Consider the following 72089-nt stretch of genomic DNA (forward strand, 5'->3'; position numbering starts at 1 on the left):
CATATTCGATCCTGTTGATGCTGCTAATGTCTTTCCTGATCATGCTGAGTTATGTTTAGTCCTTATACTACATCATTAGCTTTAAATGTTGATGATGCATGTCCTGCTGAGTTATGCAGACTTATGTGTAGACCTTATACTCAACCATTTCCAACTTCCATCCTGTTGATGCTGCTACTGTCTGTCCTGAACATGCTGAGTTATGTTTAATCTTTATACTACAGCGTTACATTTAAATTATGCTGCTGCCTGTCCTGCATAGTTATGCTGAGTTATGTCTAGGCCTTATACACGACTATTTCCAACTTCCATCCTGGTGATGCTGCTGCTGTCTGTCTTGATCATGCTGAGTTATGTTTAGGCCTTATACTACATCATTATCCTTTATGATGCGGCTGCTGCCTGTCCTTCTGAGTTATGTGTAGGCATTATACTCAACCGTTTCCATCTTCCATCCTGTTGATGCTGCCGCTGTCTGTCCTGAACATGCTGAGTTATGATTACTCTTTATACTACAATGTTACCTTTAAATTATGATGCTGCCTGTCCTGCAGCGTTAGGCGAGCTTGGTGTAGACCTTTTACTATGATGTTACCATTTACCTGCTTTGGTCTGTCCTGATCCTGCAGAGTTGAGTTGAGCAATGTGTGGCCCTTAGACTACACATTTTCCATTTACATGGTACTGTCTGTCATTATCCTGCATTGTTTGGGCCTTTGATTTGTATGCCTTCTACTGTTGCGTTACTATTTAACTGCTACTGTCTGGCCTAATACTGCCAAGTAATGTGTCTGAAATATAGTAAAGTGTTAAAAATTAACTGTTTAATTTTTGTGTCCAGATCATGCTAAGGACAACCAGCATGGACCACTTGCTGTATTGAGTATTTTATATTTTATATTTCTCGTAAACTGGTGTGCATGTTTAATATTTGCGCATGTGCACTATTCATCTTATATTGTCAAAAATTATAATATTATATATATTTTATTAAACTTTTTAATAACATACAATCATGCAGTGTTACGCTTCATTCACCAAAATAATTTTTTTGTTTTATTTAATTTTATAAGTTTTAATTTTGCTTTAATTGGGTTTTTGGAGGCCCTGTTGTGGTTCTTACTGTAGCAAGGTGGGGACCGCATGTGGGCTTCCATTGTCAAAAGGTTTTGTGCACTTAACATTGTACAGGACTGATCGATAAACCTAATAAAAGTTTTTTCTTTTCTTTTCTTTATTATTTTCATACGGACTTAGGGTTGTCTGTTGTCCTGGAAAGGATGCCTGACTTCCATGTTGACCTCTCTACATGGTTGGGTGTGACTGGCGTTATACTCATGCGTGTGCAGTGGAGTAGGGATCGCCATAGCAGCCATAGCAATGGCTATGGGGCCCTACGCCACTGGGGGCCCGGGCTGCCGGCTGAGGATTTAAAAAAAAGAAAATATGAGTGGCAAGTGGCGGTGCAATAGGGCCCCCCCTTTATTGGTGGCAGCGGCAGTTCCGATCGGAGTCCAAGCAGTGTAATGCTGGGGCTCCGATCGGTTACCATGGCAGCCAGGATGCTACTGAAGTCCTGTCTGCCATGGCCAGTTACTCTGCAGCATACTTACATGCGCTGTGGCCGCCTGGCGCTCCTCCTTCTTGTAACTCACAGGTCTGTGCGGTGCATTGCTTATGCTTATAGCAATGCGCCGCACAGACCTGTGACCAGTTACAAGAAGAAGGAGCACCCGCAGTGCATGTAAGTATGCTGCAGAGTAACTGGCCATGGCAGACAGGACTTCAGTAGCATCCTGGCTGCCATGGTAACCGATCGGAGCCCCAGCATTACACTGCTGGGACTCCGATCGGAACTCCCACTGCCACCAATGATGGGGCGGGGCGCACTGCCCACCAATGATTTTAATACAGGGGAGGTGGGAGATGGAGAGGCACTGGGGGCTGATGGAGAGGCACTGGGGGCTGAAGAGAGGCACTGGGGGCTGATGAGAGGCTACTGCGACTGATATATGGCTACTGGGGGCTGCTATAAGGCTACCGGGGGCTGCTATAATGCTAATGGGGGCTGTTATACGGCTACTGGGGGCTGCTATGAGGCTACTGGGGGCTGCTATGAGGCATGGGGCTCTTATCTGAGGTCTGATTGGGGGTCATTCATATTGGGGTCTGAGCTGAGGTGTTATCTGAGGTCTTATTGGGGTCTTATTACTATTGGGGATCTTATTGGGGCTGTTAGCTGAGGTCTGATTAACATTGGGGGTCTGATTGGTGGTCTGACCTGAGGTGTAATGAAAAATATTTTTTTTCCAGAGCAGCTTGGAGAAAAAAGGTCTCACAGTCTCCCACACTCCTTTTGCCCGGCCAAGCAAGCCAGCACCCCTGAGGCCAAGCCTGTCAGCACCCCTGAGGCTAAGCCTGTCAGCGCCCCTGAGGCCAAGCCAGCCAGCACCCCTGAGGCCAAGACTGCCAGCACCCCTGAGGCCAAGCCTACCAGCACCCCTGAGGCCAAGCGAGCCAGCACCCCTGAGGCCAAGCAAGCCAGCATCCCTGAGGCCAAGCGAGCCAGCACCCCTGAGTCTTCAGAACTGTAAGTAAATTATATATAAGAGGAGCCTATAATATGAAAGAGACGAATTATGTCAGAGTGGCTCTTCACCTACACGTGTATCAGCACTAGATATATACCCCTTACTCTCCCAAACTACACAAGATACATATCCCTACCTTCTGTCTAATACACATACACACCCCACGATATGTTCTTTCACCTTTTTGTGTTACAGACCCCTGTACAATTTAACAATCTTCTTTAATACACATACATTTAGATTCATACATTTCCTACACTGGCACAAATGCGTTGCCAGTGACCAACTGTCTGTGCTCAGTCCTACGCGTAACCGTCGCAAGTGCCTGAGGAACTGCGGATGTGGCGGTGAGGTCCCAGAGGTATGTGGGGGTGGGAGATCCGGGAGGGGGGGCCCATAAAATTTTTTTTCTATGGGGCCCAGTCATTTATAGCTACGCCCCTGTCCGTGTGGTAATCCGGTTTTGGCAATGGAGCGTTATTGCCACATGTGTGTATATATATATATATATATATATATATATATATATACATTTATATTTAATGTTACTTCTTTACAATTATATAATGACTATTTTCACATGCTAATTTAATATAAACCCAGATTTAAGACTTGCGGTATAAACTGCTGACTGTATAATATTCTTGAAGCCATGTCACCATTTTGTGAGTGATTCTACTCATTGCATCACATGTTAATGTCCTTTGTGAGGAAGCTATGCTCCGACATGCCCAGTTAACCAAACGGGACGCTATATCTGATTCATGCTGGTTAGTTCTTTGCCCACTCGTCAATTGTTTACATTTATTTGTAATGCTTTTATTTTTCAGACACATTTGATTTTTACCATATTTGTTAAAAATGTCACTAATAGAATTTAAGCCAATGTTACTATTCAAGATAGTGTTATTGAGGTTCACTGTATGGATACTTGAATCATTTTTTTTTTAAAATAAGTAACTTTTTTTAAAGTATCATTTTATTTTCAGGTTAAATTTTGTTGCTGCTCCTAATAATATATATATTTTTTTAATTCGACACAATTGTTATTTAGACTTATACTTGTGAATATTAGATTTGGTCAATACTACTTGAGAAAGGTTAATTAATGTGTATTAAACACTTATTTTATAACAAAGCTTACGGGGCATTTGTATTTTGATATATGATATATTGTACTATGTTATATTGGCCTTTTCAATTTTAAAAAAATTAATGAGCTTTTACATTTTTTTGTTAAAAATATAGTTTTTTTTTAATGGTACAACACTCTTTATGTAAGCGAAGAACAAACATGCTGTAGTTGGGGTTGTATAATTTTTTAACAGTTATTTAATCAGTCTTCCACAGCACCATTCGTGTCAACACTTTCCTGCTGCAAACTAAGAACATGCAGCTGTCTGTTCCTGCTTAGTTATGCCAAACTTTGTGTAGGCCTTATAATACAACGTTAACTTACCAATTTTCTGCTGATCTTGTCCTGATACTTCAGAGTTATGTGTAGTCATTATACTCCACCGTTACCAATGACTGGTGCTATTATCCTGATCCTTCAGAGTTATGTGTAGGCCGTATAATCCACTGTTAATATCTACCTGCTGCTGATACTGCTGCTGTCTGTCCTGATCATGGCGAGTTATCTTTCGGCTTTTTGTCACACCACATTACCTGCTGCTGCCTGTCCTGCTAAGTTAGGACAAGATATGTTTAGACCTTATACTCGACCGTACTATCTACCTGCCGCTGATGCTGCTGCTGCTGTCTGTCATGATCATGCTGAGTTAGGCCAAGCTAGGTGTTTGTCCTTTGTAGCTATGTGAAGGCCTTATACAACACCGTCAGCTGTCCTGATAAAGTTGATTTGTTAATGTAGTCCTCAAACTACACTGTTACCTTTACCTGCTGCTGTCCATATTAAGCTGACTTGTAGGCCTCAGAATACACTGTTAGCTTTACCTGCTGCTGATATCCATATCAAGCTAACTTGTAGGCCTCAGAATACACTATTAGCTTTACCTGCTGCTGCTGTCCTTATCAAGTTGATTTGTTATCTATAGGCCTCATAATACACCGCTACCTTTACCTGCTGCTGCTGTCCATATCAAGCTGACTTGTAGGCCTCAGAATACACGGTTGGCTTTACTTGCTGCTGCTATCCTGATCAAGTTGATTTGTTATGTGTAGGCCTCATACTACACCGCTACCTTTACATGCTGCTGCTGTCCATATCAAGCTGACTTGTAGGCCTTAGAATACACCGTTAGCTTTACCTGCTGCTGCTATCCATATCAAACTAACTTGTAGGCCTTAGAATACACCGTTAGCTTTACTTGCTGCTGCTGTCCTGATCAAGTTGATTTGTTATATGTAGGCCTCATACTACACCGCTACCTTTACATGCTGCTGCTGTCCATATCAAGCTAACTTGTAGGCCTCAGAATACACCGTTGGCTTTACCTGCTGCTGTCCTAATCAAGTTGATTTGTTATGTATAGGCCTCATAATACACCGCTACCTTTACCTGCTGCTGCTGTCCATATCAAGCTGACTTGTAGGCCTCAGAATACACCGTTAGCTTTACCAGCTGCTGCTGTCTTGATAAAGTTGATTTGTTATGTGTAGGCCTCATACTACACCGCTACCTTTACCTGCTGCTGTCCAAATCAAGCTGACTTGTAGGCCTCAGAATACACCATTAGCTTTACCTACTGCTGCTGTCCTCAAAAACCTTATTTATGTGTAGGCATTACACTACACTGTTAACATGTACCTACTGCTTCTGTCTGTCTGAACCCTGCTGACTTTGCCCCTGGACTAAAGGGTCCTTACTGATAAGTCCACAGTTAAAATTAGACAAAAACATAACCTTATTGAAAAAAAAGAAAGGAAACGTTATAACTGTAAATAACTTTTTTAGTAAAACAAAGATATAAACAAAGTTGCTTTAGGGCAAATTTTTGAGTTGTTCCTGCAACTCTAATAATTGTTGCAGGTCATTAAGGTGGGTTTTATCAAATTCCTGCAGCTTTAGGTTCGCCTTCCGAATCTGTGCACGGAATTCATTCACCGTTTTACGGTGATTCTCCTTCATCTGAAGAATTTTCTTAGAAATTTTCTTTATTACTGTTATGAAAACCCCCCAAAAAATATATCAATTAACAATAAACGGCAATTATTGAATTTTGTGTAGTATTTGGTTTAGTACAGAGAATTTACATGTCATTTTTTAAGTATACGATATTTACTGTAATTATATATTAGATTATTTAGTGACAGTTTAGTAGTGTATAATAAATTTTTTTGGGTTATATAATATTAGTTTATGTAGATTAAAGAGTTATTGTGCATGGCTGTTTTATATTACTGTAGTTTTTGCTGTCCCCTTATTGTTGTTACTTTTATATTCATCATGACCTGCTATATAATAGTAGGGTGCAGCATTTCCTGACTTTCTGCACAGCACCGTACTATTTGGACACAAAAAAAAACTGTCCCCAAGACAAAATCGCTCATGAACCGTGGTCCGATAGCTGATCTACTGAGCAGGTAGCCAATGATATCAAATAAGGGCTTTGGGAGTTTTTGACAAACACCTGCAGCCCCGATCGCTCCTATTGGCCGGATTACTTACACATGAGCATCGCAGCTACTGAGCTGAAGGGGGGGCAGGAGGTGACCGATGCTAAACAAGACAGTACGACAGCACCTGTCTCCTCAGAGGTGAGGCAGGGGACACCAGTGTTTTGTTCCCCTGCCAGCGCTGCTATTGGCTGTTACAACTCTACAGCCAATGGCAGCGCTATAGCTGCACAGGGAGAGGCAAAACTTCACATATGGGGTGGGGTTTCGGTGTATTCTTGGTGAAAAGTGGAACTAAATGAGGGGTGCATTTAGTCCTGTTACCACTTGTGAAATAAAAAAATGTGGGTATAATCCTTTTTTTTTTATAATACAATTATATATTTTTTTTTTAACAGCCAATCGTTTCCTGATTATGTTAAATGGCGGATTGATCAAAGTGCTTAGTATATTCGTTGAGGGGTGTAGTTTGCGTAATTGAGTCACTTAGTGTGGTTTTCCACTCTAGGGGCACGTAAGGGTGTCTTCTCTTAACATGCGACACAGCTCCCAATAATCATTAAAGCTAAATCCTCTCGCCTAACGCCACATGGTGCTCCTTCCACTCTGAAGCCTGCTGTGCGACCAAAGATCATTTTTTGTGCACACCGATGTTCTTTTTGTAAACTCCATATTCTGGGTAATACGTTTATTATTTTTTTAACACTTGATGTTTTTCAGAAAAAATAGATTGAAATGTATAATTTGCTAAAATTATTTAGATTTTTTAAATTTTCTTTAGATTAGCGTCGGGCATTTAAATGGTTAACAGAGTTTGTAGAATCAATTTTGATTAGCTAGAGGGTGTGTAGTTTCTAAAATGGGGTGATTTATTGGACGTTTCCACTATGTAAGGCACAAAAAGTGACTGCATAACTGAACTGTTATAGATTATTTATTTTTTTTGTTTCAAAAGGTGTTTATTGGATTTTGGCATAGGCAGATATGCATGAACATAAGCAAATAAAAGAATATGAAATACATAAACATTAACAATTCTTGGAGGAATGTATATCACAATGTACATTATTTTATCATACTATGAAATACAATAGAATTCTTGACATAAGGAGAGAGTATCAAAATTCAGAGACATAGCTCTGGCAAGCATGGATAGTAGGATCAAAGAGAAATACTATATTGCAAGTCTGGGGCATGGGAGGAATCTAACCAAGGTTCCCAAACCTTCTCAAATGTTATAAATGTGTCTGCTCGGATAGCTGAAAGTTTTTCAAAAACCATTATTTATTGATCCTTTCAACAACACTCTGGTAAGAGAGTGAATCAGTTCGCCATTTGAAAGCTATATGGATTCTCCCAGCTAGTAATATATATTGGGAAAGTTTAAATCTGGCAAAGGTCAGCCAATGAGGTTTATCTCCCAGAATGCATAGTGGCATTGCTAGTGGATAGTTACAATCTAATACAGAAGATATCAAGTTTGTTATTTGGGTCCAGAACCTTTTAACCACAGGGCAGGACCACCATGTATGAAGCATGGTTCCTTCCTCATTACATCCTCTAAAACATAAGGGGGAAACCTCGGGGTAAATAGTATGAAGCCTCGTTGGTACCATATAGGTTCTATGTAGGACTTTTATGGAAGTTTCCGCCAGGGTAACCTGCCATGAACCCTTCGTGAGAGTTAGTGAGCGTTGAGACCATTTAGAAGTAGAGAATTCCTGTTGTAAGTCTCTCTCCCAGGCTCTCATATATGCTAGTTTATGACCTTCGGGAATAGAGTTCAGGGCTTCATACATTCTTGAGAGGAGACCCTGCCTGTATAGTGAGAAATTAATAGAACGCTCAAAGGGGGAAAATTCTACATTACGGTTTGGTATCAGATTAGACCTAAAGTAAGAGAAGACCTGGTTCATGAGGAGATATTCTCCTACGGGGGGTGAGCATTTCTCTTTAAAATCCGAAAGGGATATTAATTTACCTCTAACCAGAAGTTTGTGAAGGGTACATAGCTGGTTAGATGACCACCAATTAAGGTTATTACCTTGGAGGCCCGGGGGAAAAGCAGGGTTACCTACAATGCTCAGTAAAGGAGAAGGCCTAGATTGCAGGGTAAATTTAAACCTAACTGACCTCCAAAGAATCAGCGAATAATAAGTCAAAGGTGAATTATTACGAACTGCTTTAGGAATGGGTGCAGTATTCCAGATCAGGGCTTTCCATGTGTAAGGGAGAAGGATAGTGCGTTCAAGTGGTATCCATAGGGGGTGATCCTGTGGGTTTAGGTGGGTCAAAAACATTTGGGCCAGTCTAGCTGCCTGATGGTATTTTACTAAATCAGGTACTGATAGCCCCCCATGTGACCTATGTCTACACATTACTGCCTTAGATATACGGGGACGTTTATTAGCCCATATAAATCTCATTAAATCTCTATGAACCGATCTCAAATCCCTTATTTGAGCAGGGATTGGTAGAGCCCTGAATAAATAAAGGAGTCTCGGAAGAACTACCATTCTGAAGATATTTATCTTACCCACCCAAGATACTTGAAGGGATTGCCAATTTACTAAATCCTGACGTATCTTTTTGAACATGGGTAAATAATTAATCCTATATGTTGTGTCTAGCGTCTTTGGCAACATAACTCCCAGATATGGGATATATTGGGGTCTAAGTTGAAAAGGGAAATTTTGAGTGAGCAATGTTTTAGTAGAAATGGGGGTGTTACATAGAAGTAAGTCAGATTTGGAATGATTTATGGAAAGGCCCGAAGCTTTGGAGAATGAATCCAATAATTTCAGCAGGGAAGGGAAGGAGATAATGGGGTTGGTGATGGTTAACATAAGGTCATCTGCAAAGAGATTGAGTTTATACTCTGTTCCCCCAACTGTCAAACCTTTAATATCAGGGTGGGATCTTATGTGAGCAGCTAAGGGTTCAATGGCTAGAGCAAATAAGGCTGGGGACAGGGGGCAACCCTGCCTTGTACCCCTTCTAATAGGGATATGAGAAGCCCTAGTGGAGGGTAATTTAAGTTGAGCCTCCGGTTTAGAGTATAGGGCTTGGATAGCTGCTAAGAAGGGACCCTTGATTCCCATTGTCGAGAGAACACCATAAAGATATGACCATGTAACAGAATCAAAGGCCTTTTCAATATCTAGGGCCAATAAGGCTAGTGGGATTTGGGATTTATTGGAGTATTGGATGATGTTAAGTATTTTTCTGATGTTATCAGGGGCTTCCCTACCGGGTATGAAACCCACTTGGTCTTTATGGATAAGACTTGGAAAGAATCTATTGAGTCTTCCAGCCAAAATAGCAGTGAAGAGTTTGTTGTCAATGTTTAATAAGGAAATCGGCCTATAGTTGGAAGTGAGCAGGGGATCTTTATTGGGCTTAGGTATGACTGTGATGGAGGCTTTTAAGAATTCTTCTGGAGGGACAGATCCTTGCATCAAATAGTTACAATAATTAGTTATATGTGGGATAAGTAGAGGGGCGAACTTTTTATAGTATAAGGCTGAGTAGCCATCGGGGCCTGGGGCTTTCCCTAATTTTAAGGAGTTAATAACATATTCTACTTCTGCTGAAACCGGTTTATTAAGTTCTGATTGGGATTCTGGGGATAAGACAGGAAGACGGACTGATGACAGAAACTCATTTATCTTTGTTCTAGAGTCTCCTTAGAATATTTTTTTTTTTTTTAAAGAGCATTTATTTATTTATTTTCTTCTCAATGTCCAAGCCTTCTAACGTCACAATAAATTGATATTTCATTTTAAAAATGATCTAAACATGAAGTAGGCATATGGGGAATGTAAAGTAATAAATGTACATTCTCTCTATTAATATCTATTATAACACAAATAGAAATTTAAATTTAGAATATTTATTTTTATTCCTATTTTTTTTTTTTTTTTATGAATAAGACATAAAAATTTGACTAAATATTAGCACTGTCATAAAGTACAATGTGTGAAGATAAAATAGAACTTTGCCCGTGATAAATAAAAGCATTTTAAAGTTATTAGCACATAAATAGATACATTTCAGATTTACCCCAAAAAATTATAAGCATGAAGGTAAAAACGGGCCTGGGTAAAGAGGGTTAATGTTTCTAAATATGTAATGTATACATAATTGGAGTGATATGTGCACATATTTACCCTCCTGGTGTGGGGTTGTAATTAAGTCCTCCTCCTCTTCATCAGGAGCTGGGGTGGGCATATCCTCCTCAGCAGGAACTGGGGTGGAGGTTTTCTGCCCTTCGGAGGGTCCGGGCTCTTCCTCTGCCACCTCGACATCATTGCCCACATCAGGTGGGTTAGTGGCAATGATACTGTGGGAGGGGCCCGCATGCTCATCCTCCTCCTCCTCTGTGGAGACCTCCACTACATCCAAATCGGCAGGGGACACACGGCGGCGCACGGTTGGCCCAGGATGCCCTGTAATCACACAACGTTCCGAGTAAAGCGCTGTTCACATGTTCGTAACTTGTTTTTCAGATCCGCAAAACAAGGACACCGGCAATGTGCGGACCTCTTGAACCGCCAGAACAGCCGGTCAAAATTGTCCTGCCGCTAGTGTACGTGTGGCCCCGGACTACCGCTCCAGCCCCATTGACTATAGTGTGAACGGGACGTCATTCCGAGGCAGCAACGATAAACCATGCCGAGAGGTGGACAGAATAAAACTACAACATGTCGGCATGGTTTGCGGAGTTCCTGCCCCGGAACTCCGCTACGATCCCTTGATAGTCAATGATGCTGGAGCTGAAGTCTGGGGCCATATGTACACTAGCGGCAGGACAGTTTCGACAAGCTGTTCACCCGCCGGAACAGCCTGGCGGACGTCCATGCCGCTATTGTGAAACTAGACTAAGTGGGTGATGTATGTAAAGTAATCATGGCCTTTTACTGTAATACAGATTGATGATTTCTGTTTATCTAGATATACACACACACATATTTATTATTATGTGTGTGTGCCGGAATTTTGTTTCAAGAAGCTTCTTCACCCCCGTTACTATGGCCTGCTTTTTGGCCTGCTTCCGGGTACGGTTGTACCCCTTCTTCAACATGCGCTGCAGGATAAAGATGCAAACATATAATCCCAAATTTTGGAAATACAAGGAATAATAAATATCAACAACAACACAGCAAAAATTATTTAACCACTTAAGGACCACAGGTTTATACCCCCCTAAAGACCAGGCCCTTTTTTACAAATCGGCACTACACTACTTTCACTGTTTATTGCTCGGTCATGCAACTTACCACCCAAATGAATTTTACCTCCTTTTCTTCTCACTAATAGAGCTTTCATTTGGTGGTATTTCATTGCTGCTGACATTTTTACTTTTTTTGTTATTAATCGAAATTTAACGATTTTTTTTGCAAAAAAATGACATTTTTCACTTTCAGTTGTAAAATTTTGCAAAAAAAACGAGATCCATATAGAAATTTTGCTCTAAATTTATAGTTCTACATGTCTTTGATAAAAAAAAAATGTTTGGGTAAAAAAAAAATGGTTTGGGTAAAAGTTATAGCGTTTACAAACTATGGTACAAAAATGTGAATTTCCGCTTTTTGAAGCAGCTCTGACTTTCTGAGCACCTGTCATGTTTCCTGAGGTTCTACAATGGCCAGACAGTACAAACACCCCACAAATGACCCCATTTCGGAAAGTAGACACCCTAAGGTATTCGCTGATGGGCATAGTGAGTTCATAGAACTTTTTATTTTTTGTCACAAGTTAGCGGAAAATGATGATTTTTTTTTTTTTCTTACAAAGTCTCATATTCCACTAACTTGTGACAAAAAATAAAAACTTCTATGAACTCACTATGCCCATCACGAAATACCTTGGGGTCTCTTCTTTCCAAAATGGGGTCACTTGTGGGGTAGTTATACTGCCCTGGCATTCTAGGGGCCCAAATGTGTGGTAAGGAGTTTGAAATCAAATTCTGTAAAAAATGACCTGTGAAATCCGAAAGGTGCTCTTTGGAATATGGGCCCCTTTGCCCACCTAGGCTGCAAAAAAGTGTCACACATCTGGTATCTCTGTATTCAGGAGAAGTTGAGGAATGTGTTTTGGGGTGTCTTTTTACATATACCCATGCTGGGTGAGATAAATATCTTGGTCAAATGCCAACTTTGTATAAAAAAATGGGAAAAGTTGTCTTTTGCCAAGATATTTCTCTCACCCAGCATGGGTATATGTAAAATGACACCCCAAAACACATTCCCCACCTTCTCCTGAGTACGGCAATACCAGATGTGTGACACTTTTTTGCAGCCTAGGTGGGCAAAGGGGCCCATATTCCAAAGAGCACCTTTCGGATTTCACAGGTCATTTTTTACAGAATTTGATTTCAAACTCCCTACCACACATTTGGGCCCCTAGAATGCCAGGGCAGTATAACTACCCCACAAGTGACCCCATTTTGGAAAGAAGAGATCCCAAGGTATTCGCTGATGGGCATAGTGAGTTCATGGAAGTTTTTATTTTTTGTCACAAGTTAGTGGAATATGAGACTTTGTATGAAAAAAAAAAAAAAATCAGCATTTTCCACTAACTTGTGACAAAAAATAAAAAATTCTAGGAACTCGCCATGCCCCTCACGGAATACCTTGGGGTGTCTTCTTTCCAAAATGGGGTCACTTGTGGGGTAGTTATACTGCCCTGGCATTTTCCAGGGGCCCTAATGTGTGGTAAGTAGGTAAATGACCTGTGAAATCCTAAAGGTGCTCTTTGGAATATGGGCCCCTTTGCCCACCTAGGCTGCAAAAAAGTGTCACACATGTGGTATCGCCGTATTCAGGAGAAGTTGGTGAATGTGTTTTGGGGTGTCATTTTACATATACCCTTGTTGTTGAGAGAAATATCTTGGCAAAAGACAACTTTTCCCATTTTTTTATACAAAGTTGGCATTTGACCAAGATATTTCTCTCACCCAGCATGGGTATATGTAAAATGACACCCCAAAACACATTCCCCAACTTCTCCTGAGTACGGCGATACCAGATGTGTGACACTTTTTTGCAGCCTAGATGCGCAAAGGTGCCCAAATTCCTTTTAGGAGGGCATTTTTAGACATTTGGATACCAGACTTCTTCTCACGCTTTGGGGCCCCTAGAATGCCAGGGCAGTATAAATACCCCACATGTGACCCCATTTTGGAAAGAAGACACCCCAAGGTATTCAATTAGGGGCATGGCGAGTTCATAGAAATTTTTTTTTTTTGGCACAAGTTAGCGGAAATTGATATTTTTAATTTTTTTCTCACAAAGTCTCCCGTTCCGCTAACTTGGGACAAAAATTTCAATCTTTCATGGACTCAATATGCCCCTCGCGGAATACCTGGGGGTGTCTTCTTTGCGAAATGGGGTCACATGTGGGGTATTTATACTGCCCTGGCATTCTAGGGGCCCTAAAGCGTGAGAAGAAGTTTGGAATATAAATGTCTAAAAAATTTTACGCATTTGGTTTCCGTGAGGGGTATGGTGAGTTCATGTGAGATTTTATTTTTTGACACAAGTTAGTGGAATATGAGACTTTGTAAGAAAAAAATAAAAATAATTCCGCTAACTTGGGCCAAAAAAATGTCTGAATGGAGCCTTACAGGGGGGTGATCAATGACAGGGGGGTGATCAATGACAGGGGGGGTGATCAATGACAGGGGGGTGATCAATGACAGGGGGGTGATCAGGGAGTCTATATGGGGTGATAACCACAGTCATTGATCACGCCCGTGTAAGGCTTCATTCAGACGTCCGTATGCGTTTTGCGGATCCGATCCATCTATCAGTGCATCCGTAAAAATCATGCGGACATCTGAATGGAGCTTTACAGGGGGGTAATCAATGACAGGGGGGTGATCACCACAGTCATTGATCATGCCCCTGTAAGGCTTCATTCAGACGTCCGGATGCGTTTTGCGGATCCGATCCATCTATCAGTGCATCCGTAAAAATCATGCGGACATCTGAATGGAGCTTTACAGGGGGGTGATCAGGGAGTCTATATGGGGTGATCACCACAGTCATTGATCATGCCCCTGTAAGGCTTCATTCAGACGTCCGGATGCGTTTTGCGGATCCGATCCATCTATCAGTGCATCCGTAAAAATCATGCGGACATCTGAATGGAGTTTTACAGGGGGGTGATCAGGGAGTCTATATGGGGTGATCACCACAGTCATTGATCATGCCCCTGTAAGGCTTCATTCAGACGTCCGGATGCGTTTTGCGGATCCGATCCATCTATCAGTGCATCCGTAAAAATCATGCGGACATCTGAATGGAGCTTTACAGGGGGGTGATCAGGGAGTCTATATGGGGTGATCACCACAGTCATTGATCATGCCCCTGTAAGGCTTCATTCAGACGTCCGGATGCGTTTTGCGGATCCGATCCATCTATCAGTGGATCCGTAAAAATCATGCGGACGTCTGAATGGAGCTTTACAGGGGGGTAATCAATGACAGGGGGGTAATCAATGACAGGGGGTGATCAGGGAGTCTATATGGGGTGATCAGGGGCTAATAAGGGGTTAATAAGTGACGGGGGGGGGGGGGGTAGTGTAGTGTAGTGGTGCTTGGTGCTACTTTACTGAGCTACCTGTGTCCTCTGGTGGTCGATCCAAACAAAGGGGACCACCAGAGGACCAGGTAGCAGGTATATTAGACGCTGTTATCAAAACAGCGTCTAATATACCTGTTAGGGGTTAAAAAAAAACACATCTCCAGCCTGCCAGCGAACGATCGCCGCTGGCAGGCTGGAGATCAACTCTCTTACCTTCCGTTCCTGTGAGCGCGCGCGCCTGTGTGCGCACGTTCACAGGAAATCTCGGCTCACGCGAGATGACGCCTATTGGCGTTAGTGTGACCTGGGGGAGCCGCCGCAATGACGCCTTTCGGCGTTAGCGTGGCGGCAAGCGGTTAAAGAGGACCTTTCATCTGTCCAAACATTGTGAACTAAGTATTATGATCTGTACAGCGGCACCCAGGGATCTCACTGCACTTACTATTATCCCTGGGCGTCCTACTTGTTTATAGTAGGAGGAGACTGCCCTTGTTCTGCTGGGCATCTTCTTCTCCCAGGCTGTAGCGATGGCCAATCGCAGCGCAGAGCTCACAGCCTGGGAGTTTTTTTTCTCCCAGGCTGTGAGCTCTACGCTGCGATTGGCCAGTGCTACAGCCTAGGAGAAGGAGACGCCCAGGAGAACAAGGGCAGTCTCCGCCTACTATAACCAAGTGACCGAACATACCGGAGGGCATAGCGGGAGAACGGAGAGGCGCCCAGGGATAATAATAAGTGCAGTGAGATCCCTGGGCGCAGCTGTACAGATCATGATACTTAGTTCACAATGTTTGGACCGATGAAAGGTCGTCTTTAATTGTTAGAAGGTGGAAATACAGTTGCAAGAAAAAGTATATGAACCCTTTGGAATTATATGGATTTCTGCACAAATTGGTCATAAAATGTGATCTGATCTTCATCTAAGTCACAACAATAGACAATCACAGTCTGCTTAAACTAATAACACACAAATAATTAAATGTTACCATGTTTTTATTGAACACACCATGTAAACATTCACAGTGCAGGTGGAAAAAGTATGTGAACCGTTGGATTTTATAACTGGTTGAACCTCCTTTAGCAGCAATAACTTCAACCAAATCTTTCCTGTAGTTGCAGATCAGATGTGCACAACGGTCAGGAGTAATTCTTGACCATTCCCCTTTACAGAACTGTTTCAGTTCAGCAATATTCTTCTGATGTCTGGTGTGAATCGCTTTCTTGAGGTCATGCCATAGTATCTCAATCGTTTTGAGGTCTGGACTCTGACTGGGCCACTCCAGAAGGCGTATTTTCTTCTGTTTAAGGCATTCTGTTGTTGATTTACTTCTATGCTTTACGTTGTCCTGTTGCAACACCCATCTATTGTTGAGCTTCAGCTGGTGGACAGATGGCCTTAAATTCTCCTGCAAAATGTGTTGATTAACTTGGAAATTCATTTTTCCTTCAATGATAGCAATCCGTCCAGGCCCTGACGCAGCAAAGCAGCCCCAAACAATGATACCCCCACCACCATACTTCACAGTTGGGATGAGGTTTTGATGTTGATGTGCTGTGCCTCTTTTTCTCCACACATACTGTTGTGTGTTTCTTCCAAACAACTCAACTTTGGTTTCATCTGTCCACAGAATATTTTGCCAGTACTGCTGTGTAACATCCCGGTGCTCTTGTGCAAACTGTAAACATAAACGTGCAGCAGTGACTTCCTCCATGGTATCCTCCCATGAAATCCATTCTTGTTTAGTGTTTTACGTATCGTAGATTAGCTAACAGGGATGTTAGCATATGCCAGAGACTTTTGTAAGTCTTTAGCTGACACTCTAGGATTCTTCTTCACCTCATTGAGCAGTCTGCGCTGTGCTCTTGCAGTCATCTTTACAGGACGGCCACTCCTAGGGAGAGTAGCAGCTGTGCTGAACTTTCTCCATTTATAGACAATTTGTCTTACCGTGGACTGATGAACAGCAAGGCTTCTGGAGATACTTTTATAACCCTTTCCATCTTTATGCAAGTCAACAATTCTTAATCATAGGTCTTCTGAGATCTCTTCTGTGCGAGGCATCATTCACATCAGGCAATGCTTCTTGTGAAAAGCAAACCCAGAACTGGTGTGTGTTTTTTATAGGGCAGGACAGTTGCAACCAACACCTCCAATCTCATGTCATTGATTGGACTCCAGTTGGCTGACACCTCACTTCAATTAGCTCTTGGAGATGTCATTAGTCTAGGGGTTCACATACTTATTCCACCCACACTGTGAATGTTTACATGGTGTGTTCAATAAAAACATGGTAACATTTAATTCTTTGTGTGTTATTAGTTTAAGCAGACTGTGATTGTCTATTGTTGTGACTGAGATGAAGATCAGATCACATTTTATGACCAATTTGTGCAGAAATCCATATCATTCCAAAAGGTGCACATACTTTTTCTTGCAACTGTATTAGATTTAATGTTCACGTAATAAGATCAAATTGTTTTCCAGTTGTATGTGTATGGGATCTGAGCAATCCTATATATTGCTGAGCTTAGATGTACCTGTCTAGTGAATTGACGGTACGGTATGGGGTGTACAGCTGGTGCACCCTGGGTAACGCTAAATGAACCAGCAAATACTGGCGGTAAAAAAAATGATTCTCCAGACCAACAAGACATAAACTCTAATATATAGACTATGTGTGTGTGTTTGCGTGTGGAATACAGTGTGTGGTATACACTGTGTTGTATATAGTGTGTGGCAGGAAAATTGATATTCAATGTGCATGTGATTGATATTTCTTTGCTGTCCATACATACATACTTGCTACAGACAAAGTGCTGTGATGTCAAAACAATACTTATTACAACAATGATGAATATCTAATCTGATTTGATAAAAGATGAAGTTATATGTATAATATAATCGCAACATTTTTATTATTTGCACACTCGCAAATATTTAAAAACACTATTGCTTACTATACAGATATTGTTCAAATATGCATAAAAAATGTAATCAAATACAGTGTTGTACTTACAGTTAGCAGGAGTGCCCACCATTTTCAGTCTGTAAACTGTCACCGATTTTTAAAATTGTAGTCACGCACGCTAAACCACGCCTACAATGCGCACGCACATGCGCAAAACACAAATATTAAGGTTGTGATAGCGAATACGCAAATTATCGAATAGCGATTAAGCGAATATTTGAGGAATATTAACCCTGCCGCAGTAGTTAGAATATACCTTCGGATCTGAGTTTTCATGAGAGCATGGAAAACTCAGATCCGATAGTATATTCTAACCCACAGGCGTTCCCATGGTGACGTGACGCTTGTCAGTGAGGAGTATGCTAAAAACTGTAAAGATCCAGAAAAAAAAGTGAATATTCTAAATAACGAATATATTCGCTATATTGCTATATATTGTTTTTTTAGAATATTCGTAATATTCTAAAACAAGAATATATAGTAATATAGAGAATATTCGCTAAATACAAATATATAGTAATTTAGCTAATATAGTGGTAGAATCTTTTTTTATAGTCTATTCGCTATATTGCTATATATTAATGTTTTATAATATGTCGAATATTCTTCAAACTAATATATAGCACAAAATTTAATGCTATATGTTCTCTTTTGAGGAAATTCGCATTACGCAATTTTTACATTTACGATTAATCGCAAATGCGAAATAAACTCGAATTCGAATATTCACAAATATTTAACGAATATTCTATCAAATATTCGCGAAATATTGCGAATTCGAATATGGGACATGCCGCTCATCACTAATATCCAGGCTAAAGGCTGTATCTCATCTTGTATCTAGCCTAGAGGCCATATCTTATCTTATATCCAGGCTAGAAGCCATATCTCATCTTGTATCCAGGCAGCTAGAGGCCATATCTCATCTAGTATCCAGGCTAGAAGCCATATCTCATCTTGTATCCAGGCAGCTAGAGGCCGTATCTCATCTTGCATGCAGGCTAGAGGGCATATCTCATTTTGTATCCAGGCTACAGGCCGTATCTCATCTTGTATGCAGGATAGAGGGCATATCTCATCTTGTATCCAGGCTACAGGCAGTATTTCATCTTGTATCCAGACTAGAGGCTGTATCTCATCTTGTATCTGGGCTAGAGGAGGCCCAACAGGATTTTAGAGCCTTCCATTGTTGTCACACTTTGGTGTGGGAGGGAAACACCACACCGAGCAAGAGGGAAGGGGGGGGGGGGGGCAGCGAATTAGGCCTGAGAACTAAGGAAGGAAGATGGACACCTCCTAGAAAAACCCTAACCAAAATCCTGACTATCAGTATGAATAGACCCCAGAGGTAGGTGTGTTCATACACAGGAATACCTAGAGTCCTATCTAGCCCTATAGGACCCTGGTACTAATGGCAGGGACAAGACCACCTGTTCTTCCAAAAGGAAAGACGAACAGGAGTCTCCCTCAGGCCTAATACTAACAATAGGGAAATTCAACACACCAAACCCGAACAAAATACAAAAGGGAAAGGAAAGACTTAACTTCAAAGGAGCAATGGAAACACAAGGAACTCCGCCAAGATGCACACACCAGCAATCCACAACTGAAACTGAAGCTATAAACCGCACAGCATTCTGGGAAAAGCAACTATAAATAAGGAAGGTTAAATGACCACATAAGCAACACCTGAGTCAAGAGATGTGGCCATACCAGAAACACAGACGCCTATTGATCCACAGGGAAACCTGTCAGATCAAACCACGTGTTGCCAGTCTAACAGATCTCCTGCCACCTGTCGCGGGAACGTCCGTTACAATTGTATTTTACCCCAATAAACTTCTTCTTTTGCTCTAATATTGTAATCACTTACATATATTATCATTACATTCACACATATGAAGTCTCATTCCAACACCTTCATGGTGCAGGATTTTTTTGTCAATGAGTTTGATGACTGACTTATTATGATAAGACACTGCTGTGGAACATATTGAATATAATGACCTCTTAATGACATCACCACTCGTGATAAGCAAGATAATGGGGCTTGAGCTGTATATTGCACTGTATGAATGAGTCCAGAAGAAAACAACCCCTAAGCCCTCAGTGCATTTTATTATATTGAGTCCAAGGCACTGCCAACTACAGCTTGAAAAAAGTCCTGCATGCTGAAACGTCGCTGTTCTTACCTACGTGCTTCAAATTAACCGCAGCTTAAACTATTTTTGCAAGTTGAATTTTATAGGTAAATTTAGGTGGAACCCCATCATACCATGCCACAAATTAACCTTGTGCAGGCAATACCCATTTGGATATAACATTTGGACATTTTCGCTGTCACAAGGAGTCATAACATGACCTTCTTGGCTCATTTGACAAGGAGACTGCGATGTAGCTCTTTCACTTGTATATTGTATACCCCTCTACCCCCTACATGGAGAATGCATATACTACATTTTTCTTATTGTCGTAATGTTTTTAAATTTAAAAAAATTATGCCAATTTGCAAGTAGTCTTCTTGATAAAAAATACAATTTTGTGTATACAGCTCCTGTCTGGGACCATGTGTCTCCATGGTAACAGATTACGAACTGACTGCATCATTGTGTTTTATCACTTCCAGTGTGAACTTAATGTGGCCCTAGAACAAAAAACTAAAAGTGGTCCCAAGTTGTTGACAGGTCCAAATTGACAGAAGGTGGGCTAACACAAGTAGGCAGGGTCAAAAGAAGTAGAAGGGGGTGGCAATACCATAGTGCAGCACAAAATACTGCAGAACCAAATAACACAGTGACTTAAATTAGTTGCATAAGTAAATGATGCTCTTAAATTAATTAATGCTGAGAACATCAGATTGTTAGGCAGCCATAAAGAGAGCTCAGACAGCCCCTGGTCAGTTCCTATCTGATCCTGGGGCAGTGTGCTCATTATGTCAGTACAGTACATTAGACCCATGATCAGATACGAACTGACTGCATCATAAAACACAATCATGCAGTCAGTTCGGCTCAAGGGAGCCGCATTTGGACCAGGAAAAGCGGACGGCACACGGACCTTGTTTCCTGGACCAATCACGTTCGAGTCAATCAGTCTAGTACATTTTGACCTCTCGGTCCGACAGACAATCAAATCTACATCTGCTGTGGGCAAATGTACATTTCTCCCTGAAATCGGTACCATTTTCAGTTAATTTATTAAATATGTTTGATCCAATCTATGTCTTGTTGGTTACAAGTGATGAGAAAACTGACCTTTGTTTGCACAGATTTGTTGCACTGGTGTAATCTGTAAATGTGGCAACTGTCAGGATGAAAATTGTCTTCACTAGTGTTGATCGAGCACCAAAGTGCTCGGGTGCTGGAGTAGAACACTTTGGAATGAGCACCCGAGCACAATGAAAGTCAATGGGAGAAGGCACCCCCTGCTCTGAAGAGGGGAGGGTGTCTGGTTCATAGGAAAAGGTCAGAAATTGATGGAAACACCACTGAAATGGTTCGGGAACAGCATGGAGAGGATTTCTGGATGCATCTTGGACTCCCAGGTCGCTGCTGGGAACGGTGTTGTCAGAGTAGTACGCCACTTTCACAGACTGACAATAATACACACCAAACTAAAGATAAAATCGATTTCAGAGGAAAAATTGTTAGGAAACATTCTTTCCTGAATATTTACTTGTATATAAAGTGCAAGTGCTGCCAGAAATTACAAGGAAGAGGCACTCTGATACAACCTGTATATCACATAAAGGAGGGCCTCATTCACATTGTGGTACGATTGTACAGGTAGTGGGACTCCTACACTCATAAAGCCTATGCACTAAGTGAAAGGGCTGCCAACAATTACAAGGAACCGGCACTCCAATACACCCTTTATTACACATAAAGGAGGGCATCATACACACCCTTGAAAAATTATGATTGATGGCCTGCTGGTGACCAGTGATGAGCGGCAGGGGCAATATTCGAACTTTTGATATTTTGCAAATATTTGGGCGAATATTTGTCATATATTCGGGAATTCGTGATCTCCAGTCATTATTTTCTTGATTGCAAAAATCGGCAATCAGAAAATTTGCGATCAACACTACTCCTAAAGTCAAAGATATTGCAGCCTTCTCATTGGCCACAAGCATAAAGCAGTGAAGGTTCATGGGTACTGATGAAAAAAAATCTTGAATATTCGTGATTACGAAGATATAGCACTATATTCTAGATATTCGCTAATTCTCGAAGTGCCAATATTCGCGATAAACATTTACAATTAGAATATTCGCGATTAACACTAATGGTGACCCTCAAAAACATTAGGAGCAAGGGCCTGCTGATGACCCTGTAAAACATTAGGGGCGAGGGCCTGCTGCTGATCTGACCATCTTAAACATTAGGGGTGAGGGTCTGCTGCTGAGCTGACTCTAAAACATTAGGGACGAGTGCATGCTGCTGATCTGACCATCTAAAACATTATGGGTGAGGGCCTCCTGCTTAGCTAACCATCTAAAACATTAGGGGCGAGGACCTGCTGCTGATCTGACCATCTAAAACATTATGGGTGAGGGCCTCCTGCTTAGCTGACCATGTAAAACATTAGGGGCGAGGGCCTGCTGCTGATCTGACCATGGACAAAAATTCTGGGCGAGGGCCTGCTGCTGAGCTGACCATCTAAAAAATTATGGGCGAGGGCCTGCTACCGAGCTGACCATCTGAACATTATGGGTGAGGGCCTGCTGCTGAGCTGACCATCTAAAACATTATGGGCGAGGGCCTGCTGCTGAGCTGACCATCTAAACATTAGGGGCGAGGGTCTGCTGCTGAGCTGACCATCTAAAACATTATGGGCGAGGGTCTGCTGCTGATCTGACCATCTAAAACATTAGGGGTGAGGGTCTGCTGCTGAGCTGACTCTCTAAATCTAAAACATTACGGGCCATAGGCGTGCACATGGATTGTACCGGGTGTGCCTGGGCCCCCGCTGATTCCCCTTTAACGCTGTGAATACTAACAAGTGCTGATTAGTACCGGAGAACCGGGAAGCGGTGAAAGATCTGTACGCACCACTTCCTGGTCCTCGGCTGTCTGCTGTGCAGGGCTGCGCACAGCGTGAGTTGCTCTGTGACGCCACGCTGTGCGCGCCAGCCGACAGCAGGAGGAAGAAGATCGCGGGAGGTGCCGGTGAGGAGCGGCGGTGTCCAAGAGCAGGAAAGGTAAGTGTTTTATTTATTTTATCTGAGGCTGCTGGAGGCAATCGGGGCATAATGGCAAGGTTTCTGGGGGCTGAGAGGCATAATATGGGGGGGGGGGCTGAGGCATAAATTGGGCTGAGAGGCATAATGGGGGGCTGAGGTATAAATTGGGCTGAGAGGCATAATGTGAGGGCTGAGGCATAAATTGAACTGAGAGGCATAATGGGGGGCTGAGGCATTAATTGGGCTGAGAGGCATAATGGGGGGGGGGGGGGCTGAGGCATAAATTGGGCTGAGAGGCATAATGAAGGGGGGGCTGAGGCATAAATTGGGCTGACAGGCATAATGGGGGGGCTGAGGCATAAATTAGGCTGAGAGGCATAATGGGGGGGCAGAGGCATGAATTGGGCTGAGAGGCATAATGGGGGGTGCCTGAGGCATAAATTGGGCTGAGAGGCATAATGGGGGGGCTGAGGCATAAATTGGGCTGAGAGGCATAATGGGGGGCTGAGGTATAAATTGGGCTGAGAGGCATAATGTGAGGGCTGAGGCATAAATTGAACTGAGAGGCATAATGGGGGGCTGAGGCATTAATTGGGCTGAGAGGCATAATGGGGGGGGGGGGCTGAGGCATAAATTGGGCTGAGAGGCATAATGAAGGGGGGGCTGAGGCATAAATTGGGCTGACAGGCATAATGGGGGGGCTGAGGCATAAATTAGGCTGAGAGGCATAATGGGGGGGCAGAGGCATGAATTGGGCTGAGAGGCATAATGGGGGGTGGCTGAGGCATAAATTGGGCTGAGAGGCATAATGGGGGGGCTGAGGCATAAATTGGGCTGAGAGGCATAATAAAGGGGGGGCTGAGGCATAAATTGGGCTGACTCGCCGAGGCAATGGCATAATGGGGGCTGAGACTCCTGAGAGGCATAATGGGGGCTTAGAGGTATAATGGGGGCTGAGAGGCATAAGGGCTGATAATGGGAGCTGAGAGGGATAAAGGCTGATAATGGGGACTGAAAGGCATAAGGGCTGAATATGGGGCTAATGAGAGGTATGGGGGCTGAGAGGCATAAGGGCTGACTATGGGGGTGATGAGAGGAATGGGGCTCTCATCTGAGGTCTGATTGGGGGTCATTTACATCGGGGTCTGAGCTGAGGTCTGATTGGGGGTCTGATTTGAGGTCTTATTGGGGTCTTATTAACATTGGGGGTCTGATTGGGGCTGTCAGCTGAGGTCTGATTAACATTGGGGGTCTGATTGGGGCTGTCAGCTGAGGTCTGATTAACATTGGGGGTCTGATTGGTGGTCTGACCTGAGGTGTAATGAAATTTTTTATTTTTTTCTAATTGTACCATTCTAAAACCTAGGTGCGTCTTATAGGTCTCCTTCCTGAACTGCAGAGCAGTGCCCACTTTCATCCCTGAGCCCAGCTGCCCAGAGCACTGATCCTGAGCCTTCTGGAGTCTTCAGAACTGGAAGTACTTACAGTAATTCACTGTAAGCTCATAAATTCATAAATAAGAAACCTGGAAGACCTTAATGATGCTGTTAGGTCAAAGAAACAACTTTAAGAGGTTTGTGATCATGATAGTCACCCTGGTTGTGGTTTTAGACAACTTTTTGCCTCCCATTAATTTAGCTATTGAACTAAAACTGTACTAAAGAAAAGTGTCAACAATATAAAGAGATATCGAAAGACCTTTAATGAATGTATGAAGAAGAAATGTCAGGCACTCTGAACTAGCATGTATACGAACTCCAATGTTTGGAGAATTGGACATGGCTTTGGCTTTTCATGGCTTTGGCTTTTCATTAAGCTTTAAAGAGTCTTCAGTATCTCCGGACATTCATCTTAAGCTTTAAAGCGTGGCCAACCCTGAATGATCCTGTACAAGCTATTTCCTGGACAACTTGTACTCATTACATTGCGATGTCCCTTCAGTGTATAAGTTCTTCTGATGAAATTTCTGGAGACTCCACAAGCGATGAGACGCTTAGCTGCATTAAGAGCAGCAGTATTGGGAGCACGATCTGAGAAGACAAGAGAGAGCTTATAAGGAAATCTGTAATTAGGAAAGTCTCTGTTAAACCAGATACAGTGCCTTGTATGGCTAGCTCAGCCGAATGTAATGATACCTTTCAGTGATCCATTGATTTTGGAGAAAAAATGCTTTTAAGAGTAGGTTCACACCACCGGATCTGGATTCTCTGCCAGAACAGCCAGATCAGTTAAACAGAGATATGAACTTACCTTAATCCATATACAAATAAGCAGGTAAGTACACTGAGCACCCTTGCTAGTCCTGCTTCCTCTTCTAGATCACCCCTCTCCCTCTTGATTGGCTGGGCCAGGTTGCTGCATATTCATCTTGTCTGGCCCTGTCAATCAAGAAGTTCGAGGGTTGCGGTTAGAGGAAGCAGGAGGAGCAAGGGTGCGCAGAGTGACTTGGGTCCATCTTTAGTGCATCAAAGTATTAATTTGCATATGGATTAAAAGCACCTTTTCTCCAGAATGACACAACGGATCGTTAAGTGAACAGTATCACTACATTCACCTGAGCTAGCCCTACAAGACACTTTGCCTTGTGTTACAGTAAATTTCTTGATGAAAGGCTCCCTTTATGCACAAGACTGAAGAGCTGGGTAAGATTTTATACCAAGTATTTTACACCAACTGTTTCACAGACAGATAAATGACAACAAAACCACAACAACTATCACTTGATATTACCCCCAAAATAACCATCATTGATCTTCAGCCCCCACTTACCACCAAAGGATCCTATAAAGCTGATTCCGACGGAGATGGGGTTGTAGGTTAATGCATGTGATCCATGGGTTGTCCATCCTCGGCCTTCATACACAGCGCCGTCCTCTCCAATCAGGAAACTATGTGCAGAATGGTATAAATTATTATATTATCTACCCTAGTACATTTATATTATCTACTGTAGTACGTTTTATCATTTTATAATGAAGCCTCCCAGGTAACAGTATTGGTTCAATATCAATCTGCTCTCATCCATTCCTATATTTTCTTTATTTAGGACTTTCGTTGGCCACACATATTTGATGCATGTTGGCTGAAGCTGTTGATTTCCATCAAATGTGTGGGTCTCCTAACTCTCCCCTGATGGTAAATCTAGGTGGAGGTAAGGACCGGGCAATATGTTTGATACTTTTGTACTCGGGGAGATAAACTGCCGCCAGATGAGACTGGTAGTGGTCTTCTCTAGGGATTAGTGACCTTGTGTTTCAAGTTCGGCGAACAAGGTTCATGTTATCTGAGGATTCCCTTATGGATTCTGCTACCATGGACCATAACTTATGGTCGATAGTAGCGAAATCCATAACGGAATCCTTAGATAACCTGAACTTTGTATGCTAAACTTGAAAACACAAGTTCGCTCCCTCTTCACAATCAAAATACAGGTAAGCTATCTGTCAATCTGTCATCTTTCACATGACCCCAAAGAAAATATTAGTTACTGCAGAACCATGTGCGGGAAGTTAAATGGCACCTCAGAGTCGTAGACTTCTCTTTTAAGATAGTATCTCCATAAATTAACATACAATGGGATGTGCCATTATTATTATATTATCACTTTTATTATATATCTTGTTTTATTGGATTTAGATCTTGTTTAGATATATAATCTGCCAGAAAAGATTTCCTTACACATTTATATGAAATTAAGGCACAGTAAGGAGATATAGTAAAGCCTTATACATTTCTGAGGGTGATGTATTATGGCTAGAGTTGAGCGAACACCTGGATGTTCGGGTTCGAGAAGTTCGGCCGAACTTCCCGGAAATGTTCGGGTTCGGGATCCGAACCCGACCCGAACTTCGTCCCAAACCCGAACCCCATTGAAGTCAATGGGGACCCGAACTTTTCGGCACTAAAAAGGCTGTAAAACAGCCCAGGAAAGAGCTAGAGGGCTGCAAAAGGCAGCAACATGTAGGTAAATCCCCTGCAAACAAATGTGGATAGGGAAATGAATTAAAATAAAAATAAAAAAAATAAAAATTAACCAATATCAATTGGACAGAGGTCCCATAGCAGAGAATCTGGCTTCACGTCAGCAGAGAATCAGTCTCTTCATGCCATAGCAAAGAATCTGGCTTCATGTCAGCAGAGAATCAGTCTCTTCATGCCATAGCAGAGAATCTGGCTTCATGTCAGCGCAGAATCAGTCTTCATGTCATAGCAGAGAATCAGGCTTCACGTCACCCACCACTGTAACAGGCCACTGTCACATATTTAGGCCCAGGCACCCAGGCAGAGGAGAGAGGTCCCGTAACAGAGAATCTGGCCTTATGTCAGCACAGAATCTGTCTTCATGTGATAGCAGAGAATCAGGCTTCACGTCACCCACCACTGGAACAGGCCACTGTCACATATTTAGGCCCCGGCACCCAGACAGAGGAGAGAGGTCCCGTAAAAGAGAATCTGGCCTTATGTCAGCACAGAATCTGTCTTCATGTCATAGCAGAGAATCAGGCTTCACGTCACCCACCACTGGAACAGGCCACTGTCACATATTTAGGCCCCGGCACCCAGACAGAGGAGAGAGGTCCCGTAACAGAGAATCTGGCCTTATGTCAGCACAGAATCAGTCTTCATGTCATAGCAGAGAATCAGGCTTCACGTCACCCACCACTGGAACAGGCCACTGTCACATATTTAGGCCCCGGCACCCAGACAGAGGCGAGAGGTCCCGTAACAGAGAATCTGGCCTTATGTCAGTGCAGAATCAGTATTCATGTCAGAGCAGAGAATCAGGCTTCACATCACCCACCACTGGTACAGGCCACTGTCACACATTTAGGCCCAGGCACCCAGGCAGAGGAGAGAGGACCCGTAACAGAGAATCTGGCCTTATGTCAGCGCAGAATCAGTCTTCATGTCATAGCAGAGAATCAGGCTTCACGTCACCCACCACTGGAACAGGCCACTGTTACACATTTAGGCCCAGGCACCCAGGCAGAGGAGAGAGGTCCCGTAACAGAGAATCTGGCCTTATGTCAGCACAGAATCTGTCTTCATGTCATAGCAGAGAATCAGGCTTCACGTCACCCACCACTGGAACAGGCCACTGTCACATATTTAGGCCCCGGCACCCAGACAGAGGAGAGAGGTCCCGTAACAGAGAATCTGGCCTTATGTCAGCACAGAATCAGTCTTCATGTCATAGCAGAGAATCAGGCTTCACGTCACCCACCACTGGAACAGGCCACTGTCACATATTTAGGCCCCGGCACCCAGACAGAGGCGAGAGGTCCCGTAACAGAGAATCTGGCCTTATGTCAGTGCAGAATCAGTATTCATGTCAGAGCAGAGAATCAGGCTTCACATCACCCACCACTGGAACAGGCCACTGTCACACATTTAGGCCCAGGCACCCAGGCAGAGGAGAGAGGTCCCGTAACAGAGAATCTGGCCTTATGTCAGCGCAGAATCAGTCTTCATGTCATAGCAGAGAATCAGGCTTCACGTCACCCACCACTGGAACAGGCCACTGTTACACATTTAGGCCCAGGCACCCAGGCAGAGGAGAGAGGTCCCGTAACAGAGAATCTGGCCTTATGTCAGCACAGAATCTGTCTTCATGTCATAGCAGAGAATCAGGCTTCACGTCACCCACCACTGGAACAGGCCACTGTCACATATTTAGGCCCCGGCACCCAGACAGAGGAGAGAGGTCCCGTAACAGAGAATCTGGCCTTATGTCAGCACAGAATCTGTCTTCCTGTCATAGCAGAGAATCAGGCTTCACGTCACCCACCACTGGAACAGGCCACTGTCACATATTTAGGCCCCGGCACCCAGACAGAGGAGAGAGGTCCCATAACAGAGAATCTGGCCTTATGTCAGCACAGAATCAGTCTTCATGTCATAGCAGAGAATCAGGCTTCACGTCCCCCACCACTAGAACAGGCCACTGTCACACATTTAGGCCCAGGCACCCAGGCAGAGGAGAGAGGTCCCGTAACAGAGAATCTGGCCTTATGTCAGCGCAGAATCAGTCTTCATGTCATAGCAGAGAATCAGGCTTCACGTCACCCACCACTGGAACAGGCCACTGTCACACATTTAGGCCCCGGCACCCAGGCAGAGGAGAGAGGTCCCGTAACAGAGAATCTGGCCTTATGTCAGCGCAGAATCAGTCTTCATGTCATAGCAGAGAATCAGGCTTCACGTCACCCACCACTGGAACGGGCCACTGTCACACATTTAGGCCCAGGCACCCAGGCAGAGGAGAGAGGTCCCGTAACAGAGAATCTGGCCTTATGTCAGCACAGAATCTGTCTTCATGTCATAGCAGAGAATCAGGCTTCACGTCACCCACCACTGGAACAGGCCACTGTCACACATTTAGGCCCCGGCACCCAGGCAGAGGAGAGGTTCATTCAACTTTGGGTTCCCCCACAATATAATGGTAAAATGAAAATAAAAATAGTATTGAATGAGGAAGTGCCCTGGAGTAGAATAATATATTGTTAAGGGGAGGTAGTTAATATCTAATCTGCACAAGGGATGGACAGGTCCTGTGGGATCCATGCCTGGTTCATTTTTATGAACGTCAGCTTGTCCACATTGGCTGTAGACAGGCGGCTGCGTTTGTCTGTAATGACGCCCCCTGCCGTGCTGAATACACGTTCAGACAAAACGCTGGCCGCCGGGCAGGCCAGCACCTCCAAGGCATAAAATGCTAGCTCTGGCCACGTGGGCAATTTGGAGACCCAGAAGTTGAATGGGACCGAACCATCAGTCAGTACGTGGAGGGGTGTGCACAGGTACTGTTCCACCATGTTAGTGAAATGTTGCCTCCTGCTAACACGTTCCGTATCAGTTGGTGGTGCAGTTAGCTGTGGCGTGGTGACAAAACTTTTCCACATATCTGCCATGCTAACCCTGCCCTCAGAGGAGCTGGCCGTGACACAGCTGCGTTGGCGACCTCTTGCTCCTCCTCTGCCTTCGCCTTGGGCTTCCACTGGTTCCCCTGTGACATTTGGGAATGCTCTCAGTAGCGCGTCTACCAACGTGCGCTTGTACTCGCGCATCTTCCTATCACGCTCCAGTGTAGGAAGTAAGGTGGGCACATTGTCTTTGTACCGGGGATCCAGCAGGGTGGCAACCCAGTAGTCCGCACACGTTAAAATGTGGGCAACTCTGCTGTCATTGCGCAGGCACTGCAGCATGTAGTCGCTCATGTGTGCCAGGCTGCCCAGAGTTAAGGACAAGCTGTCCTCTGTGGGAGGCGTATCGTCATCGTCCTGTGTTTCCCCCCAGCCACGCACCAGTGATGGGCCCGAGCTGCTTTGGGTGCCACCCCGCTGTGAACATGCTTCATCCTCATCCTCCTCCACCTCCTCCTCATCCTCGTCCTCCTCGTCCTCCAGTAGTGGGCCCTGTCTGGCCACATTTGTACCTGGCCTCTGGTGTTGCAAAAAACCTCCCTCTGAGTCACTTCGAAGAGACTGGCCTGAAAGTGCTAAAAATGACCCCTCTTCCTCCTCTTCCTCCTGGGCCACCTCCTCTTCCATCATCGCCCTAAGTGTTTTCTCAAGGAGACATAGAAGTGGTATAGTAACGCTGATAACGGCGTCATCGCCACTGGCCATGTTGGTGGAGTACTCGAAACAGCGCAACAGGGCACACAGGTCTCGCATGGAGGCCCAGTCATTGGTGGTGAAGTGGGTCTGATCCGCAGTGCGACTGACCCGTGCGTGCTGCAGCTGAAACTCCACTATGGCCTGCTGCTGCTCGCACAGTCTGTCCAGCATATGCAAGGTGGAGTTCCACCTGGTGGGCACGTCGCATATGAGGCGGTGAGCGGGAAGGCCGAAGTTACGCTGTAGAGCAGACAGGCGAGCAGCGGCAGGGTGTGAACGCTGGAAGCGTGAACAGACGGCCCGCACTTTATGCAGCAGATCTGACATGTCGGGGTAGTTGCGAATGAACTTCTGCACCACCAAATTCAGCACATGCGCCAGGCAAGGGATGTGCGTCAAATCGGCTAGTCCCAGAGCTGCAACGAGATTTCGCCCATTATCGCACACCACCAGGCCGGGCTTGAGGCTCACCGGCAGCAACCACTCGTCGGTCTGTTGTTCTATACCCCGCCACAACTCCTGCGCGGTGTGGGGCCTGTCCCCCAAACATATGAGTTTCAGAATGGCCTGCTGACGTTTACCCCGGGCTGTGCTGAAGTTGGTGGTGAAGGTGTGTGGCTGACTGGATGAGCAGGTGGAAGAAGAGGAGGAGGAAGCTGAGTAGGAGGAGGAGGAGACAGGAGGCAAAGAATGTTGCCCTGCGATCCTTGGCGACGGAAGGACGTGCGCCAAACAGCTCTCCACCTGGGGCCCAGCCGCCACTACATTTACCCAGTGTGCAGTTAGGGAGATATAGCGTCCCTGGCCGTGCTTACTGGTCCACGTATCTGTGGTTAGGTGGACCTTGCCACAGATGGCGTTGCGCAGTGCACACTTGATTTTATCGGACACTTGGTAGTGCAGGGAAGGCACGGCTCTCTTGGAGAAGTAGTGCCGGCTGGGAACAACATACTGTGGGACAGCAAGCGACATGAGCTGTTTGAAGCTGTGTGTGTCCACCAGCCTAAATGACAGCATTTCATAGGCCAGTAGTTTAGAAATGCTGGCATTCAGGGCCAGGGATAGAGGGTGGCTAGGTGGGAATTTACGCTTTCTCTCGAATGTTTGTGAGATGGAGAGCTGAACGCTGCTGTGTGACATGGTTGAGATGCTTGGTGACACAGGTGGTGGTGTTGGTGGTACATCCCATGTTTGCTGGGCGGCAGGTGCCAACGTTCCTCCAGAGGCGGAGGAAGAGGCCGAGGCGGCGGCAGCAGCAGCAGAAGAGGCCGAGGCGGCAGCAGCAGAAGAGACCGAGGCGGCAGCAGCAGAAGAGGTAGCAGGGGGAGCCTGAGTGACTTCCTTGTTTTTAAGGTGTTTACTCCACTGCAGTTCATGCTTTTCATGCAGGTGCCTGGTCATGCAGGTTGTGCTAAGGTTCAGAACGTTAATGCCTCGCTTCAGGCTCTGATGGCACAGCGTGCAAACCACTCGGGTCTTGTCGTCAGCACATTGTTTGAAGAAGTGCCATGCCAGGGAACTCCTTGAAGCTGCCTTTGGGGTGCTTGGTCCCAGATGGCGGCGGTCAGTAGCAGGCGGAGTCTCTTGGCGGCGGGTGTTCTGCTTTTGCCCACTGCTCCCTCTTTTGCTACGCTGTTGGCTCGGTCTCACCACTGCCTCTTCCTCCGAACTCTGAAAGTCAGTGGCACGACCTTCATTCCATGTGGGGTCTAGGACCTCATCGTCCCCTGCATCGTCTTCCACCCAGTCTTGATCCCTGACCTCCTGTTCAGTCTGCACACTGCAGAAAGACGCAGCAGTTGGCACCTGTGTTTCGTCATCATCAGAGACGTGCTGAGGTGGTATTCCCATGTCCTCATCATCAGGAAACATAAGTGGTTGTGCGTTAGTGCATTCTATCTCTTCCACCCCTGGGGAAGGGCTAGGTGGATGCCCTTGGGAAACCCTGGCAGCAGAGTCTTCAAACAGCATAAGAGACTGCTGCATAACTTGAGGCTCAGACAGTTTCCCTGATATGCATGGGGGTGATGTGACAGAACGATGGGCTTGGTTTTCATGCGCCATCTGTGCGCTTTCTACAGAAGACTGGGTGGGAGATAATGTGAACGTGCTGGATCCACTGTCGGCCACCCAATTGACTAATTCAGACAATAAAAAGATAGAGTCTCTGAAAAATATACTAGTCTCCTCTAGCGCTGCAAATCCAAAGACAATGTGGGAAAAGTCTATTACTTGACGAAAATGTACAGAAAAAGACTGCGCTGCAAGAGGAAAATCTTCTCTATGTATAAAGTTCGTTTTTTGAATCTTCAACTAGTAGGATCACATGCCACCTCACAGTCCAACATTAGTGTGCAAACCTGTAGATGATGAGAAAACGCACTATGGTGTAGCAGGTTCCAAGCATCTAACGCTCCATGTGAACAGGTTATACTCACAGGATTCCTGGTAAGTGAAGGCGTGTAGAAATCTCGATGGTATCAAGGTAGAACTCTGCTAAAAGAGAGGACTATAGCGTAGTATGTCACAACACTTGGTCTGCCTGCAAACAGATTATACTCACAGGGCTTCACTTGTCAGGTGCGTATGTAAAATCTATTATAGACTGCTCAGATCCTGGAATACAGCTAACATCGATGTTCAAAACCTCCCAGGGAAAAGGTCGCAAGAGAAGTATGTGCGCACCAAAGGTCAGATAAAAACTATTTAATATTGGCAAAAAGTACAACTATAAAACATATAAAAATCTGGAGTATTGCCCGACCCGGGTTTAGCATCATCGCGAAACCCGGGTCGGGCAATACTCCAGATTTTTATATGTTTTATAGTTGTACTTTTTGCCAATATTAAATAGTTTTTATCTGACCTTTGGTGCGCACATACTTCTCTTGCGACCTTTTCCCTGGGAGGTTTTGGACATCGATGTTAGCTGTATTCCAGGATCTGAGCAGTCTATAATAGATTTTACATACGCACCTGACAAGTGAAGCCCTGTGAGTATAATCTGTTTGCAGGCAGACCAAGTGTTGTGACATACTACGCTATAGTCCTCTCTTTTAGCAGAGTTCTACCTTGATACCATCGAGATTTCTACACGCCTTCACTTACCAGGAATCCTGTGAGTATAACCTGTTCACATGGAGCGTTAGATGCTTGGAACCTGCTACACCATAGTGCGTTTTCTCATCATCTACAGGTTTGCACACTAATGTTGGACTGTGAGGTGGCATGTGATCCTACTAGTTGAAGATTCAAAAAACGAACTTTATACATAGAGAAGATTTTCCTCTTGCAGCGCAGTCTTTTTCTGTACATTACCCAATTGACTAATGCCTGTACCTGCTCAGGCCTTACCATCCTTAGAACGGCATTGGGCCCCACCAAATATCGCTGTAAATTCTGCTGGCTACTGGGACCTGAGGTAGTTGGTTCACTAGGACGTGTGGCTGTGGCAGAACGGCCACAACCTCTCCCAGCACCAGAGGGTCCACTAACACCACCACGACCATGTCCACGTCCGCGTCCGCGTCCCTTATTAGATGTTTTCCTCATTGTTCCCGTTCACCACAATTTTGAGAATGTCAAATTTGGGAATAGTTTTTCAACCCAGAACAAAAACTGTGCTTTTACGGTCACTACAAATAACTTGACCAGCTAAAGCAGTACAGATTTGGTTGAATAGAAATGTGAGGCCTATTTTTTTTTTGCGCTGTGTGACAGGTATACGTTTAATCACAGAAATAGACTTGTATCTGCACGGTAGCGTGTGTGTTAAGTTTTTCTGAATGACACTATCAGCACCTTGAATCTAAGATATCCTTTTTGGGATAGATTTCAAGTAGGCCTGATATAGCAGAAACTACTTATTTTGAGAATGTCAAATTTGGGAATAGTTTTTCAACCCAGAACAAAAACTGTGCTTTTACGATCACTACAAATAACTTGACGAGCTAAAACAGTACAGATTTGGTTGAATAGAAATGTGAGGCCTAATTTTTTTTTGCGCTTTGTGACAGGTATACGTTTAATCACAGAATTAGACTTGTATCTGCACGGTAGCGTGTGTGTTAAGTTTTTCTGAATGACACTATCAGCACCTTGAATCTAAGATATCCTTTTTGGGATAGATTTCAAGTAGGCATGATATAGCAGAAACTACTTATTTTGAGAATGGCAAATTTGGGAATAGTTTTTCAACCCAGAACAAAAACTGTGCTTTTACGATCACTACAAATAACTTGACGAGCTAAAACAGTACAGATTTGGTTGAATAGAAATGTGAGGCCTATTTTTTTTTGCGCTTTGTGACAGGTATACGTTTAATCACAGAATTAGACTTGTATCTGCACGGTAGCGTGTGTGTTAAGTTTTTCTGAATGACACTATCAGCACCTTGAATCTAAGATATCCTTTTTGGGATAGATTTCAAGTAGGCCTGATATAGCAGAAACTACTTATTTTGAGAATGGCAAATTTGGGAATAGTTTTTCAACCCAGAACAAAAACTGTGCTTTTACGGTCACTACAAATAACTTGACCAGCTAAAACAGTACAGATTTGGTTGAATAGAAATGTCAGGTCTATTTTTTAGGCGCTGGGTGACAGGCTCAACTTGCCCCTGATGTAGTATATGGCCAAAAAATAACCACACTATTGATGGTTAAATGCACTTGGGTGACACAGGCTCAGCCTGCACCTGATGTAGTATATGGCCAAAAATTAACCACACTGTTGATGGTTAAATGCACTTGGGTGACACAGGCTCAGCCTGCAGCTGATGTAGTATATGGCCAAAAAATAACCAGACTGTTGATGGTTAAATGCACTTCGGTGACACAGGCTCAGCCTGCACCTGATGTAGTATATGGCCAAAAATTAACCACACTGTTGATGGTTAAATGCACTTTGGTGACACAGGCTCAGCCTGCACCTGATGTAGTATATGGCCAAAAAATAACCACACTGTTGAAGGTTAAATGCAATTGGGTGACACAGGCTCAGCCTGCACCTGATGTAGTATATGGCCAAAAAATAACCAGACTGTTGATGGTTAAATGCACTTCGGTGACACAGGCTCAGCCTGCAGCTGATGTAGGATATAGCAAAAAATAACCACACTATTGATGGTTAAAAGCACTTGGTGGTAGCTTGTGCTGGCGCACCACAAGCCACAAAATGGCCGCCGATCACCCCAGAAAAAAGTTATATAAAAACGCTCTGGGCAGCCTAAAAAAAGTGAGCAAGTCGATATTAGCACTTCAATGATCCACAGCTGGAGATCGATCACAGAATGAAGTCTTTTGGAGGAGTTAATCTGCCTAATTTTGCCCTAACGTCGCAGCAGCAACCTCTCCCTATGCTTGAATCAGCAGAGTGACGTGCAGCGCTACGTGACCCAAGCTTATATAGAGGCTGGGTCACATGCTGCACTGGCCAATCACAGCCATGCCAATAGTAGGCAAGGCTGTGATGGCCTCTTGGGGCAAGTAGTATGACGCTTGTTGATTGGCTGCTTTGCAGCCTTTCAAAAAGCGCCAAGAAAGCGCCGAACACCGAACCCGAACCCGGACTTTTACGAAAATGTTCGGGTCCGTGTCACGACACCCCAAAATTCGATACGAACCTGAACTATACAGTTCGGGTTCGCTCATCCCTAATTATGGCTCCACAGGGTTTGTATAAAATTATAATTTGCCCATGTGCCTGACCACATAGAGCTGTAACATAATTAATCTTCATTCTACCATGATTTCCAGCCTTATTCTCTGAAGACCATTTGGTTATTACGATTGTTTTGTCTCTTACTTGTAGCCGATGTCACACCACCCTCTAGAATTCATATGAAAGTTTTGTATATTCCTGACTTGTGTGTTACATTTCGACCTGGAACTGCAGAAGGCCCCTGCCGTGTGGTGGATGACCACATTAGGAACAGGAGTAGACAGCCTTTTTGTGCACTTAGGGCTCTTCGCACCCCACTGCGCCCTGCTTACAATGGTTGAACAACCTTAAAGAATAAGGAAAGGTTAAATATGCTCAATGTTCAAGAAGGTAAACACTGATTATAGCTTTTTACAGTATGTTTGTAAGGAAATTGCCCAAAGATGCTTGGAGTCTGTCACCTCCGAAATCAAAAGGTGTGACAGGTGATCCCAAAACATAACCATACCTTTCTTTTGAAAATCTGGTCCTCTAATCCTGAGCTATTTTCATGCAATTAAAGCTTTTGGTGCACCATGGACAGGGCTGGTCTGTTTGATGCACAAACTCTCCACCGGCCAAAACCTCCCCCTCTGGTCATTTTTTCAGTCCCTGAGATTTCAGAGCTGGTAGCAATAATGCAGGGGAAGCCAGGTGCACTGAACAGAGCGGAGCCATCCACTGTGCCCTGAGAAATTTTATTTGCATATAGATAAACAGTAGCATGTCTCTGAATTAGAGGAACTTATTTTCACACAAAAGGTATGGTTATGTTTCATGTCACCTCCTGTACATGACTTACTTACTTTAAAACTTTTGGACTTAATTACTTTAAAAATTATGGAGCATACAGACTCCCTCTCACGGACGTTCCCGCGACAGGTGGCAGGAGATCGGTGAGAATGGCAATACGTGGTTTGAGCTGACATGTTTTTCGTTTGGATCAAATGACGTCTGTGTGGTTTCTGGTGCTTGCCACACCTTCTTTCCCCAGGTGTGGCTATTAGGGTCATTTAACCTTCTATATTTATAGTTGCTGTGGGGTTTATAGCTTCTGTTTGGACCTTTGGATAGATTGTGGTTGGATCTTAGTCGAGTTCCTAATGCTTACATTGCTCCTTTAAAGTTAAGTCTTTCCTTTCCCTTTTGTATTTTGTTTGGGTTCCGTGTGTTGCATTTCCCTATTGTTTGTATTAGGCCATAATGAGGCTCCTGTTCGTCCTTCCTTTTGGAGGAACAGGTAGTCTCGTCCCTGCCATTAGTACCAGGGTCCTATATGGCTTGATAGGACTCTAGGTATTCCTGCGTATATTAACTCACCTACCTTTGGAGTCAGGATTTTGGTTAGGGTTTTCACTAGGAGGCTTCCATTTTCCTTCCCTAGTTTTCAGGTCTGATTCCCAGTCCCCCCCCCCCCACCTTCCCTCCTATTCTTGGTGTGGTGTTTCCCTCTCACACCGAACCATGACACTCCCTTTATAAGGGTTTTCCAAGACTTCACAACTAATTTATTAAGCTCACTTATATAGTGGTACTGTATTCCACAGCACTTTACAGACATTATCCTCACTCTGTCCCCAATGGGGCTCACACTCTAAGTTCCCTATCAGGATGTCTTTGGAGTGTGGGAAGAAACCGGAGTACCCAGAGAAAACCCACACAAACATGAGGAGAACATACAAACTCCATGCAGATGTTGTTCTTGGTCGGAATCAAACCTAAGACCCCAGAGCTGCAAGGCACGAGTGTGAACCACTGAGCCACTGTGCTGCCTAGTCACCTATCCTCAGGATAAGTCATTAGTATCTGAACACTCGGAGTCCAACACCCGGGACCCTCGCCAATTAGCTGTTGAGAAGTCAATAGTGCTCATGTGCTCAACAAGACCAGGGCCGTACACTGTATAGCAGCTGTGCTTGGTATCGCATCTCAACCCCGTTCAATTCTATGGGGCTGAGCTGCTCCTAGGCCACGTGACTGATGAACGTGCCGTCATTGGCCTAGGAAAAGCTTAAAGAAGGCAAGGACGCTACTGCAAGTTCCGATGCCTTCTCAAACAGCTGATTGGCGGGAGGCCTGGGTGTCAGACTCCCACCAATCAGATACTGATGACCTATCCTGAGGATAGGTCATCAATTGTAAAGTCTTGGAAAAACACTTTAAGTGATCTTTGTGACATAAGCCTGACTTAGAGCTAGATAAATGAGGTTGTGCATCATCTCTCTTGCCATAGGATGAAGAGGAGAGGTACGTAACACAAGCAAATCTTTCTAAAGGCCCCTTTACAAGGTCTGATGTAGCAAGTGATTGTCGGGAAGGAAGTGTTCCTTATTGACAATTGCTTACTGGTTACTGGAGAAGAATGCTGCGTTTACAGGCAGTGATCTTCTCCACAGTATGGGAAGGAGCGATCGCTAATTGCCATTGCTCATCCCCATAGAATCATTGTTTTCTGACGGCACAATCGCAAACAATGTTGTAGGTGTCTGCACAAATGATCACTCGCTCATCAGGTAATCAGCAGCACCTTTACACAGGCAGATAATCGCTAACAAGTGTTTGTATGAATGCCCGTTAGCGATAATGTGCCTGAACATCAGGCAGTGTAAGGGCCAGTTCACAATCAGTTTTTTAGCACTGGTTTTGGAGCATTTCTGCCTCAAAATCAGCTAAAAAAAAGTCTCAGAACAGCCTCCCATTCATTTGGGGAAGGAGCATTTGCTTTTTAACACGTGGAAAAAAGAAGCAGCATGCCCTATCTTGGGTCAGCATCAGCTAAAATGAATAGGAAGCATAAAAATACAACTCCACGTGTTTTTTGTGCATTTTCCGCACATTTTTTGGTACAGATCCGTATAAAGAACCTCACGTTGAAAATGCAGTTTTGCATTGAAGTGAACACCCATTGGTTAAAAAAAAGACGCGTCACAAAACGACATTAAAAATGCTGCAAAAAACGCACAACAAAAGCACTTCTTACATTTAGAAGTGGTGGAGGATCTACCAAAGTTATGTAGAGCCAGTAAACTCTTCATAACTCCGGCGGATCCACTGCCTGGTATAGGGGTTATTAAGACCGGCGTCTAAAATGCCAGTCTTAATAAATGTGCCCCATAGTTGGTAAGGCTAAAAAAGACATCTGTCCATACAGCCCATTATCCTGCCAGTTGATCCTACAGCTTTTTTTTTTTTTTAAAGAAGCAAGAAAGAAAAAAACTCACCCAGTGAATAGTGAGGCTACTAGCAAAAAATCTGTATCTGATTGGTGGGAGTCCGGCAACTGGAACCCTGCTGATCAGATGTTTGAGATGGCAGAAGGGCTCACAGTAGTGCCGCAGCCTTCTCTTAGCTCACCAAGCACAGCACCTTACATTGTATAGCAGCTGTGGTATCACAGGCCAGACCCATTCACTTCAATGGGGCTGAGCTGAACCTAGGTCAGGTGGCCGATAAATGTGACGTCACATAACCTAGGGAAAACTGGAGAAGGCCACAGTGCTACTGCGAGTGCAGCTGCCTTCTCAAACAGCTGATAAGTGGGGCACCTGGTTGGAAAAACGGAGGAAAAAAGTAAGAAATTGCCATTAATGTATGTCTCATGCAAATTGAGGAAGTAGCAGGTGTTGCTAAGATCTGCAGATGGTCAAATTTTCAAGCAACTAGCTCCAATCTGTGGCACATGGGAGGGGCATAAAAGCCACATGAAACCTCAAAAATTGGATCAAGTCACGTAGGATAATTGCACACTGCCTCCTGTTCTTCAATATACCAATTAGCGTCACTTGTCGCAAATTGAGATTGACAGAATCGGGCAGATCGTTAGATGCCTAAGCCAAGATGTCAGCACTGTTCAATGTTGTGCGTCCCGGTGGTTGGGAGAACAACAACAATCTGGAATGACAGCAAGAGGAGCTTAGAGGCGAACTTTTGCATGGATGGATCATCTGATTAGAAGAATGGCGCGTAGTGATCCACTCTGTAGCATAACTGAAATTGGACGTCACATCCCAAGCCTAGGACCCCAAACAGTGTCTACACAAACCATCAGAAGGAGTTTGCACAACACTGAGCCAGACGTCCAGCTACAGGTGTTCAATTGACCTCATGCCACCACTTCTCCCATTGAGCACATCTGTGATGTCATTGGTCTGCAATTGCAAAGGGCTCTGCCAGCGGTGAATCTTGATGATCTGCATGCTTAAGTGCATTCAGCAGAACCATTAATAACCTAATTGATAGCATGCCAAGGCGTGTGGGTGTGTAATTATATGCATGGTGCTCATATTCGATACTGAATAAATTTAGATGTTTTTAATATTTTGATTACAATTTTTTATCATTAGTGATTCTGTGATTTCCATGATTCTATGACTTTTCCTTCTTGGTGTTGAAATTTTAATTTTAAGGAGTGTCTAGATACATCACAATCCGATTCTGTATATATGGCATCTAATGGAACATGGAACCTATGGTCCATATCAAATTAGAAGCATTCGTATGTGCAGTACAGCCTTCACAGAATCCTATGACAGCCCTATTATGACTTAGTCGTGTGCAAGAGCCAAAGGTTTGGCCACATGTGACATATTCTCTGTGGATTTTCTGCTATGGAATTGCAGCAGAAAATCTGAAGCATATACAGTAGCAGCTAAGATTTTAAAAAATGTAATCCACACTCTAGATAAAATTTCCACAACATAATTTTTTGGCGCGCAGTACAAATTTTAAATCCAGAGGAAGTAACTTTATGCTGTGGATTTCCGCTGCTTGTTTCACCCTTGTAATTCCAAAGGGGAAATCCACAGCAAATACATGTAAAAAATCCACATGGTAACTACTCTTAATATAAAGTGTTCCTTCTTGGGAGGAAGGAACGACTCCTCCGACACTCTGAGCAGTGCTTTGGTGATGTGGTATGGGCAATGCAGTCTGTACCACCCAAAGTAAAATGCTTAAGCTGGAGCTATACCTATACTTTTTGCAGTGCTTTTAATTGATTTTCAATATTGAGCTCTAGCTGTAGTCCAAAGCAATAGATTGATTTGTATGCAATCACTGCAGCTGTCACTCGATAGTTAAAATCAATCAAAAGTGCTACAAAAAGTATAGGTGTAGCTCCAGCCTTAGTAACAGTGAATGGGCCACATAAATTAATAACAAAAAAAAAAATCATGTTTGTTAGCACGGTAGCCCATGCAGCGCCCCTGTCCCACTCTCTTGGACTCTCTTGGGAGGAAACGGGTGAAACTCTACTCATCTTCCCACTCCTGTCTGGCAGCATAGACCACCAGCCTCTCCTCTTCCTCAGGGCTCATATACATAACCGTATGTATTTTGTGGGCCGCAAAAAATGGATCCGCAAAAAATACGGATGAGATCCATGTGCATTCCGTATTTTGAGGAACGGAACAGCTGGCATCTAATAGAACAGTACTATCTTTGTCCGTAATGCAGACAATAATAGAACATGTTCTATTTTTTTGCGGAACAGAAATGCGGACATACAGAAACAGAATACACACAGAGCAATTAAACTTTTTGGGCAGACCTGTTGAAACAAATGGTTTTGCTTACGGTCCGCAAAAAAATAACGGACACGGAAAGAAAATACGTTCGTGTGCATGAGCCCTAACCCACAGCAGGGCTAGCTGTCGTAGTCTCATTCTTCAACTGTAGTCAGAAGCCTGTGCTTCTCTGCCCAGCCTGATCTCCCTGCCCGTAGGGTATATGCGCTTACTGGCTCTTGAAGGACCAGCTTGCACATTCCCTAATTCTTACACATCCTATGGCTGTCTGTCTTAAGAATATATAAAGCACCTTCTCCAGTTGGAGGGTGCCTGAGCTTTAGATTGTCTAGCTTGCTACTTTCAAGTTATGGTGTGCTGTTCTTTTTGGTCTGCCCATGTACTGAACTCTGCCTGTTTACCGATTCTGACCCTCCGCTGCCTGATGGCCTGGACCTTGGACTAATTTTACAGATTTGCATGAACTCTGCCTGCCCTGACTACCAGTATTGCCTGATCCTTCAGTGCTTCACATCAGTTTCTTTGACTTCTGTGGGGGTCAGCTGCCAACCACACTGGTACAATTCCAAGTAGTCTGGTTGCACCCCTGCAGCAAAATCCAGTTCCCTGTACATGGGTTAAAGGGTAAAAAGCAGGGGACTACCAGAATAACGCCCTAGCCCTAGGTGAAACTGGTTGGTTGGCACAGTGGTTGGGCAACCACTTTCCATAACAGGTTTCAATAGAAGATATGAACATTACCTACCATATGCCATAACGCAGGCGGCCGCCAGGAGTAGTATGAGCCGAATTATAGTGAATGCAAGTTCAACACAGTAAAGTTATCTGAGAGACTGAACAGACAGATGTTACAATAAGTGATCAGATATCAGGTTTTTTCACATCATGTTTGTGATTTATGTTCATTGTATGTACTCAGAAAGCTCCTAGGAATTTACTGGTTTGGACTACAGCTGTCACTCAAAAAAGGCTATAAAAAGTCTAGGTGTAGCCCTAGTCAGTATAAGATGTAATTATATAAACTGCAAGACCTTTGATAATGAATTGCTTCTGTGGAAAATACACTGCATCATGAAACTACCATACGGCAGAACATGGGGTCTATAATACTGACCCAGAGGGATTCTGTTGTACTATACAAAGTCTGCACAAATGGCTTTGAGGTCTTAGGCTGTCCATACATGGTAAGCTTTTGATTTTCCAGATGCAGTTTTGAAGATAAAACCAGGTGTGGATCGAAAAGGCAGAGGTAGTATAAAGTACAGATTTTACTTATCCTCATGTTGGAATCCATACCTGATTTTACCTTCAAAACTTCATCTAAAAAACCTGATCATCTACAGGCACCTTAAACGGTCTCTAGATTTTGTCAGGTGGAAATTGTTTTTGCAATGATCTTGTGGAGCCGTTTAAAATGGAATTGTTGCAATTTTTGCTGCAATAAAATGTCTTCTAATTGGAAATAAATATTGATTTAGAAAAAAATCTTTAGATATAGTGAATGTGTGAGATTGCAATGTGACTCACCTTTATGTAGAATCTCTTCTGATATTGAGAATTGGTGCTCTCATCATCCTTTATATAGACCTGAGAGCTGGCACTCAGTGTAGACAGGGAGGACGCTGGTTTATGAGTGTTATCTGGCTGTCACAAAACTCAAGAACAATTATTTGCATTTCGGCATTGGCATTATTATATGGCATTGTTCATAATGGCACATATGCCTAATTCTGTGGATGATTATTCCACTTCCTTCTGCATGAAGATATAATAACTGATCACTGCAAAAAATGCACCAAAATGATAAGCAACTGACAATACTAGCTAATTCCTCAAGCCGATGTTAAAAGCTGAGAACTTTGCCAATATCTTCCAGTCAGGAACATATCGGAGCCCCTCATGCACCACGTCACGGTGTCTCAGCAAGCATGGGGTCCTACCACTCAACTGCCCGTAGTGTGTGAACAGGGTCTGAACAGTGCTAGAATTAACTCACAGCCAGCCTCCGCATAAGGGGCTCCGATATATTCCTGACTGGAAGATATTGGCAAAGTTCTCAGCTTTTAACATCGGCCTGAGGAATTAGCTAGTATTGTCAGTTGCGTATCATTTTGGTTCATTTTTTGCAGCTCTTTGTTATTGGGCTGCAAGTGTTATGTTGAAAAGCCTTTAGCGGCTTATATTTTGGATCTTATTTAGTGCGACAAGAAAAATATTTTCTCAATTCACTTCTGCAGTTATTTCTGGTGAATGAGTATAGGGGCTGTAAGAAGGTACAAGGAATCATCGTGGATGATAGGTACATGTCACCGAGGTTCCTGGCCTTGGTGGAGTAAGAGACGTTTTTTATGTGTCATGCTGTTTGACACCTTAATACTTAGTATGGCTGTATAGCTGATCTGGGACGGCTCTTACTGGGAGTAGTCAAAGTGCCGGGTGGGTGACTACTCCCCATGATCCAGGCCGGGTTTCACCAAGCCTAAAAAGAAGCCAGCACTGCCAGGTGGGAGGAATTACATACCTCAGTCTGACAGTGGAGCTCAGGAGGTCTGTTTGCTGGGATCTGAGGCTTGTGCTGTGCTGGAGGGCTAAGACCCGTCTGTAAGGGAAACGGGCCCCCTAAAAGCCTGCTATGGACTGTTGAAGGCAGAACTACCAACAAGGTGATTTTTGTTATGTGGACTTTCCATTGTGTGTGAACTAACACCTAGACTGCAAAGTGACGTTTTGTTTTTGCTTTATGTGTGAATAAACACGGAAGTTTGATTTAAGAACTGATAATTTGCCTCTGTAATGCGTCCGCACACCCTGTCTACCAGAGCGAACCCCCACAATGGGTGGCTGATGCAGGCAAGAGCAGTAAGGCTGGCGTGAACGCCGATATTTTTGGGTTCTGCATTTTTCCAGGCACAGTCGTATGTCATACATTACACCAGCTGTATTACAACCAGTGCCCCACAACAAAATGGAGGCTGCTGTAAAGACCCTCATGGAGGCTAATCTGCAGCAGCAAGAGACAAACCTGCAGCAACGCGAGGCTAATAAGCAGCAGCAGGAGACTAACCAGCTGCTTCAACATGTAATGGCTTTGCAGACATCAGGAGCAACCCCTAAAATCCACGATGCCCGGGAAGCAGTCCGTGCTGCGATTCCTAAGAAGATGCCCGCAGACGACATCGAAACCTACCTGGCGATGTATGAGAAAGTGGCCATCGGGGAGAAGCTACCCCGAAACCAGTGGGCTGAGGTCGTCACTCCATTCCTGGCATCCGATTCCCAGAGAATGTATTTCGACTTGCCATACAATCAAGCGGCCAACTACCAAAAAGTAAAGGGTGAGATTTTGGCAAGACTGGGGGTGAATGTGTTGGTCCCCAGTATTATGATTTATTCCACCTCTTGCAAAAGTGGCTACAGCCTGATATGCTGAGTCCCACGGCTGTGCTGGATAGACTATTGGCTGATATGTTCTGGAGGGCTCTTGTAGTGTCCCACTAGGTAAATGTGGGCACTACACAAGGGTCAATTGGGCCACGTTGTTCCCACCTCCTACGGGACAGGGTTACTGTATTTTATATAATGTTTTTATGTGTATTTTTCCTGTTATCTGTGTATCAGGCCAGTTAGGGTGTAGTTCCCCCTCCTAAACAGTAGAGGGAGCTAGGGAACCCCTAGTATAAATAGTCAGGTCCTGTTCAGGGAAAGTAGTGTGTAGTCAGAAGTCAGTGTGGACTTAAGCCAGAGGAGATCTGAAGTGGAGCTTCTGACATGCAGCTAGACAGCCCAGGCTCCTAGCTTGCCACCAGGAGAAGAGTTTTCCTCCTGAAGAAACCAGGTTCCCTTAAAGGTGCAGTGCAGAGCCAAGGTTATTCCAGCCAAACAGGGAGCTGAAGGGCAGAAGAATATTTCTACAGCAAGGAGACATATACCAGAGGAAGGTTTCCCTACCCAAGGATAAAGCCAGCAATAGGGCATACGGGCCTTGGAGTAAACCAGACAGTATCTGAGGAAAAGTGCAGCCTGATCTGTAAGTGTTTTTGCCCTCTGAGTATCTTGCAAAGACTTTGCCTGCCGTTTTGTATAAAGCCTGCCTGGACAACCTTTTTACATGTGGAACTAATCAAAGACTGTAAATAGTTAAACTGTTTCAGTAAAAGGAAGTTTTGGTTCACTGCAACTTGTGTTCCTCAATTATTCCTACAATAAATCGGTGTGCCACCGTTACTGGCATCACGAACTTAAAGGGATCTTGCCACCGGCACACTAAACCTGCAACACCCAGGGCACCTCCCCTACCACCCAGCCTGGTCCCTATACACAGAAAGTGCCCCAGAGGATCCATGTGCCAGCCTCTCCATCACTGCTGTACGCCTGCCCAGGGTACAATATAAAAACTGTGAGTACCAAAAACACCCTCGGTTAGTAACTACCCCTGTGACCTCACCATTCGCCTCACCCTGCAGGGCTGCGTACTGCACTCTGCCACCCCCTCACCAGCACTGGATCTGCCAGGTGTCTCCTGGCAATGCCCTGGAAATGGTGGACCTGGTGGAGCGCTACGAGGCTACTAAGACTATTATGGGGGGTTCTTTTGGGAGGGGGGCAGTCAAACCCCATAAATCTCCCTCCCAGACCCAGCGACTTGTACCAACTAGTGTTGATCGAGCACCAAAGTGCTCGGGTGCTCGGGCCGAACACCTTGGGATGCTCGGTTGCTGCTGGTGAGCTGAACATCAAAAAGATTGTAGGTGAGGGCCTGCAGTTGAGCTGACCCTCTAAAACATTATATACGAGGGCCTGCAGGTGAGCTGACCCTCTAAACAATTATATGCGAGGGCCTGCAGGTGAGCTGACCCTGTAAAGGTGAGCTGATCCTGTAAAAGATTGTAGGTGAGGGCCTGCTGGCGAGCTGACCCTCTAAAAGATTATATGTGAGGGCCTGCAGGTGAGCTGACCCTGTAAAAGATTGTAGGTGAGGGCCTGCAGGTGAGATGACCCTCTAAAAAATTATATGCGAGGTCCTGCAGGTACCCTGACCCTGTAAAAGATTGTAGGTGAGGGTCTGCTGGTGAGCTGACCCTCTAAAAAATAATATGCGAGGGCCTACAGGTGAGCTTACCCTGTAAAACATTATATGCGAGGGCCTGCAGGTAAGCTGACCCTGTAAAACATTGTATGCAAGGGCCTTCAGGTGAGCTGACCCTGTAAAATATATGCGAGGGCCTGCAGGTGAGCTGACCCTGAAAAAGATTGTAGGTGAGGGCCTGCTGGTGAGCTGTCCCTCTAAAAAATAATATGTGAGTGCCTGCAGGTGAGCTGACCCTGTAAAACATTATATGTGAGGGCCTGCAGGTGAGCTGACCCTGTAAAACATTATATGTGAGGGCCTGCAGGTGAGCTGACCCTTCAAAAGATTGTAGGTGAGGGCCTGCTGCCGAGCTAATCATTTTAAAATTTGTGTGGACGAGGGCCAGCTGCCGATCTGACTATTTTACAAATTGCGTGAACAAGGGCCTGCTGCCGACCTGACCATCTAAACAATTTTGTGGGAGAGGGCCTGCTGCCGAGCTGGCCATCTAAAAAAAATTGTGGGCGAGGGCCTGCTGCCGAGCTGACCATGTTAAAACTTTTGTGGACAAGGGATTGCTGCCGAGCTGACTATTTTAAAAATTGTGTGGATGAGGCCTGCTGCCGAGCTGACCATTTAAAAAATTAGCGGTGTGCTGTTTGTCACCTAAGCAAATATGTTTAAGCACGGCCTGTTGCCGCTTCCCCACTGCAGTGCTACACTGCTTCCAGCTACTGACCGATGGCTGACTGGTGCTGCAAAATGATAATTTAGAGGAGGAGGCGGAGGAGGAGGAGGAGAAGGGGGGCTTGCAGCCATTAACGTAGGTGGCGGCGGAAACCCTGATAGAAGTAGGGCCCGCAATCCTTGGCATCGGTAGCACCCATGCCATCCCAGGGTACGACTCGCTCCCGGCCTCCACAACGTTCACCCAGTGTGCCATTAGGGAAATGTAGCGTCCCTGGCCAAAAGCGCTTGTAATGTCGTTGCCACCACCGCCTAATAAAAAATTGCACTGAATGAATGTCACAGATATTTTGGATGTGCACACGTTATACAGGAGGTATAGCGCAAGTAATGTCGCTACCACCACCGCCTAATAAAAGATTACACTGAATAAATGTCACTGATATTTTGGATGCGCACATGTTATACAGGAGGTATAGCGCAAGTAATGTCGCAGCCACCACCGCCTAATAAAAAATTAAACTGAATTAATGTCACTGTTATTTAGGATGGGCAAACATTATACTGGAGATGTAGCGCAGGTAATTTAAATGTCCGCAGCGGACACCGTCTACAGAACAAGTACACTGTATGTCACAGTGTTACATACACGTTACACAGGAGATGTAGCGCAGATAATGTCGCTTTCACCAGTGGCGAAAAAAATGACACTGAATGTCACTGATATTTTGGATGCGCTAACGTTATACTGTTGATATACCGCAGGTAATGTCGCTGCCACCAGCAGCAAAAAAATTAGACTGAATTTCACTGATATTTCGGATATGCAAACGTTATACAGGAGATGTAGCGCAGCTAATGTCACTGTCCGCAGCGGACACCGTCTACGGAAAAAGTACACTGGATGTCACAGATATTTTTTGGATGAGCACACTTTACACTGGAGATGTGGCGCAGCTAATGTTGCTGTCTGCAGCGGCCCAACTATTGCACGCTATTTAGCGCAGGATGCGCTAAAAATAGATATTGCTGCCACACACAATAGTCCTCAAAAGGACTTTTGGGTCTGTAAAGTTTTAGCTATTTAGTGCAGGTTGCGCTAAAAAAATATATTGCTGCTGCCACACACAATAGTCCTTAAAAGGAGTTTTTGGTCTCTGAAAAGTTTTTCTAATAAAAATATTCCTATATCACTCCCTACACTCTGTCCCTTCCTCAGCACAGCTCTCCCTGACTAAGACTGAGCCGAACACGCGTCATCGGGTGCTATATAGCACCTGATGACGCGTTCCGGACAGCCAATCACTATTATGCCCGTAACCAACATGGCTACGGCATTACAGTGAGGGCAGTACTTACCTGCACATTTATTGGCTGCTTAGCAGGCAAGAAAACGTGCGGGGAGGAGACTCGAGCATTGCGCTCGAGCACATGCAATATTTGGCCGAATACCGTCATGTGCCGAGCATCGAGATCTTCTAGCCAAAATGGTGTTTGGCCAAGCATGCTCGATCAACACTAGTACCAACCAAACCCACCCGGGATGTACACCCTACAAATCTGGCTCCGATAGTCTGCTGGCGGTGTCAGGAGCCTGGCCATGTAAGAGCTGACTGTCCACATCAGGTAGAACCCATGGATACTAACTATGGCTACCGTCAGTCGTTATATGCCAGGAAGCTGTGTGCAGCAGGTACCCCAGAAACTCTAAACCACTTGTGTTGGGTGGAAGTGGGAGACACTCCAGCGGAGGCTCTGCTGGACTCATGGAGTCTGGTGTCCATAGTAAGGGCTCCCCTGCTATGGTCCACAGAGTATAATGTGCATCCATGGAGACTTTCAAAGACTATCCCACTCCCCTGGAGTCTCTAACCACAGGAGCCGGCAGGTGGACTCACGAAGTGGCAGTTGCCACAAATTTACACTACGAACTTATAATAGGGAGAGACTTTCCGGCCTTCCCGGCACTGTGGCCTGCTACTAGAGTGACTGATACCGTACCTATGAGACAGGGGTGACCCCATCAGAGTGGCCTGGCTCCAGGGGGAGGCCAGAACCCTGTGAACCTGCGGCCGAAGGGCCAGCGGTATGGGTGACCGCCACTTCGGTGGAAGACGGGGGGACAACCCCACTGAATGCAATGGTGGGAGATATAGAGGACTTGCCGCTGGGGCCTGAGCTGGCCGACCCTAATGTCTCTGGGGATGATTTTGGTACTGCACAACATCGAGACCCAACCCTATCCCGAGCTTGGGGAAATGTATTAATAGTAGATGGTGAACCACAACAACCAGGGGCAGGATATGTTGTATCTGGTAAACCAACTGCGGGGTGAACATATTGAACAGTTAGTGGTGCCCAAGGCTTATCGCAAACTCGTGTTAGCGTTATCCCACCAACATGTTCTCGGGGGGCATCTGGGAATGCAGATAATACAGGACAGGATACTACAACAGTTTTACTGGCCCAGTGTGTTTAGAGAGGTGGGCGACTTCTGTAAGTCTTGTCTGACCTGCCAAGCAACTTGCCCCCAGCACCTTTTCCGCAGTCCCTTGGTACCTCTCCCAATCATCGAGGTACCGTTTGAGCGAGTCGCGATGGACCCCGTAGGCCCAGTACCGAAGTCTGCTAGAGGACACAAACACATCCTGGTAGTCGTAGATTACGCCACTCGGTACCCAGAAGAGGGGTTGTTCTTAAAAGAAACAGAGATTATCACACAGAGACTCCTGAACAGAGGCTATACACTCCAGAACATTAATAAAGGCTTTGCGTTTGCTAGATTGAAAGATAGGGAATCTCTGATCTTTCCTCAGACCTTGAAAAAATCCTATAGATGTAAAAAAAGTAAAAAAAGTGAAGACCTTGCTGAGGAGGACAAAAAACTTACTGTTTTTATTACTAACTACAGTAGAGAATATCCACACATATGCAGAATTATCCGTAAACATCTCCCTGTCCTGAATTACGATGAGGAGTGGAGAGATGTGGTGTCTGCGGGTATCAGGTGTATATCCAAGAAAGCACCTACGGTGGGAAAAAGACTCAGCCCTAGCCTGTTTATTGATACCATTCCTCGGGCATGTTCTTGGCCAAAAACTACTGGCAATTATAAATGTGGAAGTAAGAAATGCATATGCTGCCGATACATGTGTGTCACTAAGGAGGTTACATCTACAGTGAATAACAGATACACTCTAAAACAATACATCAATTGTAATACGGAGTTTGTTATATATGTTATTATATGCAGAATTTGTAAAGTTCAATATGTTGGATGCACTGTAAATGAGCTGAAAATACGTATCAGAAAACATCTTAGTGATATTCCTCATTTTCAGACTCGCAATGTATCGGCAGCGACTTTCCACTTCGCCACTGTTCACACAGGTGACGCATCTGCGTTTTGTGCACAGGGGATTGAAGTGGTTTCATTGCCCCTAAGAGGAGGGGACCGCAGACAGAAACTCCTTAGCAGGGAGACCTTTTGGATGTTTTCACTTGATACCTGCATGCCAAAGGGGTTAAATAGAAAACATGACCTCAATCTGCAATACAACTAGGATATGTTTATTATGTGTATGTATGCATCACCTGTGATGCTGGATCTCCTCCCCTGAACCGCTGAATGGTTCCCATTCTAGGTTCCAGGTGCGGACACTTTGCTGATTAGAGGGGGTTGGACCTTGTGCTACATAAAAAGGAATGGTTTTAATACGTGTGTTATGTCTTGATGAAGGGCTGGATTCTGTAGCCCGAAATATGTTACTGTATACCTTTTTCCTGTGATTTTGGTGGATTTTATACGATGAGCCAATAAAGAACTATTTTTTACTCCACAAGAAGCTGGATTCTCTCTTTCTACTGGTGCCACTGCGACATACATTGGCTAAACTGATAGCTAAGGAGCTAATGGAAATGTTCCCCCGAGTGGGGCTACCTAAAGAGGTTCTGACTGATCAGGGGACCCCTTTTATGTCTAAGGTCATGAGGGAGCTCTGTAAGTTGCTGCATATCAAACAGTTACGGATGTCCGTTTACCATCCGCAAAGGGACAGTCTGGTTGAAAGGATTAATAAAACATTAAAAACCATGTTAAAAAGGGTGGTGTCTAAAGATGGGAAGGACTGGGACCGTCTTCTGCCCTATCTCATGTTCGCTGTGCGAGAGGTGCCCCTCTAGGCCTCTACTGGGTTCTTGCCCTTCTAATTGCTATATGGCAGACATCCTCGCGTTTTTTTTGGACGTAGCCAAATAGGCGTGGGAATAGCAACCCACTCCGCATAGAAGTGTCCTTGAGTATGTTACCAAGATGCAACAGCGGATAGAGACCGTTTTGCCTCTTGTCAGGAAGCATATGGAGGCTGCTCAGTGAGCCCAGAGTCGGATCTATAATCGGCAGGCTCAGGTCTGGATCTTTAACCTGGGTGATCGGGTTTTGGTTCTGGTGCCGACCGTGGACAGTAAGTTCCTGGCCAGGTGGCAGGGGCCCTACAAGGTACTTGAAAAAATTGGAGAGGTAAATTACAAGGTACACCAGCCAGGGAGGCGAAAGCCTGAGAAGGTGTACCATGTGAATCTACTCAAACCGTGGAAAGAGAGGGAAACCTCTACTGCAGATAGCCCCCGTCCAGGTTTTCTAGGGGAAGCGGTTTCGTACCCTCTGTCTTAAGCAAGGGAAGCGGCTGCCACAGTAAGAATTGCTGACAGCCTCTCCTCTAAGCAGGGTCAGGAGGCCAGGGAGTTTATTAGCCGGAACATGGATGTGTTTTCGGATCTCCCTGGACGCACATCCACAATTCGGCATGACATTGACACTGAGCCTCAGGCGAAAGTCCGGCTAAAACCATACCGGGTACCCGAGGCGACAAGCCATCTCAGAGGAAGTGCAGATGATGCTAAGGCTAGACGTCATTAAAGAGTGTAAAAGTGAGTAGGCTAGTCTTATAGTGCTAATACCCAAGCCGGACGGGACACTCTGGCTCTGTAACGATTTTCGTAAACTGTACGAGATTGCCCCGGGTGGATGAGCTTATCGAGAAGTTAGGACAAGCCCAGTATTTTTCTGTTTTGGACCTCACAAAAGGGTACTGGCAGGTGCCTTACCGGAGGCTGCCAAAGAGAAAACTGCCTTCATCACACCTGAAGGTCTGTGTCAGTATAAGGTGCTACCCTTTGGTCTGCACGGTGCCCCCGCCACTTTTCAATGGCTTATAGACATTGTGTTGCGTCCACATCCCTTCGGAAGGCTGGACTAACCGCTAACCCAAAAAAATGTGCGATAGGGTTAGAGAAGACTAAATACCTGGGGTATGTCATTGGGCGCAGAGTGATCAAACCCCAAGTAAACAAAATAGAGGCTATAAGAAATTGGCCCCAACCTGTCACCACTAAACAAGTAAAGTCATTCCTAGGAATGATAGGCTATTACATGAGATTTATTCCCCACTTTGCTACTGTAGCCGCGCCATTGACAAGGTTATTGAAGGGATAGAAATCAGTGATGGTTCACTGGAATGACCGGGCAAAAGAGGCTTTCTCTGCTTTGAAGTCGGCCCTGTGTGGGACCCCGGTTTTGGTGATGCCCGACTTCAAGCGGGAATTCAGAGTTCAGACATACGCCTCTGAAGTAGGCCTTCGGTGCTGTACTATCTCAGGAAGTCAATATGGAGGAGCATCCTGTTGTCTTCCTAAGCCGCAAGCTCACCCCAGCCGAGACCAGGTACAGTATAGTGGAGAGAGAGTGGATGGCTATCAAGTGGGCACTCGAGTCTCTCCGCTGTAATTTGTTGGGGAGTACATTCCGCCTGGTAACTGACCACTCCCCTCTCAAGTGGATGAGCCAGGCCAAAGAGAGAAATGTCCGAGTCACCAGGTGTTTCCTGTCCTTACAGAACTTCAAGTTCTCCGTAGAACACAGGGCAGGCCAGTTGCAGGGAAACGCGGATGCCCTGTCCCGAGTATACTGTATAGCATGTGTTCACCCCCTCAGGGTTGAACAAAGGGGGGTTGGTATGTAAGAAGGTACAAGGAATCATCGTGGATGAGAGGTATGTGTCACCGAGGTTCCTGGCCTCGGTGGAGTAAGAGACGTTTTTTATGTGTCAGCAGCAGTTGCTGTTTGACACCTTAATACTTAGTATGGCTGTATAGCTGATCCGGGACGGCTCTTACTGGGAGTAGTCAAAGTGCTGGGTGGGTGACTACTCCCCATGATCCAGGCCGGGTTTTGCCAGGCCTAAAAACCAGCCAGCACTGCCAGCTGGGGGGAATTACATACCTCAGTCTGACAGTGGAGCTCAAGAGGTCTGTTTGCTGGGATCTGAGGCTTGTGCCGTGCTGGAGGGCTTAGACCCGTCTGTAAGGGAAACGGGCCCCCTTAAAGCCTGCTATGGACTGTTGGAGGCAGAACTGCCAACAAGGTGATTTTTGTTATGTGGACATTTCATTGTGTGTGAACTAACACCAAGACATTTTGTTTTTGCTTTATGTGTAAATAAACACGGAAGTTTGATCTAAGAACTGGTAATTTGCCTCTGTACTGCATCCGCACATCCTGTCTACCAGAGCGAACCCCCACAGAGCGTATTACCATAAAAAAAATATATATATATATATACAGTATATATACGCACTGCACTGTTGCAATTATTTCAGGTGAAAGCGTATAGGGGCGTATTACAGTAAAAAAAGGAAAATATATATGCACTGCACTGTTGCAGTTATTTCAGGTGAAAGCGTCTAGGGGTGTAGTTCATTAAAAAAAGAAAAATACATACACACTGCACTGTTGCAGTTATTTCTGGTGAAAGCGTATAGGGGTGTATTTCAGTACTACAAGAATGTGAGGCAGTGTGGGGGGCAAATTACTTAATGTGAGGCAGTGTGGGGGGCAAATTACTTAATGTGAGGCAGTGTGGGGGGCAAATTACTTAATGTAAGGCAGTGTGGGGGGAAAATTACTTAATGTGAGGCAGTGTGGGGGGAAAATTACTTAATGTGAGGCAGTGTGGGGGGAAAATTACTTAATGTGGGGCAGTGTAGGGGCAGTATTACTAATGAGGGCATTCTAGAAGGGAATTACTATTGGTGGGACTATGAGGAGTACTATTACTATGGGGGCACTATTATTTCTTCAGGATAGTATTTGTGGTATTGGGGCCGGGGCACAGCGAGCAGCAGGATAACACTGTGGGGACTCCAGATTGGGGGATGATGATAGAAAAGTGAGGAAGCTAAGATGTCTGTGTGTCACACTCTGCAGAGACGAGGCGGCTGAGAGAAGTTGTCCGGACCGAATGGAGAAGATGATGGCAGAGAAGATCTACATCGGAGAAGACGTCACCCGGAGGCCCTGGATGTGAGAGGTACGTGCTGCTGTATATGGGCAATGCTGCTATTTTATGTTTTGCATATGAGAAAATTAAAATGTTTTAATTAAATGTTCTATTTTACTATTTTTATTATTTGGTCGAAAGGCTGATTGGGGGAGGGGGGATTGTAACAGGACTGCTGTAGAATATGTAAAATTAGCTGGTCAAGTAAAATGTTGCATGCAACAATCATTAAATAGGTGGCTGACAAAAAAGTGGCAGGTCAAAGGGCATAATCAATGGGCGGAGTCAAGGGGAGTGGCAAAAATCCTTGCACCAGCCCTGTTTGGCGCTACCATCTACCTGTAAGGCTGAGTTCATACTTGAGTTATTTGGTCAGTTTTGACTCCGTGACTGCCCAAATAAGTGAAATGTGCAGTGATTCTAAGAGCGACGCCTGTCACTGACTCACAGTATTATTTCACTACCACAGCAGACTCCCTATTCGTGTTACTGCAAAGCACAGTGTTCTACACCACTATAAAGGCTCTGCAGCCAGGCAATAGCAGTTTTTTTAACTTAATTTGACGTGAATATATTCGGATCAAATCAAATTTTTCCCGAAAAATTCGGCAAGCCGGCGAATCAAATTTTTTTAAAATTCCCTCATCTCTACTGATGACCTATCCTGAGGATAGGTGATCATTATCATTTCCTGGATAACCTCTTTAAATTTGGTGCACAGCTAGACACTTTTGTATAGCATTTAATAGGACAACTTTATACCACTTGTATAGTTTACTTGCTGCCCTCTTTCCCACTAAGGCTTTGTTCACACTTCAGTTATTTGGTCAGTTATTTCCATCAGTTATTGTGAGCCAAAACCAGGTGCGGGTGCATATCTAATCATTACACCTGAGTAGGCTTCACTACTGGGTTCCGCAATACACAGGTCACTAGCCGTGTGCATTCCGCATCACGGATGCGGACACAATCACTTGAATGGGTCCGCAAATCCGGAGATGTGGTGCGGAGCGGAAGCACGGAACCCCACGGATACACTACGGAGTGCTTCCGTGGGGTTCCGTTCCGTGCTTCCGTTCCGCAAAAAAATAGAACTTGTTCTATCTTTTTGCGGAACGGACAGATAGCTGACTCCATTCTAGTGAATGGGTCCGGGATCCGCATGCGTATGTCCCGCGGTCGGTGCCCGTGTATTGGGGACCGCAATTTGCGGTCCACAACACAGACACAGGCAGCACACGGTTGAGTGAATGAGCCCTAACTGATACAAATAAAACTGACCAAATAGCTGAAGTGTGAACTCAGCCTTAGGCCTCATGCACACGGTCCGCAAAAACGGGGTCCGTAGGTCCGTGATCCGTGACCGTTTTTTCGTCCGTGGGTCTTCCTTGATTTTTGGAGGATCCACGGACATGAAAAAAAAGTCATTTTGGTGTCCGCCAGGCCGTGCGGAGCCAAACGGATCCGTCCTGAATTACAATGCAAGTCAATGGGGACGGATCCGTTTGACGTTGACACAATATGGTGCAATTGCAAACTGATCCGTCCCCCATTGACTTTCAATGTAAAGTCAGGAGTCCCTTTTATACCATCGGATCGAAGTTTTCTCCAATCCGATGGTATATTTTAACTTGAAGCGTCCCCATCACCATGGGAACGCCTCTATGTTAGAATATACTGTTGGATATGAGTTAGATCGTGAAACTCAAATCCGACAGTATATTCTAACACAGAGGCGTTCCCATGGTGATGGGGACGCTTCAGGTTAGAATATACTAAAAGAACTGTGTACATGACTGCCCCCTGCTGCCTGGCAGCAGGGGGCAGACCCCCCCCCTTGTTTTTAACTCATTGTTGGCCAGTGCGGCCGGCCCCCCTCCCCCCCTGTAGTTAACTCTATGTTGTCCAGTGCGGCCAGCCCCCCTCCCTCCCCTGTAGTTAACTCATTGGTGGCCAGTGGGCCCCCCCTCCCTCCCCTGTAGTTAACTCTTTGCTGTCCAGTGCGGTCGGCCCCCCCCCTCCCCTGTAGTTAACTCGTTGGTGGCCAGTGGGCCCTCCCTCCCCCTCCTAATTAAAATCTCCCCCCTATCATTGGTGGCAGCGGAGAGTACCGATCGGAGTCCTAGTTGCCATGGTTACTTAGCAATTTGTAGAAGCATTATACTTACCTGCGAGCTGCGATGTCTGTGTCTGGCCGGGAGCTCCTCCTACTGGTAAGTGACAGGTCTGTGCAGCGCATTGCTTAATGATCTGTCACTTACCAGTAGGAGGAGCTCCCGGCCGGACACAGACATCGTAGCTCGCAGGTAAGTATAATGCTTCTAGAAATTGCTAAGTAACCATGGCAACCGGGACTGCAGTAGAGTCCTGGTTGCCATGGTTACGATCGGAGCCCCAGCGATTAAACTGGGACTCCGATCGGTACTCTCCGCTGCCACCAATGATAGGGGGGAGATTTTAATTAGGAGGGCGAAGGAGGGGGAAGGAGGGGGAAGGAGGGGGAAGGAGGGGGAAGGAGGGGGAAGGAGGGGGGAGGGCCCACTGGCCACCAACGAGTTAACTACAGGGGAGGGAGGGGGGGCCCACTGGCCACCAACGAGTTAACTACAGGGGAGGGAGGGGGGGCCAGCCGCACTGGACAACAAAGAGTTAACTACAGGGGAGGGAGGGGGGCCCACTGGCCACCAACGAGTTAACTACAGGGAAGGGAGGGGGGGCCGGCCGCACTGGACAACAAAGAGTTAACTACAGGGGAGGGAGGGGGGCCCACTGGCCACCAATGAGTTAACTACAGGGGAGAGAGGGGGGGGCGGCCGCACTGGCCACCAATGTGTTAACTACAGGGGGGGGCAGCCCCCTGCTGCCTGGCAGCACCTGCCAGGCAGCAGGGGGCAGTCATGTACACAGTTCTTTTAGTATATTCTAACCTGAAGCGTCCCCATCACCATGGGAACGCCTTTGTGTTAGAATATACTGTCGGATCTGAGTTTTCACGAAGTGAAAACTCAGCTCTGAAAAAGCTTTTATGCAGACGGATCTTCGGATCCGTCTGTATGAAAGTAACCTACGGCCACGGATCACGGACACGGATGCCAATCTTGTGTGCATCCGTGTTCTTTCACGGACCCATTGACTTGGATGGGTCCGTGAACCGTTGTCCGTCAAAAAAATAGGACAGGTCCTATTTTTTTGACGGACAGGATACACGGATCACGGTCTCGGCTGCAAAACGGTGCATTTTCCGATTTTTCCACGGACCCATTGAAAGTGAATGGGTCCGTGAAAAAAAACTGAAAACGCCACAACGGCCACGGATGCACACAACGTTCGTGTGCATGAGGCCTTAGGAGACCACAGAGTGGCACAATGACAGAGTCTGGAGGTGGCAGCAGCATGAGTAGGCCGCAGAGCGGCACAATCACAGGGTCTGGAGGTGGCAGCAGCATGAGGAGACCACAGAGTGGCACAATGACAGAGTGTGGAGGTGGCGGCAGCATGAGTAGACCACAGAGTGGCACAATGACAGAGTCTGAAGGTGGCAGCAGCATGAGTAGGCCACAGAGTGGCACAATGACAGAGTGTGGAGGTGGCAGCAGCGGCAGCAGCATTAGGAGGAGGCCACAGAGTGGCACAATGACACACTGTGGAGGTGGCAGCAGCATGAGTAGGCCACACAGCGGCACAATGACAGATTCTGTATTTGGCGGCACCAGCATCAGGAGGAGGCCACAGAGTGGCACAATGATAGAGTGTGAAGGTGGCAGCATCAGGAGGAAGCCACAGAGTGGCACAATGACACACTGTGGAGGTGGCAGCAGCATGAGTAGGCCACAGAGTGGCACAATGACAGAATGTGTATTTGGCGGCAGCAGCATCAGGAGGAGGCCACAGAGTGGCACAATGACAGAGTGTGGAGGTGGCAGCAGCATGAGGAGACCACAGAGCGGCACAATGACAGAGTGTGGAGGTGGCGGCAGAATGAGTAGGCCGCAGAGTGGCACAATGACAGAGTCTGGAGGTGGGGGCAGCATGAGTAAGCCACAGAGCAGCACAATGACAGAGTCTAGAGGTGGCAGCAGCATGAGGAGACCAGAAAGGGGCACAATGACAGAGTCTGGAGGTGTTTGCATCATCAGGAGGCCACAGAGTGGCAAGGTAACATACTGTGGAGGTGGGTGGCAATACCAGTACCCGCTGAAGATGGTAGGTGAAAGAAGGAGCACTTGGCATCACATGTGTGGCATCAGGCGGGTAACAGCATCAGAATAGTAGCTGAGGCAGGTAGCTAAAAGAAACCGGTCTCTTTTGTCAAATTGTTGGTGTTGCACCATGGATGATCTAGTCTGATGCATCAGGCATTGGTGTGTGGAAATCCTGGCTGATCCACACCTGATTCATCTTGATGCAGTGTCCCACTATGTGCTATATGTGGGCACTTTAATCTCTAGCTAAATGTCATATCAAATGTATTGTGGTATCATGCTGTAATTCCCTTTAACAGGCTGGCAGTGTCATTTACCTTCATTCGCCCCTATGTGGTGCTGGCACCACTTATATATATATAGCTGGGGGGTGTCAAGTTAGTGTGTGTGCTGAGGAGGAGAATGAAGAGATGAGGGAGTTAATGGGGGAGGTGGAAAAAAAAATTCCCACCAAAATAATTCTCAAAACAGTTTACTGCATATAAGTGCAACGATTAACGCTGAATACAATGTTTTTTTCCACCAAAATAATTCACAAAAGATTTTACTGCATATAAGTGCAGAACTTTATGCTGAATACAACATTTTTTGCCACCAAAATAATTCACAAAAGATTTTACCACATATAACAGCATCGCTGAATATAAGCCCCTGGGAAGGTCTTGGAGTGTCCCGGTCATCCGGCATCTATTCGCTCCGATGAAGGATTATTTTGAAAGTGTGTAGAAGCCACAGGGGGCCCCCACGCAGATTTATCATGGAGACTTCATGGAGATTTTACTGCATATAACTGCAGCGCTGAGCGGTGAATAAAAATTTATTTCCACCGAAGTAATTCACATATAACTGCAGTGCTGAACGACGAATATCTTTTTCTACTGATATACACCACTAAAGGCTTTACCACATATAAGTGGAACAGTGAAGGCCGAGTATATTTTTCTTTTTCCGCATATATATACACCACTAAAGGCTTTTCAACAGAGGGTTATAGGCTGTCAGTTTCAAAAAAACAATGGCGACTGAGGCGGTGTGATCTGAAGTGAATGGGACAAATCAGAGGTAGTAGGTCCGTGCTGGAAGAGCGAGATGCGATCCTCGTGCGGTTTCTGTGCGGCAGAGAAGTCCCCGTAGTGTCCAGTAAGCAATACCACAGAGAGATGTGGACTGGTGTGAATTAGTTCACAATTTTGTGCAGGGTTAGTGCATAGTGTATTCACCTGTATTGGTACGCAGCTCTTATAGACGTCGTCACGTAAGTGCGCAGTGTGTGAAACGTAAATACAAAATTTCACCACAATGTAATTCAGTCCATACCGCAAAAAGGACTTTCCCACATATAACTTCAGCACTGAACGCTGAATATATTTTTATTTTTCTACTGAAATACGCCACTAAATGCTTTACCACATATAACTATAACAGTGAACGTTGAATATATTTACATTTTTCTACTGATATACGTCAATAAAGGTTTTTCTACATATAAGTGCACCAGCGAATGGCGAATGTATATTTCTTTTCTACCGATATATGTCACTAAAGGTTTTTCAAGATATAGGTTCAGCAGCGAATGGCAAATGTATATTTCTTTTTCTACTAATATACGTCAATAAAGGTTTTTCTACATGTAAGTGCACCAGCGAATGGCTAATGTATATTTCTTTTTCTACTGCAATACGCCAGTAAAGGCTTTACCAGATATAACTGCAACAGTGAACTGAGAATATATTTTTCTTGTAGTACTGAAATACTCTCCTATAAGCTTTCACCAGAAATAACTGCAGAAGTGACCTGAGAATATATTTTTCTTGTTGCACTGAAATAGGCCATTATATGCTTTGACCAGAAAACAATTAAAGAGTGAAGTGAGTATATATTTTTCTTGTAGTACTGAAATACGCCCCTATACGCTTTCACCAGAAATAACTGCAACAGTGCAGTGCGTATATATTTTTCTTTGTTTACTGAAATACACCCCTATATGCATTCAACAGAAATAACGGCAACACTGCAGTGAGTATATATTTTTCTTTTCTTACTGTAATACGAGCCTACACACTTTCACCTAAAAATAACTGCAACAGTGCAGTGCGTATTTATTTTTCTTGTAGTACTGAAATATGCCCCTATATGCTTTTAGCAGAAATAACTAGTGATGAGCGGCAGGTGCCATATTCGATTTCGACGAAATTCGCGAATATTCGATAGAATATTCGTTTTATATTCGTCGAAATCGAATATTCGTCATTATTCTTGTTATCGCGATTAATATGCGATTTAAATAATCGCGTATTGCGATTTTAACTTAAAGGCTACTCTCCTATTGAAATAGCAATGCGATTAATTCAAGTTATAATAATCGAATTTCGATTTTAACTTAGCACTGCTATATTCCATATTCGTTAATTCTAGCTTAATATGGAATATAGCAGTGCTAAGTTAAAATCGAAATTCGATTATTATAACTTGAATTTTTATTTTTTATTTATTATTTTTTATTGTTTTTGTTTTTTTCTTTCCCACTTCCCTAAAGTTGTTCTTACCTGTCCTTTGAATTCCTGGCTTCCTGGCTGCTCCAGTCAGTGCCCGTTGCCGCTTCTGCCGGCTTCCGTGCTCATGGAGCGTCCCCATCACCATGGGAACGTCTCCATATACTAGAATGTACTGTCGGATGTGAGAATTATGTGAAAAATCGCAATTCGATTATTTCAAGTTATAATAATCGAATTTCGATTTTAACTTAGCACTGCTATATTTAATTGTAGCCTAATATGGAATATAGCAGTGCTAAGTTAAAATCGAAATTCGATTATTATAACTAAATTTTTTTTTTTTTTTTTTATTGTTATATTTTTTTCTTTCCCACTTCCCTAAAGTTGTTCTTACCTGTCCTTTGGATTCCTGGCTTCCTGGCTGCTCCAGTCAGTGCCCGTTGCCGCTTCTGCCGACTTCCGTGCTCATGGAGCGTCCCCATCACCATGGGAACGTCTCCATATACTAGAATGTACTGTCGGATTTGAGAATTACGTGAAAAATCGCAATTCGATTATTTCAAGTTATAATAATCGAATTTCGATTTTAACTTAGCACTGCTATATTTAATTCTAGCCTAATATGGAATATAGCAGTGCTAAGTTAAAATCGAAATTCGATTATTATAACTTGAATTAATCGAATTGCGATTTCAACTTGGACCTGGTTTACTATGGTTGGCTTGGTAGAATTAGCGAATATGACGAATGTATTCGTCATATTCCACAAAACGAATATAACGAATGTATTCGTCATATTCCACAAAACGAAGATAACGAAGTATTCTGCATCTTCGTTTTAGCTACCTATTCATCAACTTCGCTAATTCTAGCAATCATATAGGAAAGTTTACTATAGAGACAGCTAAGTTTAATTCGCTATGCGATTATATTACTTTGCTTTTTTTTTATAAATAGAATAATTATAATAATTATCAGATATTTTTTTTTTAAAAGCAGTCATATAATCGCATAGCGAATTAAACTTAGCTGTCTCTATAGTAAACTTTCCTATATGATTGCTAGAATTAGCGAAGTTGATGAATAGGTAGCTAAAACGAAGATGCAGGATACTTCGTTATCTTCGTTTTGTGGAATATGACGAATACATTCGTTATATTCGTTTTGTGGAATATGACGAATACATTCGTCATATTCGCTAATTCTACCAAGCCAACCATAGTAAACCAGGTCCAAGTTAAAATCGCAATTCGATTAATTCAAGTTATAATAAACGAATTTCGATTTTAACTTAGCACTGCTATATTCCATATTAGGCTAGAATTAAATATAGCAGTGCTAAGTTAAAATCGAAATTCGATTATTATAACTTGAAATAATCGAATTGCGATTTTTCACGTAATTCTCAAATCCGACAGTACATTCTAGTATATGGAGACGTTCCCATGGTGATGGGGACGCTCCATGAGCACGGAAGTCGGCAGAAGCGGCAACGGGCACTGACTGGAGCAGCCAGGAAGCCAGGAATCCAAAGGACATGTAAGAACAACTTTAGGGAAGTGGGAAAGAAAAAAATATAACAATAAAAAAAAAAAAAATTTTAAAAAAAACGAATATTCGAAATATCGAATTTATATCACTATATTCTAAATATTCGCGAATTAGCGAAGTGCCGATATTCGCAAAAAAAATTCGATATTCGAATATTCGCGCTCAACACTAGAAATAACTGCAACACTGCAGTGCGTGTGTATTTTTCTTTTTTTACTGTAATATGCCCCTAGACGCTTTCACCTGAAATAACTGCAAAAGTGCAGTGCATATATATTTTCCTTTTTTTACTGTAATATGCCCCCATACACTTTCACCTGAAATAACTGCAACAGTGCAGTGCGTATATATTTTCCTTTTTTTTACAGTAATACGCCCCTATACGCTTTCAACAGAAATAACTGCAACAGTGCAGTGCGTATATATATATATATATTTTTTTTTACGGTAATACGCCCTGTGGGGGTTCGCTCTGGTAAACAGGGTGTGCAGATGCAGTACAAAGGCAAATTACCAGTTCTTAAATCAAACTTCCATGTTTATTCATACATAAAGCAAAAACAAAACGTCACTTTGCAGTGTTGGTGTTAGTTCACACACAATGGAAAGTTCACATAACAAAAATCACCTTGTTGGCAGTTCTGCCTGCAACAGTCCATAGCAGGCTTTTAGGGGGCCCGTTTCCCTTACAGACGGGTCTAAGCCCTCCAGCACGGCACAAGCCTCAGATCCCAGCACACAGACCTCCTGAGCTCCACTGTCAGACTGAGGTAATTCCCCCCACCTGGCAGTGCTAGCTGGTTTTTAGGCCTGGCAAAAACAGGCCTGGAACATGAGGAGTAGTCACCCACCAAATACTTTGACTACTCCCTGTAAGAGCCATCCCCGATCAGCTATATAGCCATACTAAGTATTAAGGTGTCAAACAGCAACTGCTGCTGACTAGAGTTGAGCGAACACCTGGATGTTCGGCCGAACTTCCCGGAAATGTTAGGGTTCGGGATCCGAACCCGACCCGAACTTCGTCCCGAACCCCATTGAAGTCGATGGGGACCCGAACTTTTCGGCACTAAAAAGGTTGTAAAACAGCCCAGGAAAGAGCTAGAGGGCTGCACAAGGCAGCAACATGTAGGTAAATCCCCTGCAAACAAATGTGGATAGGGAAATGAATAAAAATAAAAATAAAATAAATAAAAATTAACCAATATCAATTGGAGAGAGGTCCCATAGCAGAGAATCTGGCTTCACGTCAGCAGAGAATCAGTCTTCATGTCATAGCAGAGAATCAGGCTTTACGTCACCCAACACTGGAACAGGCCACTGTCACATATTTAGGCCCTGGCAACCAGGCAGACGAGAGAGGTCCCGTAACAGAGATTCAGGCTTCATGTCAGCAGAGAATCAGTCTTCATGTCCTAGCAGAGAATCAGGCTTTACGTCACCCAACACTGGAACAGTCCATTGTCAGATATTTAGGCCCAGGCACCCAGGCAGAGGAGAGAGGTCCCGTAACAGAGAATGTGGCTTCATGTCAGCAGAGAATCAGTCTTCATGTCATAGCAGAGAATCAGGCTTCACGTCACCCACCACTGGAACAGGCCACTGTCACATTTTTAGGCCCAGGCACCCAGGCAGAGGTGAGAGGTCCCATAACAGAGATTCAGGCTTCATGTCAGCAGAGAATCAGTCTTCATGTCATAGCAGAGACACAGGCTTCACGTCACCCACCACTGGAACAGTCCATTGTCATATATTTAGCCCCCGGCACCCAGGCAGAGGAGAGAGGTCCCGTAACAGAGAATCTGGCTTCATGTCAGCAGAGAATCAGTCTGCATGTCCTAGCAGAGAATCATGCTTTACGTCACCCACCACTGGAACAGTCCATTGTCAGATATTTAGGCCCAGGCACCCAGGCAGAGGAGAGAGGTCCCGTAACAGAGAATCTGGCTTCATGTCAGCAGAGAATCAGTCTTCATGTCATAGCAGAGAATCAGGCTTTACGTCACCCACCACTGGAACAGGCCACTGTCACATATTTAGGCCCAGGCACCCAGGCAGAGGAGAGAGGTCCCATAACAGAGATTCAGGCTTCATGTCAGCAGAGAATCAGTCTTCATGTCATAGCAGAGAATCAGGCTTCACGTCACCCACCACTGGAACAGGCCAATGTCAGATATTTAGGCCCAGGCACCCAGGCAGAGGAGAGAGGTCCCGTAACAGAGAATCTGGCTTCATGTCGGCAGAGAATCAGTCTGCGTGTCCTAGCAGAGAATCATGCTTTACGTCACCCAACACTGGAACAGTCCATTGTCAGATATTTAGTCCCAGGCACCCAGGCAGAGGAGAGAGGTCCCGTAACAGAGAATGTGGCTTCATGTCAGCAGAGAATCAGTCTTCATGTCATAGCAGAGAATCAGGCTTCACGTCACCCAACACTGGAACAGGCCACTGTCACATATTTAGGCCCTGGCAACCAGGCAGAGGAGAGAGGTCCCGTAACAGAGATTCAGGCTTCATGTCAGCAGAGAATCAGTCTTCATGTCATAGCAGATAATCAGGCTTTACGTCACCCAACACTGGAACAGTCCATTGTCAGATATTTAGGCCCAGGCATCCAGGCAGAGGAGAGAGGTCCCGTAACAGAGAATGTGGCTTCATGTCAGCAGAGAATCAGTCTTCATGTCATAGCAGAGAATCAGGCTTCACGTCACCCACCACTGGAACAGGCCACTGTCACATATTTAGGCCCAGGCACCCAGGCAGAGGAGAGAGGTCCCATAACAGAGATTCAGGCTTCATGTCAGCAGAGAATCAGTCTTCATGTCATAGCAGAGAATCAGGCTTCACGTCACCCACCACTGGAACAGGCCACTGTCAGATATTTTTAGGCCCCGGCACCCAGACAGAGGAGAGGTTCATTCAACTTTGGGTTGCCCCGCAATATAATGGTAAAATGAAAATAAAAATAGGATTGAATGAGGAAGTGCCCTGGAGTACAATAATATATTGTTAAGGGGAGGTAGTTAATGTCTAATCTGCACAAGGGATGGACAGGTCCTGTGGGATCCATGCCTGGTTCATTTTCATGAACGTCAGCTTGTCCACATTGGCTGTAGACAGGCGGCTGCGTTTGTCTGTAATGACGCCCCCTGCCGTGCTGAATACACGTTCAGACAAAACGCTGGCCGCCGGGCAGGCCAGCACCTCCAAGGCATAAAAGGCTAGCTCTGGCCACGTGGACAATTTGGAGACCCAGAAGTTGAATGGGGCCGAACCATCAGTCAGTATGTGGAGGGGTGTGCACAGGTACTGTTCCACCATGTTATTGAAATGTTGCCTCCTGCTAACACGTTCTGTATCAGGTGGTGGTGCAGTTAGCTGTGGCGTGGTGACAAAACTTTGCCACATCTCTGCCATGCTAACCCTGCCCTCAGAGGAGCTGGCTGTGACACAGCTGCGTTGGCGACCTCTTGCTCCTCCTCTGTCTTCGCCTTGGGCTTCCACTTGTTCCCCTGTGACATTTGGGAATGCTCTCAGTAGCGCGTCTACCAACGTGCGCTTGTACTCGCGCATCTTCCTATCACGCTCCAGTGTAGGAAGTAAGGTGGGCACATAGTCTTTGTACCGGGGATCCAGCAGGGTGGCAACCCAGTAGTCCGCACACGTTAAAATGTGGGCAACTCTGCTGTCGTTGCGCAGGCACTGCAGCATGTAGTCGCTCATGTGTGCCAGGCTGCCCAGAGGTAAGGACAAGCTGTCCTCTGTGGGAGGCGTATCGTCATCGTCCTGTGTTTCCCCCCAGCCACGCACCAGTGATGGGCCCGAGCTGCGTTGGGTGCCAGCCCGCTGTGAACCTGCTTCATCCTCCTCCACCTCCTCCTCATCCTCGTCCTCCAGTAGTGGGCCCTGTCTGGCCACATTTGTACCTGGCCTCTGCTGTTGCAAAAAACCTCCCTCTGAGTCACTTCGAAGAGACTGGCCTGAAAGTGCTAAAAATGACCCCTCTTCCTCCTCTTCCTCATGGGCCACCTCCTCTTGCAGCGTACTCAAGTTGTGTGTAGTAGGTGTTTCTGGGTGATGTAGTGCAATATACACTAACCTGGTACAGCTGACTCTCTGCAAGGGCAGGTATAGGTAGGGAATAGTTCGTGACGCCAGTGCCAAGTAAACGGTGGCACGCCGTTTGCGGATGCAGGAATAAATTGAGGAAACGTAGTGTTAAAACAGAACTTCAACTTTAGTAGTTTGCAGGCAGAGACAATATTGGAAACGCAGTTCCTCAGCATACAGTCGATTTTGCAATTCGGTCGATGCAGGCAATTCAGTACAGCAGGGTAATTACAGAGTGTTGAACACAGGATTTGCAGCAAAGGAGCTTGCACTCTAACTCTGTCTGATCCTGGAATGTAGCAATTCTTCACCAAGGCCCACTAACCTAAGTCTGGCTTTATCTCCTTGATTATGGCTTAAATAAGTACCTCCTCTGTTTCTCTCGGTACCTCTGGCTCCTCTGATCTTTGCCTCAGTCTCTCCTAGCTTCTGAATGGTTCCTCAGGCCCTTAGGCTAAGATGTTCCTGCTTCTGCATATGGGTATTCAGGAGGGAATCTTCTCCTGAACAGCAGGCTTCAGGCCTGGACTTGTCTCAGACATTGTCTAATCTCCAACTGTAGCTTACTGAAACTAGACTCCGTCTCCCCTGCACTTCCCTGTCTGGCCTTTTATAAACTAGGGCTCCCTAGCTCCCTCTATGGACTAGAAGTAGGAATGACACCCCTAGCAGGCCTGTAAGTGCAAGTTTCAGTGACAGGAAAATACACACATTACATTACATTTTATAAAACTGACATATAGCAACTTCCCATAATTAGGAGGGACGACAGCACACCAAGTGACCTTTGGTAGTAACGGGTATTACAACTCCCGTATACTACACTCTTCCATCATCGCCCTAAGTGTTTTCTCAAGGAGACATAGAAGTGGTTTTTGTAACGCTGATAATGGCGTCATCGCCACTGGCCATGTTGGTGGAGTACTCGAAACAGCGCAACAGGGCACACAGGTCTCGCATTGGTGGTGAAGTGGGTCTGATCCGCAGTGCGACTGACCCGTGCGTGCTGCAGCTGAAACTCCACTATGGCCTGCTGCTGCTCGCACAGTCTGTCCAGCATATGCAAGGTGGAGTTCCACCTGGTGGGCACGTCGCATATGAGGCGGTGAGCGGGAAGGCCGAAGTTACGCTGTAGCGCAGACAGGCGAGCAGCGGCAGGGTGTGAACGCCGGAAGCGTGAACAGGCGGCCCGCACTTTATGCAGCAGCTCTGACATGTCGGGGTAGTTGCGAATGAACTTCTGCACCACCAAATTCAGAACATGCGCCAGGCAAGGGATGTGCGTCAAACCGGCTAGTCCCAGAGCTGCAACGAGATTTCGCCCATTATCGCACACCACCAGGCCGGGCTTGAGGCTCACCGGCAGCAACCACTCCTCGGTCTGTTGTTCTATACCCCACCACAACTCCTGTGCGGTGTGGGGCCTGTCCCCCAAACATATGAGTTTCAGAATGGCCTGCTGACGTTTACCCCGGGCTGTGCTGAAGTTGGTGGTGAAGGTGTGTGGCTGACTGGATGAGCAGGTGGAAGAAGAGGAGGAGGAAGCTGAGTAGGAGGAGGAGGAGACAGGAGGCAAAGAATGTTGCCCTGCGATCCTTGGCGGCGGAAGGACGTGCGCCAAACAGCTCTCCGTCTGGGGCCCAGCCGCCACTACATTTACCCAGTGTGCAGTTAGGGAGATATAGCGTCCCTGGCCGTGCTTACTGGTCCACGTATCTGTGGTTAGGTGGACCTTGCCACAGATGGCGTTGCGCAGTGCACACTTGATTTTATCGGATACTTGGTTGTGCAATAAAATCACGCCTCTCTTGGAGAAGTAGTGTCGGCTGGGAACAACATACTGTGGGACAGCAAGCGACATGAGCTGTTTGAAGCTGTGTGTGTCCACCAGCCTAAATGACAGCATTTCATAGTCCAGTAGTTTAGAAATGCTGGCATTCAGGGCCAGGGATCGAGGGTGGCTAGGTGGGAATTTACGCTTTCTCTCAAATGTTTGTGAGATGGAGAGCTGAACGCTGCCGTGTGACATGGTTGAGATGCTTGGTGACGCAGGTGGTGGTGTTGGTGGTACATCCCATGTTTGCTGGGCGGCAAGTGCCAACGTTCCTCCAGAGGCGGAGGAAGAGGCCGAGGCGGCGGCAGCAGCAGAAGAGGCCGAGGCGGCAGCAGCAGAAGAGGTAGCAGGGGGAGCCTGAGTGACTTCCTTGTTTTTAAGGTGTTTACTCCACTGCAGTTCATGCTTTGCATGCAGGTGCCTAGTCATGCAGGTTGTGCTAAGGTTCATAACGTTAATGCCTCGCTTCAGGCTCTGATGGCACAGCGTGCAAACCACTCGGGTCTTGTCGTCAGCACATTGTTTGAAGAAGTGCCATGCCAGGGAACTCCTTGAAGCTGCCTTTGGGGTGCTCGGTCCCAGATGGCGGCGGTCAGTAGCAGGCGGAGTCTCTTGGCGGCGGGTGTTCTGCTTTTGCCCACTGCTCCCTCTTTTGCTACGCTGTTGGCTCGGTCTCACCACTGCCTCTTCCTCTGAACTGTGAAAGTCAGTGGCACGACCTTCATTCCATGTGGGGTCTAGGACCTCATCGTCCCCTGCATCGTCTTCCACCCAGTCTTGATCCCTGACCTCCTGTTCAGTCTGCACACTGCAGAAAGACGCAGCAGTTGGCACCTGTGTTTCGTCATCATCAGAGACGTGCTGAGGTGGTATTCCCATGTCCTCATCATCAGGAAACATAAGTGGTTGTGCATTAGTGCATTCTATCTCTTCCACCCCTGGGGAAGGGCTAGGTGGATGCCCTTGGGAAACCCTGCCAGCAGAGTCTTCAAACAGCATAAGAGACTGCTGCATAACTTGAGGCTCAGACAGTTTCCCTGATATGCATGGGGGTGATGTGACAGACTGATGGGCTTGGTTTTCATGCGCCATCTGTGCGCTTTCTGCAGAAGACTGGGTGGGAGATAATGTGAACGTGCTGGATGCACTGTCGGCCACCCAATTGACTAATGCCTGTACCTGCTCAGGCCTGTACCTGCTTTGGATGAATATAAATGTCAGGCCTATTTTTTAGGCGCTGGGTGACAGGTATACGTTTAATCACAGAATTAGACTTGGATCTGCACTGTAGCGTGTGTGTTAAGTTTTTGAGAATGACCCTATCAGCACCTTGAATCTAATATACCCTTTTAGGGATAGATTTAAAGTAGGCCTGATACAGCAGAAACCACTAATTTTGAGAATTGCAAATTTGGGAATTGTTTTTCAACCCAGAACAACAACTGTGCTTTGACGGTCACTAAAAATAACTTGACCAGCTAAAACAGTACAGATTTGGATGAATATAAATGTCAGGCCTATTTTTTAGGCGCTGGGTGACAGGTATATGTTTAATCACAGAATTAGACTTGGATCTGCACTGTAGCGTGTGTGTTAAGTTTTTGAGAATGACCCTATCAGCACCTTGAATCTAATATACCCTTTTAGGGATAGATTTAAAGTAGGCCTGATACAGCAGAAACCACTAATTTTGAGAATTGCAAATTTGGGAATTGTTTTTCAACCCAGAACAAAAACTGTGCTTTGACGGTCACTAAAAATAATTTGACCAGCTAAAACAGTACAGATTTGGATGAATATAAATGTCAGGCCTATTTTTTAGGCGCTGGGTGACAGGCTCAAGTTGCCCCTGATGTAGGATATGGCCAAAAAATAACCACACTATTGATGGTTAAATGCACTTGGGTGACACAGGCTCAGCCTGCACCTGATGTAGTATATGGCCAAAAAATAACCACACTATTGATGGTTAAATGCACTTGATGAAAGCTTGACCCTGATGTAGGATATAGCAAAAAATAACCACACTATTGATGGTTAAATGGACTTGGGTGACACAGGCTCAGCCTGCACCTGATGTAGTATATGGCCAAAAAATAACCACACTATTGATGGTTAAATGCACTTGATGAAAGCTTGACCCTGATGTAGGATATAGCAAAAAATAACCACACTATTGATGGTTAAATGCACTTGGGTGACACAGGCTCAGCCTGCACCTGATGTAGTATATGGCCAAAAAATAACAACACTATTGATGGTTAAATGCACTTGATGAAAGCTTGACCCTGATGTAGGATATAGCAAAAAATAACCACACTATTGATGGTTAAATGCACTTGGTGGTAGCTTGTGCTGGCGCACCACAAGCCACAAAATGGCCGCCGATCACCCCAGAAAAAAGTAACTGAAAAACGCTCTGGGCAGCCTAAAAACACTGAGCAATTGAATAGCAGCAGTTCAATGATCCACAGCTGTAGATCGATCACTGAATGAAGTCTTTTGGAGGAGTTAATCTGCCTAATCTCGCCCTAACGTCGCAGCTGCAACCTCTCCCTACGCTTGTATCAGCAGAGTGACGTGCAGCGCTACGTGACCCAAGCTTATATAGAGGCTGGGTCACATGCTGCACTGGCCAATCACAGCCATGCCAATAGTAGGCATGGCTGTGATGGCCTCTTGGGGCAAGTAGTATGATGCTTGTTGATTGGCTGCTTTGCAGCCTTTCAAAAAGCGCCAAGAAAGCGCTGAACACCGAACCCGAACCCGGACTTTTACGAAAATGTTCAGGTTCGGGTCCGTGTCACGGACACCCCAAAATTCGGTACGAACCCGAACTATACAGTTCGGGTTCGCTCATCCCTACTGCTGACACATAAAAACCGGCTCTTACTCCACCGAGGCCAGGAACCTCGGTGACACGTACCTATCATCCACAATGATTCCTTGTACCTTCTTATATAACTCCCCCCTTTGTTCAACCCTGAGGGGGTGAACACATGCCATACAGTATACTCGGGACAGGGCATCCGCGTTTCCCTGCAACCGGCCT

The 72089-nt window shown here is 45.2% G+C and overlaps 1 protein-coding gene and 1 long non-coding RNA gene across 2 annotated transcripts; one reads left to right on the top strand and one right to left on the bottom strand.

Annotated features, from left to right (window-relative positions):
• The first annotated feature begins 24417 nt into the window (after positions 1-24417).
• On the top strand, positions 24418-40778 carry LOC121009233. The gene is made up of 3 exons (XR_005780726.1): positions 24418-24655; positions 40311-40318; positions 40739-40778. It is a non-coding gene; the product is annotated as an uncharacterized LOC121009233 (long non-coding RNA).
• Positions 24707-36541, bottom strand: LOC121009232 (peptidoglycan recognition protein 1-like). The gene is made up of 3 exons (XM_040442210.1): positions 36334-36541; positions 25679-25797; positions 24707-24939 (listed from the first exon to the last, which is right to left on the bottom strand). The coding sequence occupies exons 1-3, from the start codon at positions 36366-36368 to the stop codon at positions 24761-24763; spliced, it is 333 nt and encodes a 110-aa protein (XP_040298144.1). The 5' UTR covers positions 36369-36541; the 3' UTR covers positions 24707-24760.
• Positions 40779-72089: the final 31311 nt, after the last annotated feature.

This window comes from Bufo bufo, chromosome 8 (assembly GCF_905171765.1).
Source record: "Bufo bufo chromosome 8, aBufBuf1.1, whole genome shotgun sequence".
NCBI classification, from domain to species: Eukaryota; Metazoa; Chordata; class Amphibia; order Anura; family Bufonidae; genus Bufo; species Bufo bufo.

Excerpts from the sequence above, each read along its gene's own strand:
- LOC121009232 (XM_040442210.1), bottom strand. The coding sequence starts at position 36,368 with ATGAATTCTAGAGGGTGGTGTGACATCGGCTACAA. Across the intron at positions 25,798-36,333 it reads TGGTGTGACATCGGCTACAA|TTTCCTGATTGGAGAGGACG; the intron begins GTAAGAGACAAA and ends TTCTGCACATAG. Across the intron at positions 24,940-25,678 it reads CTTTATAGGATCCTTTGGTG|ATCGTGCTCCCAATACTGCT; the intron begins GTAAGTGGGGGC and ends TTGTCTTCTCAG.